The 72,089-nt window shown below is 47.0% G+C and overlaps 1 protein-coding gene and 2 pseudogenes across 1 annotated transcript; 2 read left to right on the top strand and 1 right to left on the bottom strand.

Annotated features, from left to right (window-relative positions):
* Positions 1 to 33,711: 33,711 nt before the first annotated feature.
* On the top strand, positions 33,712 to 40,223 carry LOC133912658 (AMSH-like ubiquitin thioesterase 3). Its single transcript, XM_062355512.1, has 14 exons — positions 33,712 to 34,104; positions 34,322 to 34,386; positions 34,469 to 34,562; positions 34,794 to 34,961; positions 35,096 to 35,202; positions 36,066 to 36,171; positions 36,279 to 36,325; positions 36,415 to 36,724; positions 36,890 to 36,979; positions 37,059 to 37,121; positions 37,504 to 37,578; positions 38,246 to 38,308; positions 38,839 to 38,888; positions 39,778 to 40,223. Exons 1-14 carry the CDS (start codon positions 33,976 to 33,978, stop codon positions 39,956 to 39,958), a joined length of 1,548 nt encoding a protein of 515 aa, XP_062211496.1. The 5' UTR covers positions 33,712 to 33,975; the 3' UTR covers positions 39,959 to 40,223.
* Positions 40,224 to 43,853: 3,630 nt separating this feature from the next.
* Positions 43,854 to 47,446, top strand: LOC133883448 (xylan glycosyltransferase MUCI21-like; annotated as a pseudogene).
* Positions 47,447 to 48,420: 974 nt separating this feature from the next.
* On the bottom strand, positions 48,421 to 59,309 carry LOC133912649 (protein LNK2-like; annotated as a pseudogene).
* Between the last annotated feature and the right edge of the window lie 12,780 nt (positions 59,310 to 72,089).

The following is a 72,089-nucleotide window of genomic DNA, read 5'->3' as shown; positions in this document are numbered from 1 at the left end:
TTTTCGTATTGGATGCTATGCATGGAGGCTTATCTTCTAAGACAAGGAAGTGCTATATGGGAGATTGTGGACTCCCGGTATAAGATTCCTATCTCTCGCACCACTCAGTTCCAAATTGAATAATATAAGTCCAACAATAAGGCTCGTAATATATTGTTCACTAGCCTGAATAGGAACGAATTTGATAGGGTCCATCAACTTTGTACTGTCCAGGAGATCTGGATACTTTGAGTGTCTTTCATGAGGGCACTAATCAGATTAAGGCCATACGCCAAAGTATATACAATCAAGAATATCAAATGTTTGTGCAAGAACCCGTAGAGTCTTTGTATGTGATGTTTGCTCACTTTAATGACATCATTAGCAATCTTCACTCTACTGGTGATTTTCCATATTTTGACCATGAGCGAGCGATCAAACTTCTCTATGCTCTTGATCATAGCATATGGGAGGTGAAGATCTCGAGCATTAAAGAGTCAGCAAGTTACGGCATGTTAACTTGTGATGAACTCTTCAGCAAGCTCAAGTTCACCGAGATCGCCAAGGCATCTCATCTAGGCCTAGGAAACCCCCTGTCCCAGAACATAGCGTTGGTTTTGGGCACTAGTGGCAGCAATCAGGTTGGAGTAAGTCTTTGTTGTGATAACACTTCATTGGTGGTTTTGCTTTGTCTTCATTGGTCTCTATCACTGATGAGCAAGTGGATACTCTGGATGATGAGGACCTTGATCTCATCATGAAAAAGTTCACTCGCTCTACAACAATAGGAGGGATGGTTCCCATGCTTGCTTTAAGTGTGGTGATACCACCCAGTTTAAAGCGGACTGCCCCAAGCTCAAGAAAAGGGAAAATCATGACCGCAACTAGAACAAGCACAAGAAGAAGGACAAGAAGCCCTTCTTCAAGAAGAACCACGACAAGATGGCCAATAAAGCGACCAAGGTGGCTTCCAGTACGTTCGTGGTGGCTCTCAGCGACATCAACACTTCCTTAAGCGAGGAGGAGAGCTCTGAGGAGGAGGAGCCCATGAAGAACAAGAAGAAGGCCAAGGACTTCACTAGCCTCTGCTTTATGGCGGATGATAATGACAACGACCTCAAGCTCGATCCCTCTGAGGTACTTGTCGGTGGACGAACACCGCAAGCGGGGATCCTAAGGGACCCCCTTTGAGATTCGGCCGGGGGGCTGATTCTGGATCTACCTCGTACGTAGATTTAATGCGAATATATGAGATCTAGGGGGGACGGATGGTCGTCGACTAGTGATAGTAAGTGCTCAAGGGATTTTAGGCAGGTTCGGGCCGCACGGAGCGTAATATCCTACTCCTGTGTGTATGATATGCTATTAATGCTCTTGGAATGCCTTTCTCTGGATCTCTGTGTTACAAGGTTTTTTGTCTAAGTCTTGAGCTCCGGTCTTGCTTCTCGCTTCCAGCTTCGACTTCTCAGACTTGTTCATCGAGCTCTGCTTTCTACGGAGCGCACCCCCCTTTTATCCTATCGGGGGAGGCTCGGCGTGCCCAAAACGGGGGCACGAGTCCCTGTACACCATAAATGGAAAGCAACATTATGGGTCACAGTTTGATGTTACAGGGGTTGAAAACGTGCCTTCGGCCGGTCCCGTCGCCCATTATGCCCAACTTTAGCAGGTGCAGGGGGGCCCACCGGGCAGCCGCTGAACTGCTCCGCATGCCCGTTCGGTCAGAGCAAATCTGACACGACAGGGTGGCAGCGATACGCCTCGAGCATAGCGATGATATCTCCAAGCCATTTCCTTCATGGGCCCCGCAGGGTGACGTGCGATGGGACTTATCGCATTAAATGTCCCCACACCTTCCTGCTAGGCGGTGGCAGGGACTGACGTACTCAGTACGACAGGCGTGGGGGGAGTGGTTGGAAGTGACAGGCCACGCTCCCTCTTAAATCTAGCATCGGGCCTCTCACCGATTGACACCTCATCATTGAGCCCTTGTGGGGTCCACTGGCAAAGGGCTTCTCAGGTCCTCGGGGAACTCTGGGTGCTCGGGGACCACTGTTCATGGCCCCGAGCGCCCTCTCCTAGATAAGTCATTTATCGGGTCCTCAGGGAACTCTAGGTACTCAGGGACCAGTGTTCATGGCCCCGAGCACCCTTCCCGGAACTGGCTCTTCTTGGATACTCAGGGAACTCTGGGTACTCGGGGACCACTGTTCATGGCCCCAAGTACCCCTCCCAGAACTGCCTCTTCTCAGATCCTCGGGGAACTCCAGGTACTTGGGGACCACTGTTCATGGCCCCGAGCACCCCTCCCGGAACTGGCTCTTCTCGGCCCTTAGGGAGGTGGTCTCCGAGGGATGACACCACGTGGCATTCTGCTGTCCTGGCCTCGGGACTCAGGGACCCCTGGTTCCCATGTCACCGACAGCAGCCCCCGGGCCCATCAACAGGCGATGGCCTAGAGACTGTGGATGGGACCCTATTTCTTCTAGGCCGATCACAGCATTGGTGCCACGTGGCTTGTCGCCAGGTGCCAAAATCTTGCGAGCCTTGCAGCTTTTTGGCCCAAGCTCTTGGTACAGCCCAAAGGGGAAACCGAAAGGGTGCGTGCCCTTCCGATTTTCGAGGGGAGTGATGATGAGGCAGGAGGCGCGCCTGGCAACCGTGCGGATCGAGGGAGGCGCACCTGGCAACCGCCCGGATCGATGGAGATGCTCCTTACAAATTGCACCGAGGAATGAGGCGTTTGAGTTCCCCATGATAGAAAAAAGGAGAGGGGCAATGAACCGTTACCCCCACGCCATTCTTGCGGTTGCCATCTTCTGCCTTCGTCTTCCTTGCGCACCGGGAGCTTCCTCTCCAGCCCGCGATGCACCTTGCTTCTAGTCTCCTCCAGCACACTCCCACCCCCCAAAAATGCCAAGGGCAGGAAGCGGCCATCGGAATGCGTCGAGCGCCAACAGCGTCCTACTGAGGTCCCGCCTCATGAACGAGGATGGGGCAGAGAAGGTCCGAAAGCTGACTGTCCCCGATGGCCAGCGGGGAGCGTCGGTGGTGACGCCTGCCAGCTGTTGTCCCTCCACGCGCAAGCCCAGGCGGATCGTGATCTTAGTCTCCTTCATCGTCGCTGGCCTGGTGCCGCCGTTCTCGGCGTTTCTTCTGCATGTGCTGGATACCTTCGGCGTCCAGCTGGCCCACCTGAGTCCGAACTCAGTGGTCATCCTGGCGATCCTCACCCACTTCTGCGAGATGTTCTTGGGGGTGCCGCCGTTGGTCGCGCTCTTCCGGCACTTTTTTTATCCTTCGAGCGACCGGGAAGAAGAAGGGGTCGGACTAGGTAGAGGTCGTGGGCTGCTGCAACTTCCACTTGCGGGAGGGACTCGGTGACGCCTACATCCCGCAGGTGTTGCGCGGCAAGTGGGACGACTGGGACTGGGTTTACGTCAATGTCAGTCCCCACGACCACCTCTCGTTGCCCCAATCACCGGCAGAGCACAATAAGCCGATCTGGGAAGCGGCCCCCACGGAGGATGCTCGCCTGCGCCCGGTGCTGAACCGCATTAAAGACCTGCGCCAGGCAGGGCTTACCTCTCTCATGGTAGTCGTCGATTTCCTGTGCCATCATCTGACCCCTCTAAGGGAACACGCCTGCTTCGCCTGGATGTACACCAGGCTTCGCAACTTGACAAGGGTGCCCTGGCGACACTGCTGAAGGTGGTGACTGGTGTCGACAACCTTGCTCAGGCGGTCCTGCCACGCGAGGAGCTGGCGCTTTGTGCAGACCTGGGCCGGGCGGCCCTACAGGAGTCAATGTCGACCTTCGACGCCCAGGGGATGGTTGACCGTTCGGAGCACCGAGACCCCGGGACTCTGCAGATCCCCAGGGTGGACAACAATGGAGGACGGGGTGCCGTCGTCGACGACAGCAGGCCGCCGACCCGAGGTGACAAGGGGAAGCATCCCCAGGCATATATCCCTCAACAGTCCTCATCCTCGTCCTCGTCACCTCCGCAACGACGGCCGGCGGCAAGTGGCGTGACGGTGGGCGGCCGAGGCGGCCAGTCTTCGGGAGCGAACTTCGGGGTAGCGACTGCGTCTAGCTCACGGCAACCGGGGGGGCGAGAGCCCGGGCGGCGGCGCGACGGCTGGCGGTCAAACCGGCCAATCTTCTGGGGCAAGCTCCGGGGCGGCCGCTGGGACCAACCCACAACGACTCGAGGGCCAGAGACCGATCGGTGGCAAGATAGCTAGCGGCCGAACTGGCCAATCCTCGGGAGCAGGCTCCGGGGCGGCCGCTGGGACCAATCCACAGTGGCTCAATGGCCAGAGCCCTCCCCCGAAAAGGAGGAGGCCAGAGCCCAGGCCTGAGCCCAGGCCGCAGGACCCAGAGTTCCAGATCCAGCAGTCCCGATGGCGGTACCGCGGGCCCAAAACCACATAAGCCCCTTTTCTTCCTCGAGCACATTTTGCCTGAATTTTGCCTGGAGGTTAACCTTTTTTCGTTTTAGGCCGCCCAAGGACTCTGCCCCTGAATTTTGCAGGAGGCCAGAAGCCCCCGGAGAAGCCGAGGCCATCCCCTGCCCCTGAGCTGAGCGCCCCGACGGGCTCCGAGTCGAGGACCCTGGCCAGCTCTAAGTCAAGAGCCCCAACGTTCCTGAGCCGAGAACCACGGCCGGCCCTGCCCCGAGCACTCCGAGGATGGAGCAAACGGCTCTGGGGAGGTGGTTGCAACAAGGGTGCCGCCGGCGTGGCCGCCATCGGGGTCCCCGAGCGCCTCTGCTAAGAGGGCTCGCAGGGGACCCAGCCCCGGCCATCTTCTGGCCAAGCCTCGGAACCCCTCCCCAAGGTGGTGGGAAGCGCCCGGGAGGTCATCGGGCGGCTCGAAGCGGCCATTGCAGCAGGACGGGCCGAGCTCGAAAAAAAGCGTGCCGCCCTAGTCGATGAGAGGGGTTGGCTGGAGGAGGTCCAAAAGCTGCTGGAGACCCGCGTGGCCTCCACTCGCTTGGCCTATGAGAGGTCCATGCGGAGCGTGACCAAGCATCGAGGAGGCCCGTAGAGCTGCTCGCTCGCGAGGATCAACTTGCCCAGCGTGAGCAGCAGGTTGCTTCACAAGAAGAGGTGGCCAGCAAAAGGGAGAAAGCCGTGCAGTCCACGCAGGCGGACCTCTGCCGCCAGAATGACAGCGCGGACACGCTGATGTCGTCCGCCGGGAGGAGCAGGTCACGCAGCGTGAGATGGAAGCCGACATGGTGTCGTCAGCGCTTGATGCCCATGAGGAGCAGATCGCGCGGCGTGAGGCGGATGCTGATTTGTCATCGTCAGCACTCGCCACCCGGGAGGAGCAGGTCACCAACCGGGAGGCCGACCTGGCTGCCCGAGAGCAAGCTGTCAAGGCTCGGGCCGAGCAACTGGACAAATCCGAGACCAAGGCGACTGCCCAATGCCGGGAGGTACCGACCGCAAGAGGCATCCCTATCAGCGCAGCCGACGGCAGCAGTCTCGAGGCCCGGCTAAAGAACACCGAGGATGAGCTCGATGCCGTCCTCTCAGAGCGGACGAACATGAAGCTGATGATGCGGGATATCCTTCGGCAGGCGTGGGGCACCGTGGAGGCAGCTGGGCTTGGGCGTGTGTTTGTGGGATGCCAGTCGCTGGAAACGGAGATGATAGGCCACATCGCCCTCGGGTTCCCAGAGATCGCCCGGCGCCTCAAGGCCCTTCCTGCCGCTGTTGAGGAGCTGGCGACTCGGGAGGGGCGTGCGCTGGCCCAAGGTGTGGCCAAGCATGTTCTCTCCTACTACCGCAGCCGAGACCCTACCTTCCCGCTGGAGCCAGCTCGGTAGGGTGTGGTTAAGGCAGAGGAAGCCATCGCCCGGGCAGCTGTCCGCGACGTCGCCACCGAGGTGGCGGAATTTTTTGTGTGGGAGCCGGGCCCGAGCAGTGACAGCAGCAGCGAAGTGTGCCCCCCTCCTTAGCCTGTAAAAAGTTAGGGTTTTTGTTCTTTTTGAATGTTGTAAATATGGGAGTGATTCCCTTCTGAACGGTTCCTTTTAATGTAATAGAAGCCATTCTTGGTATCAAACTCCGCTCTGTGCTTGTTCTTTATGTTGTTTGTTTTTCCTTGATGTCCCGAGAGGCACTGGTCGGGCCGAGCATGGCGGTCTTCCCACAAGAAGTTAGGTTGTCCCGACCACTCATGTTTGAGCAGCGGGACCACCCGAGCGTCCAGCCCCCGAGCCCTCATGAGTGCGCAGCTGCTGAGTCAAAGAGACACAGACACGAACTTCGTTGCTCGGGAGACAAATCCACTGGCACGGTACACGCCATGACCAGTGAATATTTTTCGCCCTGTGACCCCTCAAACAAATAGACCAGAGATGCATGGGGGCGGAAATGCAACCAAGAGTCCCCACAGTTTGGTGGTATCCGGGGTAGGACTAACCAAGCCGAGCACCGACAGCCCGCCCCTGGGGTCTAGGCGATCACGACCACTCATGTTCGAGTAGTAGGATTACCCGAGAACCCCAAAGGCTCGGTAGTGCTCGGGGTACCGCCGAGCTGGCCGGCCACCACGGCCACCATAAAGGACCTAGGTCAGCCATCGCTGCCTGTACGGTACACCGACTACTATTTGTTTTTGTCATTCCGGAAAAGCAAACACCAGTGCGGGGTTTTGCACGCGAGGAGACTGTCTCGCCGAACAGATTAGCATGTGACGGTCCTGAGGATAACTCGGGAATGATAATTTATTGCGTATGTATGAAAGAAAATTCATATGACTTTAGTAACTCACCGAGCAGGTGTCAGCCTTCCAGCCGGCCAGGCCAGAAAGGAGTAGGTGTCCTGAGCTTGGGGCACCCGGGAACGTGGGTTCCCTTGTGCAGAGCGCTTGAGCCCCCAGGACATCCTTTTAGCACCCGAGCACTGGAAACCCAGTAACGAAACCAGGGCCTAGGTGGTTCCGACTACTTATGTCCGAGCGGTAGGATTACCCGAGGACCCCAGAGGCTCGAGTAGCGCCCTAGGCACCGAGGCCCTTGTGGTCGGGCTGCTTAGTTCTCGAGCATTTATCTGTAATCTTAAAATAGGCAAAGATTTTTTGCTTGGTGCGCTCTGTTAGTACGGTACTCGTTATAGTCTGCTCTTGTTTTTGACCCGAGACCTCCCGAATGCCCAGACTGGCAAAGTGTACAAACAGAGGCATGACCAAAAGGGCCAATGGTTCGGTGGTGCCCAGGGTAGGACGGACCAGGCCGAGCACTGACAGCCCACCCCTGGGGTCTAGGCAGTCCCGACCACTCATGTTCGAGCGGTAGGATTACCCGAGAACCCCAGAGGCTCGGTAGTGCTCGGGGTACTGCCATGCAGCCGAGCACCACAGCCTACCATAACAGACTTAAGTCAGCAGTCACTGCCTGCGCGCATACCGACCGAGATCCATTTTTATAAGGGGGAAAAATGAGAGAGCGTGTTTTTCTCGCACAAATCGAGCATCTCACCAAGCAGATTAAACATATGGATTCCAGAGGAAAACCTCAGAAAGTATATTGATGATTTATAAATAAGTGCTAACTTACATGGTTGGTGGCAGCCCCCGACCAAATTGGGCAGGGGGAAGGCCCCTGTCCTAGTTGGCTCGAGCACAATCATGCCCACCTATGGATAAAACTTGCACAGATGCTTGATGTTCCACACGTTTGGGAGAGGCTGCCCATCCTCTGTGGCCAGCCAAAACGAGCCTTGTCTCGGGGCACCGGTAATGATGAAGGGGCCTTCCCACATGGGGGAGAGTTTATTCTTTCCTTCGCACATCTGGGCGCGTCAGAGAACTAGATCCCCAACCTCGAGTGACCGACGGATATGGCGCTGATGGTAGCGCCGCAGGCTCTGCTGATATCTAGCGGCTCGGACTGCGGCTCGTCACCGACGCTCCTCCAAGTGCTCGACGTCATCGCGTCTTCGCTGTTCCTATTTGCCTTCTAAGTAAGCAGTCACCTGAGGGGAGCCGAGCATGAGCTCGGAGGGGAGGACCGCCTCGGCGCCATAGATAAGGAAGAAAGGTGTCCCCCGGTGGCCCGGCTTGGCGTGATCCAGTTGACCCATAACACAGCAGGCAACTCGTCGATCCACCCTTTCCCATGCTTTGCTAGCACGTCGTAGGTCCGGATTTTTAGCCCCTTCAGAATCTCGGCATTTGCACGCTTGACTTGCCCATTGCTACGGGGATGAACCACAGAGGAAAAGCAGAGCTTGATTCCGAGGTCCTCGCAGTATTCCCCGGACAGGGCACTTGTGAACTAGGTGCCATTGTCGGTGATGATCCTGTTTGGGACACCGAAGCGGCTTGGGATACCGTGGATGAATTGAATTGCCGTGTTCTTGGTAACCTTGGCGATTGGGACCGCCTCCGGCCACTTGGTGAACATGTCGGTGGCGACGTAGAGGTACTCATAGCCCCCGATTGCTCAAGGGAAATGACCCAAGATATCCAGCCCCCAGACCGCGAAGGGCCAAGACAGGGGGATGGTGTGAAGTGCCTGAGCTGGCTGGTGAATCTGCTTTGCGTGGAACTGGCATGCTCTGCAACGCCAAACCAACTCAGAAGCGTCCTGGAGGGCTGTAGGCCAGTAGAAGCCTTACTGAAAGGCCTTCCCGACCATCGTGCGGAACGATGCATGGCCACTTCACTCACCCTCATGGATCTCAGTGAGGAGCTCACTGCCTTCTGCCCGGGTGATGCATTTCAGGAGGACACCATCCGTGTCGCACCGATATAGATCCCCATCTACTATGGCATAGCGTTGGACTGTCGTGCAATCCTCTCCGCAGAGGCATCATCCTCAGGAAGGATGTTTTCTTTCAAGTACCCTCGAATCTCGTCGATCCATGAGGATTCTAGAGAACTACTGATAAGCGCAGTGCACTCGCCAGGCGGCGGCACCCTGATGGGACCTCCCACTAAGGGTGCTACCTGGGTTCACCCAACTAGGCTTGAGGGTTCCCCTTCATCTTGGTCGACAGGCAGGACGGATGACCGTGTGAGCCTTTCTTCAAAGGTTACGGCCGGGACGAGCGCCCGGGCAGAGGCCAGGAGGGAGAGGTCATCGGCCAGAGCGTTGTCGCGGCAAGTTATGTACCGCAGCTCCAGGCCGTTGAAGTGCCGCTCCAGCCTCCTGACTTCCGCCACGTACGCCGCCATCTGCGGGTCTGCGCACTGGTATTCCTTGGATACTTGGTTGACCACCAGCTAGGAGTCTCCGATAACGAGTAGCTACCGGATCCAGAGACCCGCTGCTGCTCGGAGGCCAGCGATGAGGCCCTCGTATTCTGCCATATTGTTGGTCGCTCGGAAATACAGCTGCACGACATACCGGAGTACTTCACCCATTGGATAGGTGAGCAGCACTCCAGCCCCTGCGCCTTTCAGCGTGAAGGAGCCGTCAAAGTGCATGACCCAGTACCCGGGCCCGTCTTGCTCGGGGTAAGCGGATAACTCTTCATCGTCGATCTCGGGGACCGGCGTCCATTCTGCTATGAAGTCAGATAGAGCCTGGCTTTTGATCGCCTGGCGGCTGACGAAGTGCAGATCGAATTCTACGAGCTTGACCGCCCACTTGACAATACGCCCGGTGCCTTCTCGGTTCCGCAGGATCGGCCCCAGTGGGTATGTGGTTACCACCGAGACCTTGTGCGCCTGGAAGCAGTGACGCAGCTTCCTGGAAGCGATGAGCACTGCATAAAGCATCTTCTGGGCTTGAGGGTATCTTGTCTTGGCGGCTCGGAGCTGTCGGTGGATGAACACCGCAAGCGGGGATCCTGAGGGACCCCCTTTGAGATTCGGTTCGGGGGCTGATTCTGGATCTATCTCGTACGTGGATTTAATATGAATATATGAGATCTAGGTGGGACGGATGATCGTCGGCTAGTGACAGTAAGTGCTCAAGGGATTTTAGACAGGTTCGGGCCGCACGGAGCGTAATATCCTACTCATGTGCGTATGATATGCTATTAATGCTCTTGGAATGCCTTTCTCTGGATCTCTGTGTTACAAGGTTTTTTGTCTAAGTCTTGAGCTCCGGTCTTGCTTCTCGCTTCCAGCTTCGACTTCTCTGACTTGTTCGTCGAGCTCTGCTTTCTACGGAGCGCACCCCCCCCCCCTTTTATCCCATCGGGGGAGGCTCGGCGTGCCCAGAACAGGGGCACGAGTCCCTGTACGCCATAAATGGAAAGCAACATTATGGGGTCACAGTTTGATGTTACAGGGGTTGAAAACACGCCTTTGGCCGGTCCCATCGCCCATTACACCCAACTTTAGCAGGTGCAGGGTGGCAACGATACGCCTCGAGCCCAGCAACGATATCTCCAAGCCGTTTCCTTCATGGCCCCGAGCACCCCTCCCGGAACTCTGGGTACTCGGGGACCACTGTTCATGACCCCGAGCACCCCTCCCGGAACTGCCTCTTCTCGGGTCCTCGGGGAACTCTGGGTACTCGGGGACCACTGTTCATGGCCCCGAGCACCCCTCCCAGAACTGCCTCTTCTCATGTCCTCGGGGAACTCCGGGTACTCGGGGACCACTGTTCATGGCCCTGAGCACCCCTCCTGGAACTGGCTCTTCTTGGCCCTCGGGGAGGTGGTCTCCGAGGGATGGTGCCATGTGGCATTCTGCTATCCTAGCCTCGGGACTCAGGGACCCCTTGTTCCCATGTCACCGACAGTACCACTCACCTACGACCAGCTTTCGGTTTGGCTCTTGGGTTGGGTTTTAAGAGGATTACTTATTCTGGGGTTGGGAAGACTGTTTTCACCACACCTAGTACCCTAGAAGCTGAAAACTCTAGAATCAATACTCCTCCACAACCCACTAAGAAGAAACCCACACAACATCCTCTCAAAAAGAAATTCATTCCACCACACAAGAGATCTCCACAGCCAAAAATGAGAGCCCATTTGAGTGAGCGTGGAGTGACCGACAATCGTGGTTCTAAGAGAGTCTATCACTGCACCTATTGCCAGAGGGAGGGTCACCTAGTTGGGTTTTGCTTTCACCGTAGGAGGGATGACAGGTGTGAGTGGGAGTGAAGCAACTGGGACATTATCGAGGGTAAATCCCTGATAGTGATTTCGGGGTGTATCATATGATGGGTGCGTGATCTTTGTTCGGGATGCGTATGTTGAATCTGGATGTGTATGTGCAACTCAAGACACCAGGGTTTATCTAGGTTCAGGCCCTCCTCAGGGTAATAGCCCTACATCCTGTGTATTCTTCTTTCTATGGTCTAAGCCAGTTACCAATGATGTTCTTACCCACCCTTCTACTCATTGGGCCCAAACATAACCCACCCCTACAAGCCTGGTACTCCTCCCTTTATATATCGGAGGGAGAGAGAACTTACACGTGAGTCAAGACATAGACTCAGGCCTAGCTAGAGCTTCTCACCTAGGACTATCATTACTAAGAGCGAGTGCATCCCATTTGCTCTACGATGCCATAGAGCCCGTCCCATCGCTCCACCGCCTGTGTCATCCCGGTCACCCGGACTGTCCTGTCCCGTCCCCATACGCCACCTGCGCACCTGCAAAAGAACTCATGCCAGGCCTGTCAGGCCATCCCGTAGTGATTAGTGCTACGGGACGGGTCACGACCGCTCTGCACTAACCTCGCCGTGGACGACCGGAAAGGGGACCTGGGGAAGGGAACTACTCAAGTAAAAGAAGCATTTATTGTGATTAGGTTGTATGGACACATACTTGCCCCGCGACCAGAGGAGACTGGTTGCAGGGTTTTCTCCTGCGACCTGGGGACTGGTCGCGGAGCCCGGTCGGAGAGTCAGATTGTGTGGTCACTGGCTAGTCGTGCGGTTGCTGATGTGTCGTGCGGGAAAAACACGATTCCGGACAAAACATAACATGCGGTACCTGCTGATATCTTACCAGCGTGGGTCCGCCCACAAGGGACCCCACTATTCTTTACACCAACAATAGCCCCCAAGCTCCTTCGTGGATGTGGTAGACTGAGCAGTTTGTCAGATGATCGTGGCTAAACTTGGTCGAAACACTTGGGCCCTAGGTGAACATGAGTTCACCCGGGGGGTGGTCGTCGATACGGTCCATCATGGTCACCCCAGAAAACCACATCCCAAGGGGAGGTTAAACGTTCCTAGAAAAAGGATAGTAAGAAAGAGAAACCATAATGGGCACTGGATTATGAGGGAATTTTGGTTCCCCGGATGGATCCTTGGGAGCCAGGCCAGCAGAACCGAGCCGATCCTATAAATGGGAAGACGGAAAGCCCCATAATTCTCTCCGCCACCTGAGCTCTTGCGCTAGAGACCTTCGGCTCCAGCCCCCACCGGAGCCTTTCAAACAACCACCACTACATCCTCATGGCACCACGCACCGGAAAGGAGGCCGATTTACTCAAGTCCAAATGCACTGCTGTGAAGTTGAAGCAGATGTATGAGAATCGTCTGCTTCCGCGCTGTTTGTCTTTCGGGTACCGCCCTGGAGGAGATCTTCCTACTCCCCGCAAGGGGGAGATCATAATCTTTGCTTCATTTTTCTTGACTGGTCTCGTCCCCTCTCTTTCTCCGAGTTCTTCTGCACCGTCATCTCCTTCTATGATATCTGCCATCTTCATCTAAACCCCAACTCCATCATCATGCTGAGCATCTTTGCTCTTATGTGCGAGAACTTCATAGAGGTTGAGCCATGTCTCGATCTCTTCAAATTTTTCTATGTGGCTCGGCTCCAGCCACGCTCCGTGCCTTTCTTTCATGAACCAGCAATTACAAGAAGAGACAGACGAGTATAGAATTTTTTTCAAGCTAGTTCCTCTATCCCACACTCTTGACTTGAAGGCACATAGCCATCACCCGTTGCACTCTACTACAGGAATCAAGTAACTAGCTGAGGAAGAATTTGCAAATTAATAAAACCGGGTGGACAAATTTTCCATCTCCAGGGGAAAAGACTATCATCTCCTACCAGAGAAATTCCTAATTCACCTTTTGTCACTTCCCCCACCTTCTTTCCCCCATAGGAACAGAGGTCAGGAGCTGCCGGTAGGGCGCTGCATTCAATCTGACTGATGGCTCAAGATAAGTTGGAGACGTATCCACCGGGAGCTACGGTTTCCGTCTCCGAGACAGTGTCACCAGCTCCTACTTGGAGATGAACCTAAAATCGTCGTGGTCGGGCTGGAGGGAGGAGTGGTTCTACCTTACAACCGAAGACTCTCTCAACAACCTTCGCGTGCCGGAAGCACCGGCACATCTTGTTGAGAGTTGGGTGAGCTCTCCCATGCCGACCCCCGAGCTACTATCCCTCGCCGATTGGGTTAGGGGGCTAGCAAAAGCCGCTCTGTCGGGGTCGGATGTCGTGCATGACTTCATCAAGTGCCAGCTTTGCCCCTTACAGTGAAGGGCGCACCTGGCCTACCTGTATACCGAGAGTGATGATGATACCCGGGAGAGTTCCGCAGGTAATGTTACAACCGTCTCCGTGCCTCGAAGGCTCCATCGAGCGGCGTTTTACCATTATTATTCTCAGATCTTTCTGATGACGTCATCGATCTACACGTCAGATCACTGATGGCGGCGACCGCTAGGAAAGGAGGCCCTCCATGCATCCCTCTATGTGAGCTCCCTTCGGGCAATAGGTGCGAGTTAGGCTGGTACGTTTGATATTTTCCCTGAATTCCCTACTCCAAGTTTTTTCCTTGGACAAAGTTTTATTTTTTGCGCTATCTTCAGCATCTTCCTGAGGTCGATACCTTGAGGCCAATAATCGACAAGGTCGACGAGGCCCTTCGGGAGATCAACAGGGAAGCGTCTGTCCCTGCCCCGGATGTCCCTCGTCCTGGTTGCACTTTGCACCTAACTGGGTCGGGGGGCGGCCAACCTCCACAGGGTTTGGTGGTGCTTGAGGGTGGTGGTGCCGTGAGTGGTGCCGATCAGCAGGAGGCCGACCAGGCACCCTGCGACCTGTCTAGGACCGACCCGGTGTTTTGCAGCCCGACCGGGAGCGACCCGGCACCCTACGGCCAGTCCAAGTCCGACCCGATGCTCCACGACCGGTTCAGAGCCGATCTGGCACCCAGTAACTAGTCCAGGACCGACCCGACGCCCCGCGACCAGATCCGTCCTAGCCAAGCGCAGAACGACCCTGGCACCGGGCACCTAGTGTCCGCACGGTGCGGGAAGAGGGCAGCAGAAGGATCGTTGGATGCGGGGGCGTCAAAATGTCCCTGCGGGACCCCAAGCACCGGCGGCCCACTCACGTGGTTTTCCTCTTTGACCGGCCTATCTAGCGGGTTTGTGAGGTCCAAGCTGGTGCTTCGTTCTCCGTCGCCAAGGTAGGTCTTTCTGGGCAGTTGCAGATACTTTGATCAGCTCTTTTGTTCTTGATTTGGCAACTTTGCTGGTTTATCGTAGGCCTTCCGCGACGACCCCCCCCCCTAATGGTGCCCCAGCCTGATGCCCTGACGCCCCTGCCAGAGTTGGCTTTGCCCCTCAGCGTGTCGATGGTGGCTCTAGACCCCATAGGCTTGGTCGAGGAGTCTGTTTCGACTCCTGACTTGCTCTCATTGGTCGGTCATTTCCTAGTCGCCGTCCACAAGCTGGATGAAAAGAAGGAGACGGCAACCAGCAGATGTGCTGAGCTGGAGAAGTAGCTGGCCGAGATGTGGAGGAGGTGCGGCAAGCTCTCCCAAGAGAAGGTTGTGCTAGCCGTCGAGCGTTCGCAGCTCAAGGATGAAAGGTGCAGTACCCTCACCATCCTCCGGGAAGCCTTCGGAGTGCTAGCGGATCCGCTGGGTAGCCTTGGGTTGGGGGTGATCGAGTCGAAGGATGGCCGTACCACCCCAGCCTGGGCCTACGCCCTCTAGGTCCTTGCAGAGCACTTCTCTGAGCTTCCTACCACCCTGGCATTGAGGGGGTCGAAGGACCTTTCACAGGCGGTGAGGGCAACTGCAGAGTACATCTTCTGGTGCTACCACAGTCGTGAACCTAACTTCAACTTGGACTTGGTCTGGGAAGGGGTCGCGGTTGCTGGTCCAGAAGTCGAGGAGAGACTTCAGCAGGAGTGCCAGGGGGTGGTGGACTACGTGACGTCCATCTTTCGGGTGGAGGCTGCCGAGGAGTAGAAAACTCGATTGTAACCTTTGTTATGTAACATTTTATGAACGGAGCCCCCACGCCTTTGTTTCCTGACAAGATTGCGTCGTTGTGGTCATAAAGTTCCCAGGGTGTCCGAGCCTCCCACCCGAACCGATCTACCACCCACGTCGATTAGCCCCCTAGACCTCATCGAATCCCCGACCATATCCATCGACCACCCTTCAGACTGACAATCCATGGAGGTGGCGGCCAGACGTGTGCGGGGGTCTGTGGCCAAGCGGGCGAGTACTTCGAGCGACCTTCAAGATGCGTTGAACTGACCATTTGCACCACGTGATGGTCCTAGGTTACACCAGTAGAGTTCGTCCAGCTGACACCGGTGTGGCTTGCGCTCTGTTTTTTTACTAGCCTGCTGGGAGGAGTTGCTCGGGGCAAAGAGGGATCTGGAATGGGCGACAAGGGAAAGTGCCCAGTAGAGAGAGGAGTTCTACGACCGCCTTCGCTGCTACTGGGAAGATTTCTATGCGATGTGAAAGGAACTCGAGTGGCGTTCTATAACCAACTCAACTGAGCGTTCACCCCTTTTGACTTATTGCTTCAGTCCGCCGATGTCCAGGTCTGTCCGACCCCTGGGAACACCGTGTCCGGTCATGTCGAGTGGTTCCTGGCGGCATTTGAGGAGGCAGGAGGCATTGAGCAGAGGATTCGCGAGACTGTCAGAGACCATCCTTTTGAACATGGAGTCTCTGGCGCCTACCTAGCCCTCCCCTACGCAAGCGACCACTTCCCTAACCTAGACCTCTTGCCGGCAATTGGCTCCAGTTTTGAAGGTACTCAGATGATAGCGGAGGAACTCGGCGCCCGGGCTGATTCATTTTTGTATGCCATTCGTTCCTGTCTGTGGACCATCCGGTTCGATCCCCATAGGGGTATTTTTGGGTCCTAGGAGGAATGTCGTAGGCTTATTTGGAACCAGCCCCTAGGCTTTGTAATGACATGCATTTGGCCCTTATGTGGTTTTTCTCCGTGTTTGGATGATGAATAGTCTTCGGAGTGCCTGTATCGCTTAGGGAGGATCGCATTAAGCCGCTCGCGAGTAACATTCCTGACGCTAAGGGAGACCCTTCGCACGACGAGCCTTTCAGTGGCGACCAGCGCTCGACCTGATTTAGGACTTGCGGCAATGTGGTCGTTAACCCTCGGGCGCCTTTTCCCTGTCATCATGTGAGCGGGTTAGTTTCGGATCTCTTCCCGTCAACATGAGCAAGCAGGCTAACAAATCTCAGAATGTGGCGGGAAACTGCGTTTGTCCATGGAGTCCTGCAACATAAAGGGTTTGATTACTTTAATTTGAAAAAACTTACAAGTCATGTCCACGCTCGTCTGGAAGGTCCTGCAAAATAGTTAAATAGGCTTGTCTTCGAGCAGCCTCATATGTAGAGCTGGTGTTTCGAGAGTTGTATGATCAGCGGCCGACCACCCTGGTCAACCTAACTATGCGAGGCCAGGAAATTGAAGGTCGTTAGTGACCTGCGACCAGTTCCGGATGTGGTGGTCACGGCCGTGCCTGAGGTTAGGAATTTATGGCTACTTGGGGCTTTAGAGAATGGTCCCACGACGTCCAACCCCCACATAGCGACAAGCCAAGAGAGTGGTATGGTTTGCAGTGCCCGGGCTGGTAGGTAGGTATTCCGATCATGGTGCTGGCACAACTCGCACCTTTTCACCTGCTCACGAGCACCCTGGAGGGCGGTGGGAGGTCTAGCCTCCACGTCTGCCTCCGAGGGTGTTAGGGAGCGTTGTGCTACCCCCATCCTAAGTGATGTACTTCATTAAAGGGTCATTTCTCCCTTGGTGGTAGAGGCGTCCCTCTACCAAGGAGGATTCTCGTGGTTAGCCCGTGTGACCTTTTCTGCTGACACATCATCATCAGGAGTTGCTTGATTCTAAAGGTAATCCGAGATCTGATCCATGCAGGTCGTACCTGAATCGAGCAGGGCGTTCACATAGTGTCCACCCGAGGTCGACGGCACCAAGGGAGGCATTGCCTCCAATGGTGTTGCCTCTGGTGTTCCATTTCTAAGCGGAGCATCCCTTTCGCTTCAGCCTGAGACCGCAGCGGGTGGCCATGTGAGTATTTTTCTCAAGAAGAGGCTAGACGGGCCAGCCCATCGGCCAGGGAAGAAATCCTTGCGAGGGATGTGTGTAACTTACCAGCCAATAGAGCGTTGCTCTAGCTTTCTCACTTTGGAGAGGTATGTCACCGTCGTCCGGTTCGAGCACTGAAGACCCCTTAGCGATGGTGTTTCACCTAGTAGCGAGTCCCTCATTGCTAGTAGGTGTTTCTCCCCGCGTGGGCGATGCTCGTGTTCCGGTTAAGAGGCCCTCATACTACGCTTCGCATTCAACAACTGGAAAAAATGGAATTGAACCATGTACCTGACGATGCATGGTCCTATGCTTGCTCCTTCCTGGTTAGGAGGAAGCATGCCCCACATAGCGACCAGTACCATATCTGTGACCCTTTGAAATCCTGCAAGGTAGAACAAGGATTCCCCCTTCCTATGGGGAGTGGTCGTTACTTATGCCCAAAGTTCGAGGTGTAGAACCTTCTGTTCATCCTGGGGTTGATCCTGCTCGGAGAAACAACACACGCGATTAGTTCCCCGATATTCTTTTGTCAGATCAAATCATACATGCCGATGGTTTTTGTTCACGTCACGGGCCTGGTGGTGGCAGCCCTTGTGCGGTGAGTGATCCTCTGGGTGGGGTTGCCACTGAAGAAACCCATTCCCCCAGAGCTTGTGGTCCGTGAGCTCTCCTTGGCGACGGGAGCATGGATGCCTCAAGAGTCTCCCAGAGCCTTCGGATCCTGATTCGATGTCCTGAGTTTGGGACATATCGACTCTGTTTGGGTCATACCCAATGAAGAACACCTTACAACAACTTGAATCTCGAACTCGGAAACGTGCCTTGCTACCTAGCGCGCCAAATATTGAGGGTAAATCTATGACAATGATTCTGGGGTGTATCGGATGATGGTTGCGTGATCTTTATTCGGGATGCATATGTTGAACCTGGCTGTGTATGTGCAACTCAAGACACCGGGGTTTATCCAGGTTCAGGCCCCCTTAGGGTAATAGCCCTACATCCTGTGTATTTTTCTTTCTGTGGTCTAAGCCAGTTACCGATGATGTTCTTGCCCAACCTTCTACTCGTTGGGCCCAAAAATAACCCTCCGCTACAAGCCTGGTACTCCTCCCTTTATATATCAGAGGAGAGAGGACTTACACGTGAGTCAAGACATAGACTCAGGCCTAGCTAAAGCTTCTCACCTAGGCCTATCATTACTAGGAGTGGGCGTATCCCATTTTCTCTACGACGCCACAGAGCCCGTCCCATCGCTCCACCGCCTACGTCATCCCGGTCACCCGGACTGTCCTACCCTGTCCCCACACGCCGCCTGTGCACCTGCAAAAGAATTCCCGCCACACCTGTTAGGCCATCCTGTAGTGATTAATGCTACGGGACAGGTCACGGCCACTCTGCACCGACCACGCCATGTCGACCAGAAAGGGGACCTAGGGAAGGGAACTACTCAAGTGAAAAAATATTTATTGAGATTAGACTGTCTGGACACATACCTGCCCTGCGACCAGAGGAGACTTGTCGCGAGGTTTGCTCCTGCAACCTAGGGACTAGTAGGCGGAGGTCTGGAGAATAAGTGGCTAATTGACTCCGGTTGTTCACGCCATATGACCAGAGATGCATCATGGTTCTCCAACCTCACCCTGACAAAGCAATATGAGTACATCACATTCGGGGACGATCGAAAAGGAAGGGTGAAAGCCAAAGATACGGTAAGGGTGAATGAGAGTTTTACTCTCAAAGATATGTCTTTAGTGTAGCATCTGGGATACAATCATCTCTCTGTATCTCAGTTATTGGATGAGGACTTGGAAGTGCATTTCAAACGCAATACTTCTCAAGTTCTTGATTCTTCTGGCACTTTGATTTACAAGATTTCAAGAGTAGGGAGCATTTTTGGAGCATATTTTTTCTGAGTCTCTTGGTTCTTCTCGGTGTTTGATTGCTCAAACTTCTTCTGAGGATTGCCCAAGCTCAAGTTTGAGAAGAACCTTGTTTGTGCTATTTGTCAGTATGGCAAGATAGTTGTCGTTCCTCACCCACCAGTTAAACTGGTGATGACTGAATGACTAGGAGAATTTCTTCATATGGACACTGATGGTCCATCCCGAGTTCTTTCAGCGAATGGGAAGTGGTATGTATTTATCATTGTTGATGATTTCTCTCGCTATTCTTGGGTCTTCTTTCTTGTGAGCAAGGATGAAGTGTTCTCACACTTTTGGAGCTCGGCTTTGACATTGTTCAAAGAACTCCCTGGTGCATTGAAAGCAATTCGCAGTGATAATGGCACCGAGTTCAAGAACTATTTCTTTGATGTTTTCTGCCTTGAACATGGCATTGAGCACCAATTTTCTGCCCCACATGTTCCTCAACAAAATGGCGTGGTTGAAAGGAAGAACTGAACTTTGGTTGAGATGGCTAGGATGATGCTTGATGAGCATAGGACTCCTAGGAAGTTTTGGGTTGAAGCCATAAGCACATCGTGCTACATGTCCAACCAGATATTTTTGCACTCGATCTTGAACTTGACTCCTTATGAGCTGCGTTTTGGGAGGAAGCCCAAGGTTTCAAACTTGAGAGTCTTTGGTCGTCGGTGCTTCATTCTAAAGTGTGGCAATTTTGACATGTTCGAGTCGTGCTCTTCAGATGGTATTTTCTTCATGGTCATTCTTACAGGGTCTTTAATCTTGACACTAATACCATTATGGAGTCATGTGATATGACCTTTGATGAATCAACCCCTTGTGCTAGTCCTGTCTTTGAGTGTGCAGGTGATCATGAGATGAGTGAGAGCATCTTTATAGGTGGTGACCTTCTAGCTCTCGGTGATGATGAGGATGATCTACTACTTCCCTCGACTACACCTGCTCCAGAGCTGCTTCCTGCTTCTTCCACTCCAGCAGAGGGTCCTGCAACCATCACATCCTCTTCAGCTGCTCTCGAGCCTGCACCAGCTGTGTTTGAGGGGAAGGTTCTCTCACGGTGTGAGGCCCCTCGACACATTCAGTGGCTTCACCATCCACACATGATGATTGAATATCTTGATGAGAGGGTAACGAGGTCTAAATCTGCTTCTCATTTTTATTTTATAGATTCTGCATTTGTTGCTTCTTTTGAACCCCATGATGTTGGACATACTTTATCTTATTCAAATTGGGTCAATGCCATGCATGAAGAGTTGGAAAACTTCGAGAGGAACCAAGTTTGGGTCATTGTAGAGCCACCCCAAAATGTTCACACCATAGGCACCAAATGGGTTTTCAAAAACAAACATGAGGAGGATGGGTCTGTAGTGAAAAATAAGGCTAGACTTGTGGCTCAAGGTTTCACCCAGATAGAGGAGATAGACTATGGAGAGACCTTTGCACCAATAGCTAGGCTAGAAGCCATTAGATTCTTCTAGCATTTGTGGCATCCCGAGGTTTCAAGCTATACCAAATGGATGTCAAAAATGCTTTCCTTAATAGCTTCATAGAAGGAGAGGTCTACGTCAAACAACCCCCGCACTTTAAACATCCCAAATATCCAAATAGAGTGTATAAGCTTAGGAAGGTTTTGTATAGGCTTAAGCAAGCTCCTTGAGCTTGGTATGATAGGCTTAAGTCCTTCTTGATAGAGTATGGGTATGAGATGGGATCTGTGGATAAAACTTTGTTTACTCTAGGCATGGCAATTGTGGGGAACAATCCAAATAATATTCTAGTTAATCACCAAGTTGGTCATTTACATAATCACAACTTCAACGATTAACCAGAACATCATCCCAGTAGTGCCAGCACGTGTTTTCTGCCCAAGATCGGAACGCATGCCTTTCCAACATAAGCAATTGCAACCAAGCTTAATAAAGAGCGAGTAATTAAGATATATTAAAAGTTCTTAAGTATTAACAACTTTAACAATTTACAGTAAAAAAGATCTAGAAGGAAACTAAAACTGATCAACTCCTAGCCAAAAGGGAAACTACGTAGCGGAAACAAAAGCTATAGACGACAAAAGGTGGGTGAAGCCATATGCCCTTAGACTTCACCCCAAAAGCGCACCCACCGAGTAGTTACCTACTCATGCCTGCCACCATCGGCAAGCATGAAGTAGCCAAACACCGTCTCTTCCTCACCTGTAAAACATGTAGAGCAGCTGAGTACGAAGGTACTCGCAACACTTAATCCTTATAGCGTACAAATAAATAACCTGACTCCAAGGATCATGCAATGAGCCATTGGCAAGGAAAAGGCCACAAGGTTAAGTACATTAGTATGCTTAAGCAACCTAGACACATATATGTGAGCACCTATGCTTAACCAACATACACTGTAACCAGCACATAAATGTAAGTGGAAACAAAGCAAAATATCAGTAGTCAACATCAACATTTCCCAACAGACCATCCATACCATCGTCCCACACTCATAACTCTACGACCGAAGCGGATGGACATAAACATGCTCATGACCGAGAGCGCGGCAATTCAAATTATTTTTACACACTGCAGGGGTACTCCTTTACCTACATGACTTGAGGACCATATGACTCACGTGCCCACATAGGCCCACACAAGGGGGTACTCGAGTCAACCTTTTCCAATAAGCTCCAACGATTTGCTCATGCGCCAATAGGTGCGGGGTTCATCCAGAACTACTACCAAAGCAAACTGGATACCCCTACAAGCCTGCCCGCTCACACCATCGACTCACACGCCAAAATACCACAGCTACAAAGGTATTCGGCTTGTCGTTCCCATAATATGACTTGTAGTAGGTACAGAAAGTGTTAAAGCCAACAACACTAACGAACGGTGCTTAAACGATGCAAAGCGGTCTATGGTGCCCGGGATCCTCTCTTAAAATACCATGAGGAACTCCTCCAGGGCAGAAGACACCCCTAACACCGCTCACATCTCGCCTCATCCTCACCACTCATCCAACCAACATCATCATATTACCATCATGAACCGTAATTAAACATATAGCTCGCGAGCGATGGAACACTCCACCAATCGACTTCTACCGATGACCTATGCATCGCCAAGCATTTTGAAAGACCTTTTAAATTAGACATCAACAATATTGCCAAGGCTACAATGGTGTGCATATTCAACAACTCAAGGTAGAGGTAATGCAATCAACATAGGTTCTACTCACATAAACTCGACATTGACTCGCTACACATGCAAGCATATATAGAGCATATCTTATCAATTTTAGACTCCACACTTCAATTCAAAGGGTGCAATATGCTTAGATACTTGCCTTGCTGCTCTGATGGTTGCCTGATACTCACTGCACAACACTCACAGAACTCTAGGAGATTGGTGCCACCTTCAACCATGATCGCGCCACGTTCCTGTTCTTTGTTCACTAAAGAAGAACGCATGCAATGATGAGCATGAATGAAGTGCAACAATGCATGCTACAATATGCATATGATGAAATGTCATTAAATATGCTTTATAATGCATGAAAACATTTTTCACAGCTAGACAAGTCATAAGAAGACTAGCAAAATTGGTTTCATAAATTTTGGACGTGTAAAGAATTAACGGTGAATTAATGAAGCATCAACCTAATTAATTTATCTCAGAAATTGAATTAATTATTTCATGGTTAGGGATATTTTTAATAGGTAGATTAGAGTATTATGAAAACAAAAAAATTGGTTCCATAAGTTTTGGAGCTACACAGAATTTATTATGAATTTTACAAGTTTCAGCAAACAGTGAACTGCGCTGAAACAGAATTGTCTGAGTTGACCGCGGTCAGACCGCCAACATGGGCGGTCAGACCACTAGGGGTAGCGGTCAGACTGTGGGAAAATACAGTCAGACCGCTGGCGTGCAGAGAGATTTGAGGTCTGGCGGTCAAACTGGCCCGGGGGGCGGTGTGACTCCTGGAACGGCAGTCAGGCCGCTATAAAACGCGGTCAGACCGTTGTGCACTGCCGAGGAAACTTGGTCAGATCATCAGCGATGATTTCGGTGGCTTTTGGGTGGGGATTTTGGACCTAAATCATCATCTTGACTTCCTCTACCATGTAGGATAAGAACCACACGCCAAAAATGACCGAAACTCGGCTATTGCCTCTAATGGTGGTGGAGGCCATTGTTGAGCTCGATGAGCTCAAATCCGGTCTATCTAGCCTTGGGAAAGGAATGGGAGGGGGTCTAGGGTACTCACCACATCCTAGCAAGCCCGTGGTCCGGTCGTGGAGGTTGGGGAATGGTCGGAGCTCGAAATCACCATCGGGGAGGTGGTGGACTGCTTGAGGAGGAAGAAGACACTGCCGAGGAGCTTAGGCTCGACAGGGAAAACCACCTCTGGTGGGGGAGCTTGCCGGAGACCTCCTCGGCCTCCCATCCTTGCTCCTCCTCTCCTCCTTTCTCCTGTTTGGTTGGGAGAGCAAGACAGAAAGAGAGAGCACGTGAGGGAGAGGGAATGGGTGAGGGTGAGAGAGAGAGAGATGCAATCAACCACATTAAGTTGAGCCTCTGTGTGCTGGCGGTCAGACCACGACTAGCTCTGGTCGGACTGCGGGAAATTCATGTGGCAGCCCACGTGGCACCGTACTTGGCAATCAGACCGTGGGTGACCCTGGTTAGACCGCGAGGGTGTTCTTTTGCTGAAATTTTTCCATGTCTCCCCTCATCAACCTCCTTCTAGTCTTTTCCTTCTCCAAGGTATTTAGAGATTCTCCAAAGAGTTGTAAACCACCTCTAAGGTATTTGAAACATGTTAAACTAGTCTTGGATAGGCAAACACGTGTAAGCACATGCAATAACAATTATGCATGCTTAATTACGTCATTAGTATTTTTGGGACATGATAGAAATGATTTCCTACTTGTTCAGATTTATGTGGATGATATCATCTTTGGTGGTTCCTCTCATGCTCTTGTAGCCAATTTTTTAGAAATTATGAGCATGGAATTTGAGATGTCAATGATGGATGAGCTCAACTTCTTCCTTGGACTGCAAATCAAGCAATGGAAGCAAGGTATGTTCGTCCACCAGACAAAGTACACCTAAGATTTGCTAAAGAAGTCTAACATGAGCGACGCGAAATCCTTGGCGACACCGATGGCTACATCGGCTCTGCTTGATCCAGATGAAGATGGAGAGGAGATGGACCAACGAGAGTACAAGAGCATGATTGGCTCCCTCTTGTACTTGACAGTAATAAGACCGGACATCCACTTAGCTGTTTGCTTGTGTGCTCACTTCCAAGCTTCACCAAGGACTTTTCACCGCCAAGCAGTGAAACGCATACTCAAGTACCTCAAGCACACCCTCGAGTATGGTCTTTGGTTTTCCGCCTCTTCTCTCTCTCTCTCTCTCTCTCTCTCTCTCTCTCTCTCTCTCTCTTCGAGGTTTTTCCGATGCGAATTTTGCTGGTTGTCGAATTGACAGGAAGAGTACCACGGGTACTTATTATTTCTTGGGTACTTCTCTTATGTGTTGGTCTTCTCGTAAATAGTCTAGTGTTGCACAGTCTACTGCTGAAGCTGAATGTGTAGCTGTTGCTAACTATTGCTCACAGATTTGGTGGATGGTTTCTACTTTGAGAGATTTTGGGTTGGATTTCAAGAATGTGCCACTTCTTTCTGACAATACCAGTGCCATAAGCCTTGCCAACAACCCAGTCTAGCACTGTAGAATCAAACACATAGATGTGAGATTTCACTTTTTCAGAGATTACAATAAGAAGGGAGATATTGAGCTGAAATACATTGATAACCAATACCAGCTAGCCAACATATTTACCAGGCCTCTTGATGCCACAAGATTTGTCTATTTGAGAGGAGCTCTTGTAAATACTCTATTTTATTTTTGTTGCATTTGCATTGTATCATGTAAGATAATCATGTTAGCAAGCTTCACTTATATGTTCTTGGTACTTTCTTGCACTAGTTTTGAATTTGTGCTTTAGAAAATGGATGTATAATAATTTGTGCAATCGTAGACTCCTTTTGAGACATGGCATGAAATCTATTGAGCAAGCTTGATTTTCTTGAGCATCAACTTGAAATATGAATATTAATCACTTGTCAGCCTTGAGTAGATACTTTAATGAGATCAGTGCTTAAACTAGGGCTAGTTCTGTTGAAAAGCTTATGCTAGGCTTTTTTACTCTTTTTTAGTGGATTGTGAGTCTTTGACCTTTGTGTCGGTGTAAGGTATATAGGGGTCCCTTACCAGGACGGACATTAACGACCGGTTTTTGCAGGAATAGTTCTTTTTCTCTAAACAGGGTCCACCACGTGACCACTCGACATCGCATGACCACACTCCCGACCCCCGTTGGATTTCCCGCGACCAGTCACTACTAGTCGTGGGGTATGTGCTCGTTTTAAACCAAACCACTCTCATTTAATGCTAACGCCCATGCACTTTTCCTTTCCCAGGCGCATCCCACTAGCCGAGGCGACTGGGGCAGACGCAGAGCTTCCATGTTCCCTCCCACGGAAATAATTGTTACAGGATAGGTTCACGGACGTCACTAAGGGCATGGCAGGCACGCGTGGGAAACCGGTGACAGGACGGAGCAAGTCGGGTGACCCGAACGGATAAGTACAGAAGGAGCTGACGAATGGGAAACGGCCGACCCATGAGAGCAAGTCAGGAGTCAGATCGGACTCCTCAACCGAGCCTGTAGGGCCTGAAGCCCTCGTCGATGCTCTGAGGGTCAAGGCCAACGCTGGCAGAGGAGCCGGGGTATCTGGCTGGGGCATCGTCGGAGGGGTTTTCATAGTGGTCGTCGAGGGCCGGCAACAAACGAGGAAAGTTGCGAAATCAAGAAGAAAAGAGCAATTCAAAGTATCTACACCTGCCCAAAAAAGCTTCCCTCAGTGACGGAGGACGGACCACCAGCTTGGCCCTTATGAAACCGCCAGATCGGCCGATCGAAGATGACAACCCCACAAGTGGGCCATCAGCGCTCGGGGTTCCATGGGGATGTTTTGACGCCTCTGCATTAGACAATTCTTCCGTCGCCCTCTTCTCACACCGTGTAGGCGCTAGGTCCATGACGATGGGGTCGGACCGCGCTTGGTTGGGGTGGGTCTAGTCGCGCGGCACCGGGTTGGTCTCGGGCTGGTCGCGGGGCATCGGGTCAGTCTCGGGTCTACCGCGGGGCGCCCGGTCGGTCCCAGTCTGGTCGCGATACGCCAGAAGGTTGGCTACCTCCCGGCCCAGTAGGGTGCGAAGCGCAACCAGGACAAGGGATGTCCAAGGCGGGAGCAAACACTTCATGATCAATCTCCCGAAGGGCCTCATCGACCTCGTCGATTATTGGCCTCAAGACATCGACCTCGAGAAGATGCTGAAGATAGTTCAACAAATAAAACTCTGACCAAGGAAAAAACTTAGAATAGGAAATTCTGGTAAAATACTAAACATACCAGCCTAACCCGGGCCCTCTCCGCTGGGGGGAGCTCACATAGAGGGACACTCGGAGGGCCACCTTTCCTGGCGGCCATTGCCATCAGCGATCGAACCCGCAGGTCGATGACCTCGTCAAGAAGATCTGAAAATAATAATAGTAAAACACCACTCGATCAAGCCTCTCGAGGCAAGAGGACGGCTGTAATATTTCCTGCGGAGATCTCCCGGGTATCATCATCGCTTCTGGTGTACAGGTAGGTTGGGCACGCCCATTTCCGTAAGAGGCACAACTAGCGCTTGATGAAGTCACAGACAACATCTGACCCTGATAGATCGGCTTTCGCAAGCACCCTGACTCGGTTGGCAAGGGATAGTAGTTCGTTGGTCAGTGCGGGAGAACTTTCCCAATTCTCTGCAAGGCGCACCAGCGCTTCCAGCACGCAAAGGTTATCGAAGGAGTCGTCGGTCGTGAGGTAGAACCACTCCTCCCTCCAGCCTAACCACGACGATTTAAGATTCATCTCCAGGTAGGAGCTGGTGACACCATCTCGAAGATGGAAACTGCAGTTCCCGGTGGCCGGCTCTGGCTGCAACCGGGCCACATAGAAAAACCTGAAGAGATCGAGACATGGCTCGACCCCGATGAAGTTTTCACACATGTGAGCGAAGACGCTCAGCATGATAATAGAATTGGGGTTTAGGTGAAGATGGAAAATATCATAGAAGGAAATGACAGTACAGAAGAACTCAAAGAAGGAGGGGATGAGACCCGCCAGGAAAAATGAGGCGAAGATTACAATCTCCCCCTGGCTGGGAGTTGGAACTTCTCCCCTAGGGCGGTATCCGGAGGACAGATGACGTGAAAGCAATTGATTCTCATACACCTGCTTCAGCTTCGCGTTGGTGCATTTGGACTTGGGGAAGTCAGCCTCCTTTCCGATGCGCGGCGCCATGGGAATGCAGTGGTGGTTCTTTGAAAGGCTCTGGTGGGGATTGGAGGCAATGGTCTCATGTGCAAGGGCTTGGAAGGCGGAGAGATTTCTAGGACCTTCTGTCCTTTCATTTATAGGATTGACTCGGTTCCACCACCTCGGCTCCCAAGGATCCATCTAGGGAACCAAAATTCCCTCGAAATCCAGCGTCCATTAAGGTTCCCCTCTCCCATGATTCTCTCCCTTGCACACGCTTCCCTATTTTCTCTCTTCCACTATCCTTTTTCTATGGACACTTAATCACCCCTTGGGATGAGGTTTTCTGAACCCATCGCTAAAATGGGCTACGTCGCCGACCACTCCTCGGGCATGGCTTGAGTTTGTCCGGGGCTCGAATGGCACGACTAGACCCAGCCGCATTGTGTAAGGATAGGTTCAGGCCACCATACCCGCAGGAGAGTTTGGGGGCTACTGTCGGTGTAAGGTATATGGGGTCCCCTACCAGTACGGACATCAACGACCGGTTTTTGCGGGACTAGTTCTTTTTCTCTAAATAGGGTCCACCGTGCGACCACTCGGTATCGCACGACCACACTCCCGACCCCCGCCGGATTTCCCGCGATCAGTCCCTACTGGTCGCGGGGCAGGTACTCATCTAAACCAAACCACTCTCATTTAATGCTAACGCCCATACAGTTTTCCTTTCCCAGGCGCATCCCACCGGCCGAGGTGACTGGGGCGGACGCAGAGCTTCCGTGTTCTCTCCTGCAGCATTAATTGTTACAGGATAGGTTTGCGGACGTTACTAAGGGTGTGGCAAGCGCACGTGGGCAACCGGTGATGGGACGGAGCAAGACAGGCGACCCGGACGGATAAGTAAAGAAGGAGCTGACGAATGGGATAGGCCTCGCAGCGCTCCAGAGCTGGCGTGGCATGTGCGTGCTCCATAATGATAGCCTATTGTTGACCATCTAGATAGGGATGGGTATGATGGATGGGCCCACTTTTAAGGATCTTTCCCCCTAGGCTATAAAGGGAGGAGAGGGCTCCGAAAAAGGAGCTAGAACATCATCTGTAACCAACTGAGACCACATAAAAGAATACACAAGATGTAAGGCTATTACCCTGAGGGGGTCTAAACCTGAATAATCTCGGTGTTCTTGAGTCACACACACACAAACAAATTCAGTAGGCACTCCCCGAACAAAGATCACGCTCCCGTCATCTGTTACACCCCGGAATCATTGTCAGGGATTTTTCCTGTGACACTTTGTCTATGTAAATATTTAGCACATGATTAATTTTTGAGAGAGCATGTGCTCTTGTGTCGCAAAGACACAACTTATTTTAGCTTAGTGAAAAATTTGCATTTCTTGAATTATATGATGAGAAAATGAAATGAATAATCAAGTTATGAGTTGAACATGAATCCAATACGGTGGCTTAATACTCATGTGGTTTGCCAAAGAAGTAAACTCATGGTTGCTTAAATTCACTCGATGATGGTAAATGATCACAATACTAAAACTTAAGATGTTCTCTAATTATACTCTTTAACTGTGCTAAGAATGCTTTCATTTATCTTGTCAAACTAAGACTTGGGTTGATATGTGGGTATTTGCATAGCCTGTCAGGGAGAACATGGTTGCCTAGTTTGAATGTGACATAGCACTAGCACCTCTAATCTTTACACTGGTCATTAAACTGTGGATACTCTTATGGTGATATCTTTTGGATAATCGAACAACAATGATCAAAAACTTATATTGATGACCAAATTTGATATGTAATAATCTAAAGTTAGTAAGTTTATCAAGTATTTTAGTGGCCGAATTATTATTGTTGGTTTGCTTAATTCGATTGCCAACAGGCTTAGTGTTACAGATTTTGCTGCATGGCAAAATAATTAAGTGACTAAATGGTTGATTATTCAGCTAGTGTAATTCGGCTGTTAACTTGGTTAAAACAGAAGTTAGAAAAAGAAAGGATCAACGTGGTCGAATAGTTAAAATTAAGAATGCTTAGTTCGGCTGATACTTTGCTAGTTTGGCCAATAATTAATTGGTTTGGCTGCTAGTTAACTTTACTTTAGTTAATTAAGTAGGTCAACCAGCTCCATCATTGAGTGCGTCATTTGGCCGGCAGCTTAGCAAGTTAATGGAGAGAGAGAAGGGCGTGGTGCACTGGATGAAACACGAACAGGTTGTCTGTTCGGTGGCTGCATGCTTGCATGTGCTGGTTCCGCGCGTTGCCTGGTCGAGTGCCGTGGTCGGGCGCTGTGATGCCGTGGTCGAGCTCCATGGTCAGGGGTGCCTGGTCGAGCTTTTGTGGTCGTGCCATGGGCGGACGTCTGGTAGTGCTGTGGTCGGGCGCCTGGTTGAGCGATGTGGTCGAGTGTACCTGGTCGAGGGTTGTGGATGTCATGGTCGGGCTTCCGAGAACTGGTCAGGCTGTCACGCTGGATTAATCTTGTTTTGCCCGGCTGCCGGTAATTGAGGACTTACACTCATCAGACCAAAGACATGATAGGTAGTAGAAAAAAGAATGTATGTGTTTGGTTGGAAATTAGAGATAGAAATATGACCTCAATAGCCAAATAAGAAGTTCTCTTTGGTTTTGGAAAGATTGACCAAACAAGATAGCAAGAGATCAACTTGGTTTCAGAAAGGGAGGAGTCATAGTCGATCCAGGCTAAGTCCAAGCCGTCCCTATAAATAGTTAAGAGATTGAATACATCCAACAATCGATCAAATACCAATATGCATCTACTATTTTTCTATCTAGCTCTCGTAGTCCTGTTCCTCCTTCTTCCTCCCTCAGCTGCTACTCGTTCTTGATCTCGACGACCAAGGACAAACCACCGGCCGACCGTGCCCCGACAGGGTCCCTCCCGGGTACGATTTGCTGACGAAGATCTATTGTCGTAGTGCCAGACTAGGCTTCCCAGGTGCTGCTCGCCGGGTTAGTTATTCTTTACCGGTTTGCTTGTAAATCGATCACTTGTTGCCGCGAAAGCGCAATAGTTACCTCCGTTGTTGTACACGTTGCGCGTGTTGCTGCGGATTGCACACGAGGTGCTTGTGTGTTGTTGCGAGGATCCATATTTTTGCTAACAACTTGTTATACTCTTAGTGCTTGTGCCATGAAATTATTTTGAGTCCGTGTACGCTTTTGAGTTATAATGTTCACTCTTTGGAATGCTTTGACACCCCTAGTTTTTGCAATTGCTTTGTGATCTATATGTGAAGTTCTGTAGGTTTATATCTCATTTGCATCTTCATATTTTCCATTTTGTTTAGTCCTTGATGTTTGTATTGCCAAAAGGGGGGAAAAAGATGTATGAATCCACAAAGACAAATCTTGCATACTGAATGATGGAGAAAATTGATAATGAAAATTGTGCATTCTTCAAGGGGTAGCTGGAGCTTTTGCATTTGTGCTTTTGGAATTTATGGCTTGCCTTTCTTCTCTTCTCGGTGAGCTTTTTGCGCGTTCTTAAATTCATTCTTCTATTCTTTGTAATGTTGTCAATGTGATCATCGAATGCTGAAATGTGTGCCTGGAGCAGAAGAAGAAAGGTTGAAATGTGTGTCTGGAGCAGAAGAACTCACCGGATGCTCCGGTGAGTGAAATGTGATCACCGATGGACAACACCAGACTAATTCTTGCAGAGAAGGTATTTGACGCCAAATTTGAAGTGAGTGCCGGATTGTCCGGTGTAGGAAAAAGGTGATCACCGGACCAATATTTTCAGAGAGGTTGCAAAACTTGGTTCCAGTAGGTCCAGTGTGCGCTCAAGTGATCACCGGACTATATCTTCCAAAAAGGGGTGGAAATGCAAATCATGGAAGAGTTGAACTCACCGGATTGTCCGATGATGAGCAAGGAGGCACACCGGATAAAGTTTTCTAGAGAGGAATTTTTCTCAGTGTAAAATAGAGATGTACTCATCGGATGCTCTGGGGTTCAGAGGATAAACACACCAGAACATCCGATGTTCATATTTTGGGTCACATCTGTTCTTCTCAATTGAGATTTGATTTGGACTAACATGTGACGATATTACTTGGCTCTGGAGATACATGTTTGCTTGTTTATTGATGTGCAGGTATTGGATGCAACTTGACAGTCGATGGTAGGTGATCGGGGCCAAGTGGGGTGCTTGGTGCCGGACGATCAAGGAGGTCGAACGGAGTCAAGGGTGATCCTAGCTGCACACATGATCAAAGGCATTGGATGAAGGTTGATAAAGACGGTGTATTGATAAAGTCAAGCGAAAGGGATACTGGTGTAAGTGATAAGGAGGCCTGAGAGATCGGGAGCGGGAGAGACATGCTGGTGGTCAAGATCGCAAGATGGAAGACACGCGTCAACATCGGGATGCTTGCTTGAGGGTAAGTCAAGCAGCGACAAGTCATGCTTTGAGAAGTGTGCGAGACAGTTTCGCGGTTTGGTCTTAAAACTGTGGAAGGATGGTGCACATTACATCATCGCGAAAGCTAGCATCGAGACGAAGCTAAGTCGTGAAGGTGTCACGATCGTTCGATGGATGGAGCAAAATTTGGACCAAAATGCCACTGTAGTCCAAAATGCCACTGTAGTAGGTGGGAGACCATTGTTAGCAAGTTGTAGTTTGGGGACAATGATGCTTAAGGGTTAAGCAATCCCCTAGGCCTATAAATAGAAGATATTGGCTAGTAATCCTTGAGCCAGTCATTTGAGATTCAAGAGATAGGCTTTAGGGGAGAGGAGAGGATAGGCTTAGCCTTGTAATATGTTAGAGCTTTTGGAGAGAAAAAAACTTCTTGTAATCTGCCTAAAATAGGATTAACCACTCAGATTAATGAAGTGCAAGTTTCTCCATTCGCTCGTGCTCACCTCCTTCTAGTCTCTTTCTTTTGGCTCCGCTTTTCCTTGTGAATTTTGTCTTTTGACTTGTGATTTTGGTTTCTCCTTTTTGAGCTAAAATTTTCAACACTATGTGAGGTTGATCTTCTTATTGCTAGAGGTATAAAATACGCGTACAATAGTACAAATTTGGGTATTACATTCCCTTGCCTCTAAGTCATCAATTTTGAGATCTTTCTTGTCTGATGCTCATATTTTAGTTTTCTTCGTAAGGTTTTAAGCTTGTTGTGATAAGTACCATGGATTGACTTTATATCGAACCTCGTGTTCATACTTTATCCATAGACTCACAAGGTTGTGGATTTCTTTTGTGTTTCTCTCGTTTTGCTTCCACTTTCTTTTTCATTGAGAAGCGTTGGGTGATCAAGTAGGAGAAGGCCTTCTAGTTTTGTAAAAAAATTTGCGATGCGCCTATTCACCCTCTCTAGTCATCGTGTTCGGTCCTACAAGCACACTCGCCTCAAAGCGGAGGCGCATGAAACAGATAGGGAGCGGAAGCATGAGAGGGCATGTCGGGCTCATGAAGCCGGACCTGATGCTGTGAGGAAGAAAATATACCTACGTTGCACTCAATAGAGTGTCAGTAGTAATCGACTAGTTTTAATTCTCTAAGGCATGTTAGGTTTATAATCGATACATGTCTAGGCTACTTTAAGAATTGTACTGTACATGCTAATATCGTCGTTATTTTCTGTACGTGTCTTCTTTAAATTCCTTAACGCATGCTAGATGTCTAGCCTTGCTGCTTCGTACGCTTTAACATTTCAGTATTACAAGTGGTATTGTTTAGTGTCAACATATGTCTAACCTGGCCATATGGATCTACACTAAATGTAGCTCTACTTGTGCCTCATTAAATACATGATTCTTCTCAAATTTAAAAATAAAATTACTAAAAAAACAAAAAATTACTAAAATGCCATCTGTCGGCATACCGTTTGCCAACCGGTCTGTCGGCTCTCGCGTAGCCCGATAACCATATCGATGTCCACCAAGAGGCCTGTCGATACTCCACATGCTGATAGGCCTTTTGGTCACACATGCATGTCGATATGACTCGAACCTATTGTCACATAGGATATTGTCACTCTAACTATCGGCACTCCGTGTGTCGATAGAAATTTATTCTTATAATTTTGTATAATTTAACTATTACTCTATCTGACCACCGTTGATATCCCTATCTAAGTATATATCATATGAAAACTAAAACATATGTAGTCAAAATCCAACACCCCCAATTCACTGGTTATCAATTCATTTTGTAGTTAGGTACTTCTACAAAAATGCTTCCATAGTGTTGCCATGTGTCCCAGTTCCCGAGTTCTGTTCCCTAGCCGGTCTATCGATCACGCATATCGCCGCCGGTGCCTCCAGCTTCGGACCCCAATCCCTTCGCCCTCTTTGGCTAACCCTACTCCGCCTTCGTGACCGCCCCTCGACTCCCGCCCCCTAGTGGATCGCGCAGAGATCCATCCGGACCGTCGCCGGCGGGGGAAGAAGGCTCACCCCACCGGAGATGTCCACGGGACCACCTCGGCAGCCTAGGAGAGACGTAAGCATCGAGGCCTTGGCGCGGCCAGTCGACGTCGACCACCGCATCAGCATCCCCTACTACTTCCGCATCGCCGACAACCTCCTCATCCAGGTCAAACCCTATGATCGAACAATTGGTGTGGCAATTTCCCTTAAATGACATCCCCTTCTTGTGGAAGAATGGTTAGCTTGCGTGTATAGTTTGTAGCTTTGGGTTCTAGCACGCGTTTCCGTGAATTAGGGGCTTATCTTTGTTGCGCGATTGCCGTAAATACAGGTTATTAGCTCGCATAGTATGTTAATTCTGGTGTTTGATGTGGTATCCGCAGGCTAATGTGTATCGAGAGGAGAAGAACCTTCTGGACCTTTATATAATCCTCCTGAGATACTCGAGGTGAGCTATCGACTGGAATCTTGTTTCTAGCTTGTTAACACTGTCAGCTTGAGTGTTAAATGTTATCTCTGATCATTGGCAGCTTGCTGTGTGAGACGATACCAAAGCATCACGACTACAATGCATTTAAGTCAAGGGAAAAGGAATTTCTGAAGAAAGGCCCGCACAACTCTGATGTATTGCCTCTCTGAGCTTAAAACTACCTTCTTTTCTGTATCAAGTTTTCTTAGATAGGAGTATTATACTGGAAGGAGTAGACAATACAGTACACTCTTATTTCTTGAAACATGCAAGTTGTCAGGACTAAAATGCAGAACCCAAGCACTTAAGGATCATAGTGTCTTGTCGAAGTTAGGATCAAAATATTTTTCCTGAATGGCTAAAGTGTTTTCTGTTTTTTGTTGTAGAAACTTTTCAGTGTTATCAATGAGCTAGAGTCCCTGAAGCCAGTTGTGCAGCAAGAAATCGCCAACCTTAATAGCAATGTGGGTGCAGAGGAACCTAATGGTGTACATGGAACCTATGCTACAAGTAGTAGCAAGGAGCAGCATATCCCAAGCCCATATACGTCAAAGGTATACAAGACATTGCACTGCATTTTCCATCCTTACTGTTTTATACAAGCATTGGCGAAAGGGGTTATGTAATTGAAATTCTCAGTCGCATGTTCTGCACATCTGGCTGCAGTTTAATATTTCCTTTCTTTCAGTCATTGTCTGGAAGCCCCAATGAACTATTGCAGAAATCGTTCTCTGGTTTGAAGCATCAAGCAGCACCATTGCATAATGTTCAACCTAATAGGCGGCAACAGAAATCGTATGTACATCATTGTGTCCTGTTTATGTGCGTTATACGTTGCGATATATTTTCCTTGACTTGTACTTAGATGAGTAGATATTGGAGTTTCAGATTGAACAATTGGCAACAATCATGTGTTTGCAGAACTACAGATGATCACTTGAACTGTTCACTAGCTTATCTTGAATGTTTCAGTTACTTGATAATTGTTACTTAGAATAGACTTTTAGGGATTGTGTTTCCATTGTGACTGCTCATGGTTGCTTCAAAACCCATAGGTATGCAAACGTTTATTAAAAAAAATCATATGAGCTCTGTGTAAAAGTACAAGTAGAAAACTCTTATATTGTCCAAAAGATATCTGTACAGAATTGTTTTTATACAGCGCACTTATGATCATATCTTAATACAATTCGTTGCGAGCGCACATATTCTAACATGTTTTACATCTATTAATTTTTTTAAGTGCACTAGTACCTTTTTTTAAAAAAAATAAGCCCACATGATCCTGAGATCATATTTGCTTTTCAGCCAATTTGTTAACAATATAGGTGTGTTGCACCTGGCAGCCTGATGGAGTTAGCTATATTTATCAATCTTTTGATAGTATTATACTATGCGTTGTGTAGGATTGGGTCATGCAATGCACTTTATTTTTTAGGCAAGTGCAATGAATTGATAAATTGGACCGACTGCATGCCTGTGTTGTTTGCTTCTCTTATCCTGCTTTCTTCTATAGATGCTATTCTATCTGATATATATATTTCGCTACTTGTGCTAATATATAATATACAACTGCATGAACTTCACACTGTATGGTTTTGAATATTTTTTGTTAATAATACGAAAAAATATATTTGTTTACTGTGTATATTATGCAGATATTCCAGCTTGCCTTATCCAAAAGAGGAAACACTTTCCAGACACTCGATACTAGGGCCTAATGGGCTTCATGGACAATGGACAGGGCCTATTACTGGTATCAGGGTATATTTATTTTATTTGCATTTCCTTGTGTGTTTGCTTGAGACTATAACAATAGGCAACAATTGGCATTTGTTTGACATTTGTATTTTTTTTAATGCCTGTTGCAGATTGAGTATCCAAGTAATCCTGAATTAACCCAAAGTGATATCTCTAGGTGAGAACTTGGACAGGCTATACTCACAGCTATATGGAGTTATGGGTTACTTTCAGATGACATGGCCTTATCTTTCCTTGCTTCTGCAGTTTAGTGCCAGCAATCTTGAACCAAGACGGCTTGCATGGTCCCAGAACAGCATCGCAGGATAAAAATGATGATATGCAGTCTGTTCTCTCGCTTGATGATGGCAGATGGTCTTTACCAGTAGAAGAACCAGCCTCAGTGTCTCCTGGGTTGGAAGCAGAGTTTTCCCAGCTGAATATTAGACAGCCTTCTCCCCCACCTGTCCTAGCACAAGTGCATCCTGAGCGTGGACCAATTCCTCCATCAAGAGTTACTGACCCAAGGCCAGGACTTGCTACCTCGGACATCGGACGATATCAGAGTTTGCATGTGGTAAGCTCAAAATGCAGAATTTCTTTAATTTTTTATGTTATTGTCCCAAATTCACTATATTTAAGCAAAGACAGGAATGGATATGATTCATTTATTTTATCTTATTAGAAGCTTATTAACTGTACACTTGTTTTGTCTGGTGATCATATTTTACCTACCTGTCAGCCGGTGGCATTAATGGAGTGTTTCCTGAGGGTTGCTGAGGCAAATACCGCAAAAAATTTGGAAACATGTGGAATTCTCGCTGGTACTCTGGTATGTGCCTGTCCCTAAAATCAGATGAGCACAACTTATTATATTTGGCTACATCATTGACAGTTTTTTTTGTGTGTAGAAAAAGAGAACTTTTTATGTGACCACATTGATAATTCCTAAGCAGAAATCAACATCTGATTCAGTAAGTTATTATTTTGTGCTGTTACATGTTTTTCATCTATTCTTTTTCTCCATTAGATGCCGGCTGTGACCTGAGCTCTTTTCTAAATAATTGGTCATTCACTAGGAGCAGTCTGAAAACTTCATCTTTAGGTTTGCTGTTATATTGCTGTACCTCAGAGCAGTGAACACCGCAAATTTTACTAATATCATCTTTAGATTTCTATTAACTTGTGGCAACTGATTCTAGTGAATTTTCATCTGTTGTTTGCGTCAACTAGGATCCTATGAATTTTGCGTATTCCTTCTGATTGTATCAGTTCCAGTTTATGTGTTGCACTGCAGTCCCCAAAATGTAGCAGTTTCAGAAGTATTTGAATTAATTTCTTTCCTCATTTTTCCAGTGTCAAGCTACGAACGAAGAAGAAATATTTGAAGTTCAGGACAAGGGTTCACTTTTATCACTTGGTTGGATTCATGTAAATCCAGCACTTTGGTTTAGTTACTGTTTTTTTGTTGATCAAGTCAATAAATTACATGTGTTTATTTAGACTTCAAGTGTCTGGTTCTTTCTTTTGTGCTGTATTTTCATTATATCGAAGGATCACAACTGGAGAAAATGTGGAGATTAATCCTACACTTTTTTTCACTTCTCACTTAACGAGCCTAGAGAGGCTACTCTGCTTAAGCACTATGAAAGTGTTCTGTATCCAGTCATTCACTATGATGCTCTGCCACTTATGCAATAAGTGAATGTAATCACGTGCAATTTAAGTTTTTAATGTGCTTTATAATTTGAGTGGTCAAACTTCCTTAACTGGCGGTAAGATATACAAAACTACCTAGGCTGGTCACATGAAAATTGTACCTTTAAATTTGTTACACGAAATACTTTTAAATATATTTTTATTCTTTTTGCTAACATATTACCATGAGCTGATTGTCAAAGTTGCTTGTTGGAGGCCATCCCTTGTCCAAAGCGCCATATATTCTTGAATTGCGGAATAGATAATAGTCCTGGGAGTTTGATGATATTAGCAGTGTCTGTTTTTTTCTTTTTTTAGCATCACTTATTATTGGAATGTTCAATGTTACAGGAGTGTAATACTGTAATTAGTTTACTAATTTTCCTGTCATTCTTCTCAGACACATCCAACGCAGACCTGCTTCCTATCTTCTATTGATCTTCATAATCATTATGCGTATCAGGTAAGCACTTCACCTTGTTTCTGTGCTTTCACGATAATAATTGTTGTTTGTATTGTGCTCAGCACTTGGTGATGCCGTTGTCCTGTAACTATTATCGTAGCTGAAGCAAAAAATTTATAATCCATATACAGTTCATTGTTCAGCTGTGGTACAATGACTTGGGAAATTCAAAATGCATAATAGCAGGTGCAGCTTATCTTGTTATCTGGATCGTTCACTAAATGGGTCTTCGCTCATTCTACTTGCTCTTATGCTTTTGCTTGAAATGGGTATCAGGAAGACTTTTGCTGGGAGTCATCTTATTTGTCATGTTTGTTTTGTCCAGCATAGCTTAAGTTTATTAAGTTTAAGATGATGGGATTATTTGTTATTAGTATCTTTGTGACTTGAAATGCTTTTAGGGTCACTACAAATTCTCTTGTTAAGCACATCCTGCCTATACTGTATTGGTTTCTGTAAATTGCAAATGTTCTCTCCACCACAAATTTTTCTTCGACTTGATCATGTGTTTGTCATCTTGGTGGCGATAGGTCATGCTACCTGAAGCAATTGCAATAGTTATGGCACCAACTGATACAAGGTACTTATTGACGTTGCATTGTATCCAACTTTTTGGTCAGTCTAGTTTGGCAGGCTGTTAGCTATTTATTCTTATATGGGAAATGCAAAATCGCATCAACTTGTGCACACATGGCCTATCTCGTCTGTTCACTTCTCTTACTTGATACTCTTCTATCCGTTGATTCTCTCAGCTATGGTTTTTTCACCTAGCTCTCCGGCTCGAATCTCAACGTAAATGAATGGTCCTGATAAGACATGCATGTGGAAAAGCTAGTGGAAATTTCCAATTCATTCTTGTACCATTGGCTGGGGTGCTAACTTACATTGTTTTTTTAGCTCTTGTTGATGTAGATTATCTTGAATTGTCAACATTCCTTATCCACAACTAGATTTCATGCTTTAAATTAAGTAAGATGTTGACCATGAAGGAGAGCCTTGTAAGATTATCAATGTGCTTATCAATCGACTTCTTTTGTTTACCTTTCATTTCTGTAGAATATCCTTTTGTAGTCTTTGGCATTATAAGACTGTTTGGTAGAGCTCTAGCTCCTAGCACATCAGATCTTATGTTTGTAGGCTAAGATTAAATAGTTTAAGCCCCAATTTTTAGATTAAAATAGAAACAAAATAGCTCATCTAAACATCCTTAGTATACCCATAACTCTAGCTTTGTAAATTCTTGGACCCTGGAATACCGAACTCTAAAAATTCTTAGAGCTAGAGCTCTACCAAACAGGCCCTAAGTTGTGTGAAGCTCCTCAACAGCTATTCTGTATTTTTTTTTTTTTGAATTAGGGAGCACATATCATTTTTTGTCCCTTGCAAGGGCCCATTTGCAATACTAATTCGTGCTGTCCTATTCATGTATTTTTTTAATATGATTGTGTTTTTATATTTACTATGAACAGAAAACACGGCATATTTCATCTCACGGATCCATGCGGCATGGGTGTGATCCACGATTGTCATGAGACCGGATTCCATCCTCATGAGGAACCACTAGATGGGACGCCAATTTACGAGCATTGCTCCCATGTATACATGAACCCCAATGTGAAGTTTGAGATGGTCGACCTACGTGAAGCGTGAGGAGCCCTGGTTCCCATTTGGCATAAATTGGCGGCTACTTCCAGCAGATGCAAACCACTGAGTTTATTGATTTGCTTTTACTGATGCTGAAAGAATCGCTAGTGGACGGTTTTTGCAGATTCCATAACCACAACAGATTGTACATGGCTATTTTATTCCATTTCCATGTACAGAAGTTTCATTTTGTATGGTGACTTTGTATGTAATTATGGATCTCAGGCGGATTGACATCAATTTGTCATACAATGTGCCATGTGTGCATCTAGTTTCTTGGTAGGTTTTGGCTAATTGATGATAAACAATTAAAGGATTAATGAGTTTATCAAGTTTATAAATAGGTTTTAGTTCTATTAAAAAAGTTTAAAAGAAATCAATGTCTCTCAAAAAGAAAAGTGGTATGAAGAAACTTATAGAGTTTAATTCTTTTTAATTTTGAATTTGAGTTTAGGAATATCGTACTATAGATAGGGATGTTTTTTTAGTTTTGGTAGTATCTCAGTGCTATTTTGTGAAAACCAAATTTTGAGAGACATCATCACTCACGGACACTGGGAAATAGGTAGAGTTGTCTGAGCTCGGAATCTCTGGGTTAGTTTGGAAATTTTGGATTCTGTTAGGTACTCCGGAGTCTCCGAGTAGTTCGGATATTCCGGATGTTGTTAGTGTCTCGAAGTCTCCAAGTGAGTCTCCAAATGAGACTCTAAGAAAGACTCTCAGTTAACCAAGGGTAGTTTAGCCGGAGTCTCTGAGTTGGTTGGGAGTCTTCGGGTCCTGATGTTTTCGGGCCTTCCAGGCATCCTCTGAACTAATGTTCTAGCCGATTTTTCTCAAAGTGTTACCTGGAGTCTCCGGGTGAACTCAAATACTACGAGTCAGTGTAACGACTAGTTCTGACAGGTTAGGTGCGTGAGTTTCTATGCTACCCGGAAACTCTGGATGAACCCGGATACTCTGAGTTTATCTGAATAACGTAGTACATGTTAGTTTTTGGAGAAGAGTATAAATACCTCTTCACCCTCTTTCATTTATTACTGCTGAACCACTAGTGAACAAATACTCTCTAGAGCATTCAATAGCCTTCCTAAACCCCTCTAGTGCTTAATCTTTGCTAAGATTTGTGAGTTTGGTTTGGGAAGTGAGATTTAGAGCAAGAGAGCAACAAGAAAATCTTTGAGCATTTTGAGTTCTTACCAAGCTATGATTTGCGTTCTTTTCTCTTGAAGTTTTATGCTTCTAGATGGCAAGAGGTCACCCGTAGAGCATTTAATCGTTGTGAAGTGCCACGGGAAGTTTGTATCACCCATGAATTGAGTAAGAATCCTAAGTCGATCTTTGTGGTCGCTTGAATGAGGATAGGGTTGAAAATGATCCGGCTCTTTGTAAGCTCCTCAATAGAGACGTAGGCACCTCTTTGTGAGGTGACCGAACTTCGGGAACAAATCTTGTCTCCATTTAATTTTTGCAAGTTATTCGTTCAAATTGTTATTTGAGGATTTGTCTCAATATTGTTGCTTGCGAGTATTTAAGTGCAGGATTATTGTTTAGAGGAACTTATCAATCTTATAGAGATAGTGGTAACTCGTAGAGTTTATTAGATTTACTTAAACTTAATTTATTTTCGAGTTCCTATATATTCTAGATAATCTGAGTGAACTCGGATACTTCGGAACCCGGAGTATCTGACTTGAACCGGAGTCTCTAGACACTATCTGATCCACTGCAGAGTTTTAAATTTCAGAAATAACTATTCACCCCTCTAATCGACTTCAAAGATTTTCACCATGGCATGCAGGAAGAACGCTTATCTCGTTTTATGCTATTTTAATTGTGATTTGTCTGTTACTTCCCTTTTTTCTTTCGGTGGTGAGGGTGTTCCTAGTTTTTAGCTTGGGTGACCAGAGGTATGTTCTCTGCTTCCATGACTAGAATAGTTCGATCTCAGCGATATAGTGACCACTTGAGGGTTGCTGCCCACCAGCGTACAAGGATATATATGAACACATACATGTCTAAGAAATTATCCACCGAAATATTTCATACCATAGATTAACACACCATGCTCACGATCCGCTTTGGTTTTCTTACAAATGTCGTGGTTTAGATCGAGTCATATGGCCAGTCACATGGCTATCCCAAAATCAAATGTCGTGGTTGCGCGTGGAATGCTGCACCGTCCTGGACGGCCATGAGATACGAAGCGCCGCCGCAGAGAATGCGGATTAATCGTTCAAAATCTCATTCACAAAAACATTCTGAAAACAATAGATGGAAAAAAACCGTGCTGCGAAAAGACTGGATGAAAAAAAGAAGCTCAAATTGCATTCTTGGGCGACCCTGCCAACTGATCCACGTGGAGCTGGCGCTGTCGTGGCACATGCCCTGGCAAAACAAGCTGTCACGCCAAGTAAGGTTCGCGCTGTCGCGCGTGGTACAGAGGTCGCGTCGCAGCCTTTTCCTTCCTTCCAGTCCTCCTTTCTACCCCAACAGAGCCCAAGCCTGAGCTAGTTTCTTCGCCGCTGGCTGCCCCTCCCAGAAATCCTCCCCAAATCCAGCGATTTGAGGCCGTCTAGGAAGGTATATGCTCCATCTTTTCCTTTTTGTCTTGCTTGATTTAATAGATTTTAGATGATTTAGGTGAGCTAGGGTGTAGGACCAATCTTCAAATTTTGTGAACTATGTTAGGATTTGGCTTGATCGGAGGTTACATTGCATCACAATTAATGTCCGTTGGCCTATTTGATATGTAGAAATAGTTCCACGTGGTAACGATGGATAGTATAAAATTACTGTATCTGGATACCTAAAGTTTCTCTATATTCTCGGGATATATCTCTATTCCCAAAAAAGGAATCTTTAGATGTATGTGTTGAAAATTGTTGTTACCGAACATTCGGACCTCAGAGAGATCTGAAGAATAGAGAAGAAGGTGCACAAAGTGATGAAGCCTTTGTTGGAATTAATGTCATATATCCTATCAGTTACAGTTACACTCTATTTATAGGCCGTAACCAACCGTTCACTGTTAAAATTTACAAGATTATCCCTCCAATTGCTACATTCCTGCTATATTCGTGGTTAACATGGTACTATTCTAAACACATTCAAATTATTTACAATCTTGCCCTTCGTGGACTTCAGTCACCAGTAATGGTCCTCCTTCGCTTGGACCCCCGGAAGTCTCTGTCCGGCAGCACTCTTGGTGTCCCTTCGGTTGACTCCCTTGTGACGCTGAGCGAAGTCCTTCGGCCGATCTCCGAAGGCCCGATGAAGGCTTCGCCGGTCCTAGTTGTTGGAACCGCTCCTGCGGCGCCGAGTGTCCAAAGGGTACCTTCGGCTTGCTGAAGAGTTCCTGTAATACGACAGATCCACGACAATTGTGAGCTTTGTTAGTTTGTGGTGGCCACAGAGGTTTTCAACTCAATGTTCGAAGGGGGGCTATGAACCATTCCCCAACAGCAGCCCCCCATAGGCAAGGTTCCTCCTTGATGGGCCGAACCCGTGAATTAGTTGGTATCACCGAACGTTGTCCCCTTCGGCCTGTCGAAGGCCTCGCGCTATATGTTTTACCTTTGATAAACTTAGCCCCTTTGCTTACCCGAAGGATCTAACCTTTATAAAAGTGACAGTGTCTGGTGAGACGGCTTGATTTATTAAATGTCGATTACTATTCGTTTGTCGTAACTTCCATTAATGTGACGGTTTTTATTCCAAACACACATCTTTTCGAGTACTCTTGACCTAGCATTTTGGTCGCTATATAAGTGTTACCTTGCAATTCATTTCCTTTTACCGCAATCATGTTGCCTTCATGCCCCCATAAACTGCTTCCATCGTTCTGCCCAAAGCCACCCAGCAACCTTCACACCCTTAACCAAAGCTGAGGCATCCTGAGCCAATGGCCCCAAAAAGACATACCGCGAAGCCAAAGACCTACTGGGTTGGGCGGTTGAAGGGGTATGAAGGGGTCTTGGCTGGCATGAAGAAAGAAGGCCTGGTAAACGATATTTCAAAAGTCTGGCTTCCGAAGGACCAGGAGATCCCTAGCCTCGAAGATGATGAAGCTATTTTTTTTTTGGATTACTTCCATGCGGGACTTCGCCTACCCTGCGATGTGATAGTGGCGAAGGTCCTTAAGTTGTACGAAGTGTTTCTTCATCAGCTGACACTGAACGCCATCATTCGACTTAGCCTTTTTGCCTGGGCGACAAGGTCAGAAGGAGCAAAGGCCTCCGCTAGAGCTTTTGTTGACGCTCACCAGCTCCACCACCAGTCGAAGCTGGTTTTTAGGGATGACATGCAGTGCGAAGACAACTATGCTGCAGCAGCCCCACTCCCTTCTCCCTCTCCCCACGCATCTCACTCTCACTCTCTCAACCAGCCAAGGAGAAAGACAACAGATGCTCGCTCCTCTTCTCTCACAAGCTCACTCATTTCTTCCCTCAAAATCTCCCTCAAGCACTTGGATTCAAGGTATGCATGTTATACCACCGCTTTCCTACCTCTCTACCTTCCCCTTCATCCAATTCATTCTCACATGCTGATCTATGTCAACAACATAATCATAGCCAGCTCTTCTTCAGTGGCCATAAAGAAGTTAATTTCTCAGTTGATGGATGATTTTCAAAGATCTTGGCAAGCTTGATTACTTTCTTGGAATACAGGTGAAGAGAGAAACGAGCAGCGTTATCTTATCCCAGAAGCGGAATGCCACTGATCTACTGAAAAGAGCTAACATGAAAAAGTGTAAGCCAATTTCTACACCTATGGCTGTCAATGAAAAATTGGCTAGAGATCGAGGAACACCTCTGCAAGGTCAAGAATGCTTCAAATACAGAAGTATCGTTGGGACTTCAGTACTTGACTGTAACTAGGCCTGAACTATCATTTGCAGATAATAAAGTTTGCCAATACATTTAGTCTCCTACAGATGTCCACTAGGCAGATGTCCACTAGGAGTTAGATGAAATCTTTCACAAAGAAAGAAGTCACAAAGAAAAGAAAATTGAATCAAAGATGATTGGTCGCTTCTGAGAGAAGGAGGTGGTGTATCATAGCTTTGATCGTGCAGAAGACGATCCCCATAAATACTAACCCTGAGTTTCTTAACTCGCTGACACCTAACAGTGTACCTCCACATGTTCTGAAGCTCAAGATAAATTGTCCTATCATATTACTTAGGAACATTGACTCCACGAGCGGACTTTACAATGGGACGAGGATGGTGGTTTAGGAGTTCCAAAGAAATACCATTGATGCAGAGATTGTGCTAGGGCAGCATGCTGGAAAGAGGGTTTTTCTGCCTCGGATCCCCCTGTGCCCCTCGAATGATGAGACGTTTCCTTTCCAGTTTAAAAGAAAGCAGTTTTCTATCAGGCTCAGCGTCGCCATGACAGTCAATAAGGCATAGGGGCAGACCATTCCTAACATCAGTATTTGCTTACCCGAACCGGTGTTCTCTCATGATCAGTTATATGTTGCGCTATCTAGAGTCACCGCCAGAGCGAACATCAGGATCCTTGCCGTCCTGGCTGATGACAAAAAAAGAAGAAGAAGTGCTCATAGCAAAGTGGGACATACACGAGAAACATCGTCTATAGAGAGGTTCTTACGACATAGGCGAGGTCTAGAATCTCGTATAGTGTTTATTTTTTCTTTTATCAGGAATATTTTTTATTTCTAAAATTGGTTGCTTACAAGATTCTTGTTAAGGCTCATGATCCAGATATTGTATTGTTTTTTTACATATTCAATGCAATTTTTGATTCTAAAGTTCATAGCTTTTGCATATGCATTATATTATCTTATACAATTTTTATTTTTATTATAACATACGGACACTCGATTAGTACAAGTATAGTGCATGCCTGAGGCAAGTGATATGTGATCCAGGATTAAGACTTCAATCACTACTAAATTACCGGTGCTCGCGCCACTATTTTCTCAACAGTTGTATTCGTCCTGAACTCGAGACCTTCACTGCAACGACTGCGGGTGCCACCTATCTTTTCGTTTGCAGGATTTTCATTGAAGTTCAATAAACAATGGATAATGCCATTCTTTGATACCTCAAATATTACCTTCTCCCATTTGACTAAGAAACCGCATAGTCATTTTTCAATAGCCACAAGTCTCCCGTCCCTTTCTAGAAGACTCACTCTTGGGTGGGGCATGAGGAAATACTATATTCTTTTTTGGTTGGGAGGAAAGGAAATACTATCTTGTTTTTAAGATCCTGTGGGCAAACTAGGTGGCGCCGACCGCTGCTAGCTGCCTGCAAACCCGTCTACAGCATATCTGGTCACGTGTCTTCATTCATTATAGGTGATGTTATAATCAAATGCACTGTTCACATAATGGTTCAAAGATATCCTTCGAAATTTAGAAGTGCTCTTTTTTTTTACATGCACGCTCTAGATTCATGAGCAATTTAAGAAACAGATTAAGATCATTCAGATTGGGTGCTTATCTAACTATTATACTTTATCAATAAAAAAGAGAATAATTTTGCTGTAAACAAATTTTAGAAACACAAATTGGTTTAAACTCGTAAACAATTTTGTACACGTTACCGGTGCCGAGTACAACATGAAGGTGGTACAACACAAAGGTGGTGTTTGTCATGCTCGAGTACCATGACTGGTGGATTACCAAGTACGGCCATATCGTCGAACAGCTCTCCGATTACCCGCTCATCGATTTCGCCAACGACCGCCGGACGCACTGCTTCCCGGAGGCTGTAGTCGGGCTGCACATCCATGACGAACTCGCCATCGATTCCGCGCGGATGCCAGGCAACCAGTCCATCCAGGACTTCCCCCAGATGCTCGACGGCGCTTACCGTGGCCGTATCCCGACAATTATCAAGGAGGAGGAGAAAGCTGCAGCGGCAGCGGCAGCGGCGGCGGCAAGGAAACAACACCACCGCGGCAGCAATAGGAGCCGGTGCACCAAGACGGTCGAGGAGGACAAGCCACGACTTGTGATCGTCTCCCGGAACGGGTCGCGTGCCGTCGAGAACGAGGCCGACCTGGTGTCCGTCGCGGCGGGCGCCGGTTTCCGCGTGACCGTCCTGCAGCCGCGCCAGGACACGGAGCTCGCCGGGTTGTACTGCTCCCTGAACGCGTCGGACGTCATGGTGGGCGTGCACCGGGCTCCGTGTTCATCCAGGTCGTGCCGCTCGGCACCGACTGGGCCGCCGAGACGTTTTACGGCGAGCCGGCGCGTCGGCTCGGCCTGCGCTGCATGCCGTACAAGATCCTGCCTTCCGAGAGCTCGGTCTACGGGCAGTACGCTAAGGACGACCCGGTGCTCACTGACCCGGATACCGTGAACGACAAGGGGTGGCAGGTGACAGGTGACCAGAACGTGCGGCTGGACATGGCACGGTTCCGCCGCCGGCTGTGCGAGGCGTATGGGTATGGCCACTGGGCGGCGCAGAGGCAGCGCCACCGTGTGGATTCAGCGACGGAACAGAGGATGCCATTATAGCGTTGATGTCGAGGAGGATCTTTGAAACAGTTTTTTCGTTTTTGTGACATTGTGAATGTTGTATAAAACATATACAGAGGGGTTTTGCTGCGGAGTTTGATAGTGTTACTGAGTGAAATTGTACATGGCCATAGATAGATGTTTCTTCTTTTACATTGTGATAGTTGGGATACAGCGCAGAGCCGCTGTGATGTACATAACAAATGGTGAAACAAACAAACAAAAAAGACATATAGAATTTTTATTCAATAAATCATTCTCTATGTTGTTGGGGGCATTTGCAAATACTTCTTTGGTTTTTTATTTTTTTAAGATATCACTTGAATGACAGTTTTAATAGTATTTTTATAATTTTCTAATAGCAAGCTTGTAATAACAGCATGAGTAGTGATTTCTGTGTAATTGTCCCATTGAGGGGTGTTATCTTCGTTAGCATCAGTACTACCTAGTCAGTTCTTTGGATGATAGGTGGAAAAAAAGGTCTATGGCCATGTAGCACCGGGTCTAATTTTACGACATGCAAGCAAGTCTTTCAGGACTGGTGGGTCATCATCTAAACCCAGTGCTATGAGGCGCTGGTGCCATAGATTTTTTTTTTTCATGATATGCTAACATGTCGACTACTTGAGGAAGCTCGTGACAATAGAACCCACAGCGAAGTTCACACCGAAAGCAATAGTGAAAACCAAAATCAATTCTCATGTTGGTTGGACGGCTGACCAAGGAATGCAGAACTATCATGCTAGCACTGAGAATGACGACCCATTGTTCTTTGAAACATCATTCACAGCTAATCGCAAAAAAGGAAAGTCATTCACAGTTTTCACACTACTCTAAAACCGTATGTCAAAGAGCCCAAAAGAACAATTCTACTGACGTGTGTCACGGGCATGTCATCATTCATCAGACACTTCAGTTTCTATGCCAGCAACTTTTTGCAAACAAGCGGCCACCTTAAAACATGGGACGGTTACTGAACGGAAAAGGTCTTTTCTTCAGAGAAATGGAACAAGACTTTAAGTTAACCAAAAGGATGTCCAGAGCCACGGTTCCCTCTATTTAGGGCTCAACACAAGTCATAGGCTCCAATCAAGTCCGAGATGTTTATGCTGGATATGAAAATAGGGGCTACAATGGTGAAATTGGTACATAGCACACATGGTAATGATCTCCGATGCCACAGGTGATCAGCAGACTGCTATCTGGATTTGCTATCATTTTGAGGTTCAACAGTTCATGAACAGCAGCTGCATACCCTAAGAAGAAAGACCGGCCATTAATAGAGTTACAGCCTTACAGGCTCACTAAATGCAAATAAACAATCCTGATTTTGCTGAATTTGAGGAAAATCTTTTCTACAACATATCTTACATTATTGTGAAGGCTGCAGCACCATTTCTTGTTCAATTCGTTGATCTTCTGACAGAGCCCTAGGTTTTTCTGAGGGCATCTTTGAGTCTGCACATTATTAAATTTGCAAGGATTGAATTAGTTCATTGCACAAGCATATATAATAATATACTATCCAAGCCACATACAGGTAAAAACTTACAACAAACTCACCAGGTTCAAGTGTCAAGGGAGTTGATGATATGATTTCTTCTTTTGTGGGTGTTGCAACCTTTGAGCAATGTCTATGAAACAGCAAATGGGCTACTATTCGATCAATTGGATTTGTGTTTGTTTCTGCTTCCTTGGCTGGAGATCTGAGATCATAGGAAAGATGGACCAAATCATAGTGAAAGCTTCAGTGATAAAAACACTGGTAGACAAACTACTACCTAACAAATGCATAAAAAAGGTATATCTGGTCACATGTAGCGTAGAAGGTAAATAAGACACATTTGAGGTTACTTTAGAAGGACTTAAATTGCAGATTATTAATTACCTACTTTACTTACGAAGGAATTTAAGAGCATCTTGGTTGTATTTCTATATGTGAACTTTCTAAGCACGAGGTGTATGGGACTTGGGTTCAACTATATCTGTTAGGTTTTTAAACCAACTTATGGTGCACCATGTCAGGTTAGTTAAGTCTGCACCAGCTCGGCCTGGTATAGAGGGGCACCTATGAAAAACGGAACTAATGGATGTGTGATGGGGTGACTCATTCTAGTGCTTGCCGTGGCAGCATTGCATTGAAATTGTGACAAGACACAACATGGCAACATTTTATGGAATACACTTCAGCAAGATGTTTCAGTTGATGAGTTTGATCCAGAATCACAACGTTTCTTAAGGCTTAGATATTACCTTATATAAATAAAGCAAATAGGAGTTACCAGTAGCAATGTCCAAATAACTTATACCAGACCATGTTAATAAACCCATTTTTTGGGAAGTGATACCTTTTTCTTCTACTACAAGTGTCGTTTTCAGAAACTCCGTCTTCATCTTTATTAGTCTTGTTAGTGCTACTGCTATCACCAGTAATTTGTCTCTCTGTGGCACTATGAGCCAAACGAAGCAAACTGTCTCGAATGCATAGTCGAGTTCTGGTATCGAACTGTGTAAGAAAGATAAAAAATAAGTTAATTTCTTTTCTGATAAACAGTTTCTGCAACTGAGTAAAACATTAACCAGACATATGAAGCATCAATTAGACTTCAAAGAGAATAATAAATTGCCTTGTCAAGAGCATCTTGAAGCTGATAGTATATTTTTTCCTCTATAAAGGGATCATCTGATATAGCAGAAATCTTGTGAACCTCCTTGTAGCTAGATGGAATCAGCTCAGGTGAAAGAACCCTATTTGCGTTTTCATCTATGACAATTGAGCTCCCTAAGGAATCTGGATTTTTGTTCCTTGGGGAGTACCTTTGAGGTACCATAGTGTCACCACCAGAACCCTCTTGACTAAATTGTTGCTGCTGTTGCTGAATAGCTATCAGTGCTTGCATTTGCTGCCGGCGCCTAAGCTTTTCGATCTTTTCTTGTGGTGTCATGGTCAATTGCCTTGATGGAATATCATGGGATTTCTCTACGGAACGTGAATGCTTTGGAGAATCTGTCAAAGTTTGGTAGCTTGTAGCAGCTGGTTTTGGCTGATGGCTTTCAGCTTGAATGCTCGACACCAACGGAATGGTAGGAAATGGATATGCAGGATACCCACAGCCAGGAAACATAAACTGATTAGCATGCTTAACTTGTCCCATGTTCTTGCCATCATGGAACAGTGCATATTGAGGAGTATGGACAGGCTGCATAGGAGCTTGCAAACTGGCTGGTGGATTCTGCCCTTTGCTCTGGGAGAAGCCACTTATATTGCTGGATACTTTACTTTTGCCTCTTTCCTCTAGTTTTCTTCGTGACCTCACTGGCCTCTTCTGCGCATCTCCCTACATGGAGTGGTTATTTTACATTGAATTATAAGAAATCATTCCTCCATCAGATTCAACAAGGTGTCAATTGAGTTAAGCAGATTTCAACTGTATCTAAAATCAGAGGCTCTAGAAATAGCTTTTACAGGCAGATAACAAAGACATAAAGGAACTATATCCTACCATATAAATTGAAAAGAAAAGCATCATAAATCATTCAGAGAAGATTGTCAGATCAAAATAATTGAACAGAAATACAACCTAACTTATTTTGACAGGGCACAAGCTCATTTCTCCTATTTTTTGCTTAATGTCCTATTCGAGAGTGTCAATTGAAGGGACCTCAAGCTTACAAATATGAGATATCAAATTGTTACAGCAAGATTGTTGTAAAAGATCTTGAGTTCGGTCAAAATCAGTTCGTTACTGGACTCAAAACACACTGCGATTGGAAGTACTTAGAAATGAATCATATGTTTAAAATTCATTGCCCTAAATAACAATGCCACTTTTGTTTCCCGATATATTTCCATGATGCAAGACAACACTCCAATTAAGGGACATCAGAAAATAATTTAGTGTCCCAGTCTGCCATAAACGGTCGGAAGTGAATTTCATTCATAAAAAGTTTGAGAGGATGCATCATATAGCTGCTACCTCCTGCGAGAACTGGTTTGGTTTTCCAGAATATTCACAAGTCAGATGATTTTTACTCTCAGCTTGCTAGCATTAGCATCTGCTACCTGCCAAAAGTGAATAACAAGAGTAGCCAAGAAATAATAGCTAAACATGTCACATATGTATACGCATTTATTCGTGTACCTTGTTTTCTTGTTTGGTGATTCCACTGGAAATTTCATTAATCAGAAGTGAAGAAGGTCCATGATCAGAAGATGGTTGTTTATTCAATGGTACAAGCTGAATAAATCAAAAAACACAAGAAAATCACAGTGATAAGAATGTGAAACATAAAGAAATGATATTTTACAGCCCAAAGTCTAAGTACTATATTCATATACCGGACTTGGGATTGGTTGTACAGTATTATCCATGAAATCCGAAGATGTGGAGAGAAAATCACTGCCATTGGCAACCATCTCATTATCGAATATGGAATCACTGCTGCTGCTGCAAAAAAAAAAACACCTGATTAGCTTATGAAGTTGATAGTAGTGTCCAACTATGAAAGAATCAATGACTGCAACTCATAATTTCTGAGCTAAACAAGTTTGAATTTCCAATGTACCTAAATAGGCGGTCAAAATCATCAAAGACTGCAATATTACCCCAGTCGCAGTCAAGGAAGCTGTTACTCTTTTCGTCATGATCATTACCAAACACTTCAGGTTCACTATCCAGCTGCACTGTACATAGGGTAACAAAAGCTATATCTCAGAATCTTCTACTTTTCCTAAATGAATGATTTTTTCAGGCACCAATATAATTATCGGACTAAAAGTTTTCAAACTGAAGCAGAAATACAATCCAAATTTGGCAATGCAGCATGCTGAAGGCAGAAACAAACCTGTAGTATTTCCTGTCACTTTTTGTAAACTTGGCTCAGTACTGAAATCCAGATATGTTGATGCTATGCTATCATCGCTGTAGTTTCTATCAAACGTAGTATTCAAAGAAGGAAGGTCGGGCCAGGATTCCATGTCAAGTCGTGTAGCTGAAAAATGTGCAGTAGTCTGATTTGCAGGCTGCTTTCCCAACCCTTGAAGTTCAGTTTGAGCACCTGCAGAATGTTCAGTGATGCCTGCAATACTAGCCAGCTCTTCATCATTGTTCTTGTGATCTCCAACACTAACTAAGGTGCTATCTTCTGCACCCTTAGGGTAAGGCACAATATGGTCTTCACTCTCATTGAACTCAGCCCATATTGCATCCCCTACCTGCATTTCAAAAGTAGAGAAAATAAAATCATCTAAGTTCATCCTCTGGAAGAGTAACCAGTGCCTCATTCATTTTTTTTTTAAAAAAACACATAATTTGATTATCTTATATTCCAAGACATTGAAAAATAGACCAAATATATCCTACAACTGACGTTCAAGATACCTAATATCAAATACTTCCTTGCTCCTACAACAAAAGAAGTAGTGGCACCCTAGAATGCATTCATTCAAATTTTGGCGAACAAAGTCTTTGAATATTCAGACTGGCCAGAACAAAATTAAAGGCAGATTTTCCTTGAAAAATGCTTTGTCAAAATTAAATTTCCTAATTTTAACAAATATAGGTTACATGCAACCTAGAGTTCAGACTTTTGTTCATGTCCAAAACATTAATTTGTGACCGAAGGAGAAATGTCAAAAAGCATAAAAAATGTGAGCATTTAACAATGATAAATTGCAGATAATTAAGAGTGGAAAGTTCCATTCAATATTCAGAGCAATAATTAAGCCCAAAGCAACAACATATCAGATACTATCATTAAAACAACTAAGGATTCAGTATTGTTGTCACCGACGTCGGGGATTACGAACGGAGGACCTCGACTACGAAGATTGTAGTCGTGAATGGTAATGGGGCGAGGTTTTTCCCCTCTGCGCCGTATGTTGAGAATTAGGAAGGAGGTAAGGAAATTGTTCTATTGCTTAATCCCCATCCTCATTGTTATAGGGAAATAAATAGGCTCTCGGCCTCTAAACTTAGGAAAGAAATGCCTAGAATTAAGGCCTAGATTGGCCATGCAACACTCCCAGGTCCCCGGTGCCGCGCTTCTTGCGGGAGTAGTGGCGGCCCCACATGACATCTCTCCCCCCCTCGACCAGCAGCTCGTCCTCGAGCTGAAATGACGGATAGCGCTCGGTGAAGGCATCAACATCTTCCCAGGTGGCAGAGGAGGCTGGTGCGTCCTTCCAGTGAATGAGGACTTGGCGAACGCCACGGGCCAAGCGTGTGCGGACGGCGCGCTCCGGCTCGGGGACGGCGGCGCCATGGTGGAGGGCCGGCAGTGGTGGTGGTGCGACCGGAGGCATGCCGACGAAAGGCTTGAGGAGGCCCACGTGGAAGACATCGTGCAGACGGGCCCGGGGAGGAAGAGCTAGCCGGACGGCGACCACGTTGATGAGCTCGGTGACGCGGTACGACCCGTAGAAGCGTGGCTTCAACTTCCCCCGAGTCGGAGTCTGGAGGGATGCGGCGGCCCGGTGGCGAAGGCGAAGCCTCACCCAGTCCCCAACGGCGTAGGAGACAGCCCGGTGACGCTTGTCGTAGTGTCGTGTAGACCGCCTGGGCCTGTTCAAGGCGGTAGCGGACGTCCGCCAGCAGCTCGTCGCGGTCCGCCATGTTCTTGGCGACTGCCGCCACACGTGTCTCGCCCGGCTCATAGGAGCGGATGGACGGCGGTTCGCGGCCGTAGACGATCTTGAAGGGCGTGTCCTTGAGAGCCGTTTGGAAGGCGGTGTTGTAGACGAACTCGGCCCACGGCAGCCAGCGCAGCCATTGGCGGGGGCGATCTCCTGTGAAGCACCGAAGGTACATGACAATTACCTTGTTGGCCGCCTCGGTCTGGCTGTCGGACTGTGGGTGGAAGGCCGAGGTCATATGGAGCTTGGCGCCTGACAGGCGCATGAGCTCGCGCCAGAACGTGGACGTGAACACCGGGTCTCGGTCCGACACCATGGATTGAGGAATCCCATGTAGCCGAACAATGTCGCTGAAGAAGGCCTGGGCCACTGTCTCCGCCGTGTACGGGTGGGCGAGGGGGATGAAGTGGCAGTACTTGTTGAAGCGATCTACCACCGTGAGGATTACCGACTTGCCGCCCACCCGGGGAAGCGCCTCGACGAAATCCAAGCCGATGTCGGGCCATACCATTGTTGGTACAGGGAGCGGCAAGAGAAGGCCCGCCGGGTGGAGGTGTTCAGACTTGTAGCGCTGACAAGTCGAGCAGGCGCGGACGAAGTCCTGGACGACGGAGTGAAGATTCGACGCGTGGAAGTCGCGGCGGAGACGGTGCAGCGTGCGCTACACCCCTTCGTGTCCGTCCTCGTGGACGGCGGACACCAGCTCGTGAAGCAGAGGCGACGCCGGTGGAATGTAGAGCTTGGCGTTGAACGCCACCAGGTCATCGACGATGGACCACGGCGCCCCCCGCTGGCCAGCCACAATGTCGTCGCGGATGGCTACCAGGGCGGGATCCGTGGTCTGTATCTGGCGCAGGCGATCCAAAAAATCGAACCGGGGCGCAGAGACAGCGAAGAGGGCGCCCTCCTCTGTGTCTCTGCGCGACAGCGCATCGGCCACTGTGTTGGAGGCGCCGGCTTGTATTCGACCGTTAAGTCGAAGCCCAGGAGTTTGCCCACCCAGTGGTGTTGTGGTATGGTCGCGAGCCGCTGGTCCAACAAAAATTTGAGACTGTAATGGTCAGTCCTTACCAGGAAGCGCTGTCCCCATAAGTATGGCCGCCAATGGCGGATAGCGTGCACCAGCTCGATCAACTCGCGTTCATAGGCAGCCAGGGAGCGATGTCGAGTAGCCACCGGCCGACTGAAGAAGGCGATCGGGTGTTTGTCTTGCAGTAGGACGGCGCCGAAGCCGTGGGTGGATGCGTCACACTCGACCACGAAGGGCTGGTCGAAATCGGGCAGTGCCAGAACTGGTGCCGTAGTGAGGGCCGTCTTCAGGGCGTCAAAGGCCGCCATGGCCTCATTCGACCACAGGAACCCCTCCTTCCGAAGCAGGGCGGTAAGAGGCGCGGCGATAGTGCCGTAGTCGCGGACGAATTTGCGGTAGTACCCCGCGAGCCCGAGGAAGCCACGGACGGCACGCGCCGAGCGTGGTGCAGGCCACTCCCGCACCGCCTGGACCTTGGCTGGGTCCATGGCGACGCCTGCTGCCGATATGATGTGGCCCAGGTAGGAGATCGACTCCACACCGAAGGCGCACTTGGAGCGTTTGACGAACAGGTGGTGCTGCTGTAGCGTGGCGAGGACGGTGCGGACATGGCGGAGGTGATCAGCCCACGTTGCGCTGAAGATGAGGATGTCGTCGAAGAAGACGAGCATGAAGCGACGAAGGTATGGCCGCAGCACGTCATTCATCAGGGCCTGGAACGTTGCAGGCGTGTTGCACAGCCCGAAGGGCATGACCAAAAACTCGTATAGGCCATCGTGCGTCCGGAACGCCGTCTTGGCTACGGCATCCGGATTCATCCAAACCTGGTGGTAGCCGGAGCGGAGGTCGAGCTTGGTGAAGAACTTGGCGCCGTGGAGCTCGTCGAGGAGTTCGTCGACCACTGGGATCGGGAACGCGTCCTTGACCGTAATGGCGTTGAGGGCCCTGTAGTTGACGCAGAAACGCCAGGAGCCGTCAGCCTTCTTCACCAGCAAGACGGGCGAGGAGAATGCCGAGGAGCTGGGCCGGATGAGCCCCTGGCGCAGCATGTCGGCGCATTGGCGCTCCAGCTCGTCTTTGTGCGTGGCCGGGAAGCGGTATGGGCGCACGGCGACCGGCGCGGCACCTAGCAGCAGGACGATGTTGTGGTCGCGTGTACGAGGCGGTGGAAGGCCGTGCGGCTCGGTGAAGACGTCGGCAAAGTCAGCGAGGAGAGCCTCCAGGAGGTCGCAGCCCGAGCAGGAATGGAGACTGGGGGTGCCCGCTCCAGCCGTGCCTCGCCAGCAGACCTGATGGTCCTTGTGCCAGAAGGACATGGAGAGGGCCACGAAGTCCCATAGAATGGGGCCGTGCGTCGTGAGCCATTGGGTGCCCAGCACCACGTCGTAGCCGGCCAGGGGAAGCGCGAAGAAGTCGGCGGAGAAGGGCTCGCCGTCGATGGAGAACGTCGCCCGCCGGGACACGCCAGTGCACGGAACGCGCTCGCCATTTGCCACTGTGACGGACAGGGAGCCGCGGCGGAGCATGGTGAGGCCGGTGAGGTTGGCGGCGTCCTCGGAGATGAAGTTGTGCGTCGATCCCGAGTCGATGAGGGCGTGGAGCGCGACGTCGCCCATCATTAGACGCACCTGCATGGTGTCGCTGGTGCGGACGCCGGCGATCGCGTGGAGCGAGATCTGCGGCTCCGCGTTGTCGTGGTCGTCGGAGGCGGTATCACAGTCCTCGTCCTCCTCCGCTAGGTCCAGCAAGAAGAGACGCTGGCACACTTTGTTGTGGCCGCGCCCGAACTTTTCGTTGCAATTATAACAGAGCCCGAGCCGACGGCGCTCTTCCATCTCGGACGACGACAGGCGCTTGACTGGCCGGCCCTCGACCGAGACGGTGGCGGACGTCGACGAATGCGCCGTGGTCAGAGGAGGAGGCAGGGCCGGGCGCTGAGGGGGCGCTGGCAGCAGTCCCTTGGCGTGGCCGCGCGGCGCCGGTGGTGGAGTGGCGGCCGCGATGGCGCACTGCTTGTGGAGCTCCAGTTTTCGGGCGAGACTCATGGCGACGGCGAGTGACTGCGGGTTGTGGATCTCCACATCGAGGCTGAGCGGAGGCTGGAGTCCCGCGGTGAAGAGTTGGACGCGTTGTGCCTCAGTGAGGGCGTCGGCGCATGGCAGCAGGGCCTCGAAGCGGTCTTGGAACTCCATCACGGAGCCGGTGCACTTGAGAGCGGTCAGCTCGCCGAGCGGGTTGGAGCGCAGGGGTGGCCCGAAGCGCAAATTGAGGAGCTCGGTGAAGCGGCGCCATGGCGGCGTGCCCTCGTCCTGTTGGAGTTGGATGAACCACATCTGGGCGCCCTCTTCCAGATTATAGGAGGCCATCCACACCTTCTCCTCCTCCACGATCCGCTGCTGGTGGAAGTACGATTCACACCGATTGATGAAGGCGAGCGGATCAGACTTACCGTCGTACTTGGGGAAGTCCATCTTCTGAAAACGGGGTGGCCGATCGTTGTGATGCTCGCCCGTGGCGCCCTTGGAGCCGGCCGAAGAGATCGCCGGGCGCTGGTCTTGCAGGGCCTTGATCGACTCCGCGTTGGAGGCGACGGTGGCTTGCAGGGCCTGAACCGTATCGGCCAATGACTTGATGATCGCCTGGAGGTCGGCATTTCCCTCTCCAGAGTTAGGCATGGTCGTGGTGGGGGGGGGTCAGGGGGCGACGACGCGGCAGCGGTGGGGTTGAGCAGCGGATTGGAAGGTGGCGTGGAGGATCGGCCTGAACCTGATACCAGGTTGTCACCGACGTCGGGGATTACGGATGGAGGACCTCGACTACGAAGATCGTAGTCGTGAAAGGTAATGGGGCGAGGTTTTTCCCCTCTGCGCCGTATGTTGAGAATTAGGAAGGAGGTAAGGAAATTGTTCTATTGCTTAATCCCCATCCTCATTGTTACAGGGAAATAAATAGGCTCTCGGCCTCTAAACTTAGGAAAGAAATGCCTAGAATTAAGGCCTAGATTAGCCATGCAACACTCCCAGGTCCCCGGTGCCGCGCTTCTTGCGGGAGTAGTGGCGGCCCCACATGACAATTGTATCTTTAAATACATATGAGCAGAACTGAATTCATGGTTCCTGAATAAAGTGATCCTAATCAACTTCTCGATGCATGTTAAAATCAACTATTCCTACAACAATGTTAGACCATTGCCAACTGAGTAGTGTGCACCAAAATGAGTGGCCAACAGCAAAATTCTCATTGCAGTTTACGATGGAACCAGTTCTGGGTTCACTCCACCAGCTATCAGTAAACCCATCAAGTTCGTAAACATTTATGGGCCTAGTTCACTACAGATTTCTTTCCAACAAATGATGGTGCCAACATCCAGAAGCTAGACTCCAACAACCATAAAACTTATAAAGACTCGCTTTGCTTCCTTCCTCTCTATCACTTCAAACATTTCAGCACTGCTACATGCGTTAGACAACCTTACCGGCTTCGCAACATTCAAACTAGTGGTAATCCAAACGGAATTGCTGCCCAACCATGCTTGCTAGCACAGAAAGTGTCCAAAAGTCTCGCTCTGCTGCAGCCTGCAAGGACGGAGTCGACCTGCGTACCAAGAATTCGTTGCTTCCGCTGGTAAATCACTTGCTCCTCGTCCAACTCCCCCCCCCCCCCGCCCCCACAACTTAAACCCCCACAGAAGTGGAAGAATAACAAAGTCCCCTTCCGGAACGACCACATCTAAACTAAAAAACCTAGTGAATTACAGCACGCGGGAAACGGAATCACGAGACGAATCACACGGACGGAGCAGATCCAGCAGCGTGAGAAAGCATGCACAAGATTCTAGATTAAGACGGGAAGGGGAGACGGGGGTGCACCTGCTGCTGGTCGTCGTTCCAGTCGAACATCCTGCTCAGGTGGCGGCTGCCGTCGCGGGAGCCGCACCCGAACCTGAGCCCAAATTGCGGTGCCCCCCAGGTCCCGACGGTCGCATTTCCGGCCGCCGATTACCCCAACTCTCCGACACGGCGGAGCCACGCGCCGTCCTCTTCTCTTCTCCTCCTTCTCCCGTGTTGAGTTGTCGTCTTCTCTTCTCCCGTTGCCCCTTATGCGCCCCTCTCTTCAACCACCGAGAGGAGTCCAGGGAAAGGATGACGCGTGGCCAGCGCCAATTGGGCAGGCGGCTGCGGTGGGGCGTTGGAAAGCTACAAGACTGATACGAGCCCGCGCGACTTGGGAAGTAGTGATGCGTTCGTCTGTATTTGAGTCGGTCGTGGACAATGGTCAGTGACCAGTAAAGGAGGTTTGGATTAAGGTTGAGGTTAGAATTAGAGTTTAGGTTAGGATTTGAGGTCACGATGAGCTCATAAGGAGGTTTGAGTGGTGGCTGGTGAGTGGAAGAGGCGGGTAGGGGCAGCTGAGGCTGGGTGGCGATCGGGTGGTGAAGGACCGTTGATAGGTGGTATTAATGGTGGAGGCAGCAAAGTAACTGTCTAACAACGTTGATTCAACGTGGCTACGGGCGATAGTCGTAGATCCAACAGTAAGGAGCCACTAGAGAATATAGAAACGAATGAGTGGAGACGAGCAAACTAAAAGAGGAGTACGAATAGGCCAAAGAAGGTGAGAGAGGGGCAGTGGAGACGAGCTGTCGCATACCTGCTAAAACGCGCTCGAATTAGACACCCTGTTAGAAAGCCACGTGTAGGGGGCACATCTCGGGTAGTGGCGGAGAGTGCTCAATCAAATGCCAAGCGTTGATTGGCTGCGGGTTCCTTAGTGGCCTAAGCTTTGGTTTGGTGGGGCTCGCTTTCGTGGCCTGGCATTCGTGGGGTCGAGCTGCCACAGGCAGCACAACACGTGGGGTAGGAGCTACACTAACGTTGATCTAGTTAAGAGAATTGGACTGCTGGCTAGTCTTTTTCTTATTTTTTATTAGCAATTTCGCATGCATATGGACGCTTTTTTAACGAGATCAGACGATGTTAAGTAAGGATTACATTAGAGATATACATGTGCTACTCATCAGGTAGGGTGACATTAAAGACCACACTTAATGGCGGAGCTATGATTTTCTTAAGACTAGGACCAAAACTCGCTAAAACTATCCGTACCATATCAGATATAACAAGAGTAAAGGGCAGATGCACAACTAATATCACATCATGACGCATTTGCGAAAACCAATTCCACAGTAATTCAGGTAAAAAAGCTTGATTAACTGCAACACCATTCACTTCTACACAAACCCTAATTATCATCTAACTATCAATGCTAGTTTTGCTAACAGATTCATAACCACCAACGACAAAAAAAGAACTGATGAGTTTGTTGAAACTAGTAATGATACTGACGATGAGTAGTATATAACTATCATATCCGGGTACCTTAGGGTTTTCTGTAATTCTCTGGGTATATTTTATCTCTTGAAAGGGAATCCCTGAACGAAAGAAAACTGCCTACATATACTTAGGATAACTCATAAACATGGAAGTTTATCTCCAAGAACGAGAAGGAAGGCTCCAGAGGACGTACGATGTCCCCTATATATGCAAAGCTTGAGGACCCTACGAACGAGAATGGAAATTGAAGCCACTACACGTCATTGAAGCCTGCGGAAGCTTTACATCCACCAAGCCTTTCACAGTTAGATCTGTACTTGCATCTCCCCTCACCTACACGCAAGGAAGTCGTCCGACTAGGTTAGATCCAATCTAGGCTAGCTACGCACCCCTTGTAATAGTCTCAGAGATCAATACAAGATGTGTAGGACGTAGGGCTATTATCCGAAGGAAGATCCAAACCTGTATAAAAACCCCTATATGTGTTTCTTTAATTTATCTCAATCAAGCATCCTCCATTTCTTCTACAAGTTCGTAAGATCGATGGTTCACTAATCGTCGACAGCTAGCGCCGTCCTTAGGGATCATGACAATAGATGTTGAAGATCCTATACATGACATGCTGTCGATTCGCCCAAGCCCGAACCGAGGACCAGTTTCTTCGATGAGGGGTTCTATGACAACTTCACCCCTCCCACCAATGAACCGTCCGGCGATCAACTGGGTGAACTTTGATGAAGAACTATCTGGTGATGAGTCTAGCAATGAGGTAAGTCACTTCATAGATCAATGTGCCAAGGACTACAGCATCAAGTTTGAACCGCTCGACTGTAAAGACAATCGTAAATGCAATATTCATCACAAGTCGGGATCCTCCTCCGCAGCTTCTAACAACATGGATTGTCAAGATACCTACTCGGAGCAATCTGATGAAAAATACATGATGGATTTGGACTCCTCCTCCGGTGGAGATTACCATTGGGAAGTCTTTGCCATCGAAGATAGGGGTGACGATCTGGTCAATCATGGTGATGGTCTTGCAAACACGCATATCCCTACTGCTTCGGTTCCGGGCGACAGCAAACTCCCCCTGATCACACCTGCTGAGAACAAAAACCCTAAGGGAGTGTATGGTTTACCATCTCCTGACAATTTGCAGGGGGCTTGATGCTATAGATTTGCAACAACGAAAAGGCTCCTCCTTCTACAAGAGGCTCTTATGCGCTCCTGACTACAGATCTGACAACCCCCGCTGGTAAAGGCTAGATGAACTCTGTGACTGGCATGACAAAGGAGGTTCTCATTTAGGTTGAGAACTCTCATCTGGCCACCGCCAGGAATAGCTCTAATCAGGGGAAGTCTTGCACTGCTCCTTCTCGAGATGGATCGAACTCAGAGAGACATAATCCCCAGAACAAGACAAACTAGGAAGACAACCGAGCAACTAACCACCGTAGGACTTCACCGGTCAAAGATCATCTGATCAACGAACTGCATGAGGTTATCAGTGAATGGAGACGCTACAAGACCCCCAAGGAGGCATCGATTGCACCTCGATGATCTGATTGGAGGACGTCTCGACACCACTCTAGTCAGGGTCGATCTCTAGCCCTTGTGGACAAGAAACCCAAGGCCGCCCAGACTAAGGGTGGAAATGGATCAAATACGAATTGAATAGTCCACTTTTCATATTTCTATCTATATTTTAATACGAATACAAATCCAAATATCCTCGAATGCAAATACGAATTGGATTATTCGAATACGAATCCGCATCCGAATACATACTAGATTCAGTTGTAGATGAATATCCTATAGCTTCAATGACAAACTGTGAAATAATAAATTTATTTGACATGAACATGATGGCAATTCAACATAGGAACTTTATATTTAGTTGATTGATCATCTACCTTAAGGCAAAGAGCCACTTTTAATACAATATCATGACTTCAGATGATTTTGTACCATTGGATGAGAGATGAAAAGACCAAATTTATCACTATAGTATACATGGTATAATATCAAATAATAAAATAACAGGTAGAATTGAAAGAATTTAGAAAGAGAACAAGATAAAATAATATAATTTTATGTTACTCATATTTATATTCCATATAAGTATTTATACATATTCCGATACGAATATTATCCATATCCATATCCATTTATGGGAAAATGGATTTGAATATATCCATATTCATATCTGGGAAACAAATTTGGATATATCCATATTCGTATCTGTCTGTTAATCGGATATGATTTTTTCTTACCACATTTACGTTTAACCGAATATGAATATCAGATAATATAGCTATCTGCTATCCATTTTCCACCCTTAGCCCCAACCAAGTAAGGCAGCATCAACAGAGGCTAGTTTTTTCTCTCCAATTCTATGGAATGTGAACTAGCCAGCAAGGTTCCATCCTAGGTTGATCGAGAAGTACAATGAGAGCACGAATCCCCTTAAATTCCTCTAGATCTATACCATGGCCACCCATACGGTTGGTGGGGATAAGAAGGTAATGATGAATTACCTCCCCACAACCCCTTGAAGGGGTAGCTAGGACCTGGCTAACCAACCTATCACTAGAAATAATCTACTCGTGGGAGCAGCTATGTGATGTATTTCGAGCTAACTTCCAGGGTACATACGTTCACCCTGGCGCAAAAAAACAATCTCTACCATTGAGAGTAGACAAAGAAAAAAACCTTGCGTGAACTCATGCGTCGCTTCAGCAACACCTAGAACACCATCCCCCTAAGACCAGCGATTATGATATCATCCAAGCGTTCACTCAGGGGGTTAGGAGCCAATGATGCGCTTAAGATGTCACCGGGAAGGAGTCCGAGATGTTCAAAGAACTCATGAAGGTTGCCGAAATGGTCACCAAAACCGAAGATACGCTCCTCTTCGTCAAGGAGAAGACCTAGGGAATCAAGCGCTCTCAGCCTGGGCTTGACAATGACACAGCCAAGAGCAAGTGTAAGAACACAAAGGGAGGTAAGGGCAAGAAAACCAAAGTTGATGAAGTTTTTGCAGATTTGCCCGACACCTATCCCGACAAGCACTCTGGTTCGTCCTGGGGCAAGAGCTATACACCAGACACTGGCGAACGCAATGGAAAGCCCTTGGTGGGAGTATTGCTTGATCTTCTGAAAGGTAATGTGATAAGTTGATTTGGTGGAGTTTCGATGTTGATAATCCAAAGGCTCCGACCAGAACAGATTAAAAACCCTCACAACTACTACAACACTACTCTATGGTTATCAACCGTGTCAAACTCGGTTGATCTTGCCAAGAAGGCTTTTCCTACAAGTGAATCGAGAACACAAGCAAGTAGTAGATGCAATCTATATTGCTAATTACCAATGAAGAACTTGAAGTTGGGGTTCCACAAACCGATATACGACGAAACAGTCTAAAACAGAATAATCTAAGCAAAATTTGAGTCTAAACTACGATGGCTACTATATATATAAGAGGGACGTGAGGTGGTCGACCTAGGGTTATGCGGCCATGGGGAGAGGCATACACAACCTGGACTCCGACCCTGATACACTTACAAGACCCAACAAGATCCAAAATGTGATGCAACATCTTATTTCAATGACTCTGATTAATTCTTAATGAATATAAGGGTGATATCAATCCATTGGTGAGGGCTCATTTTAAACTTTTTAGCAAGTCCAAGAATACCTCAATTGGACTCCTTATCAAAAATTATGCCCATTTTATCGACGCGCTATCATAAGACTTTGAACTAAATTTGGAGTTCAACTAGAGCTCAACTTTGAATTCGAGTAGACTTGGCATTCGATGGATGACATCTAGGTGAGCTTGTGATGTTTCTCCCATATTCCTAAGTAACAAAATATCACAAGAATTAGTAGCAACCCATCCAAAAAAGCGTGAACAACGAGGAACGGGTTTACTTAGTGGTTTAATTGTAACATATGTGCTCTTATAATTGGTCCTTATATATCTTGAGGAGTAATGTTGCACGTATTTAAAGGAGTGATGTCCACATCATCCTCCCCTTTTGAATTGGAGTCGTCCTTGACTCAAGCTCATCATCTTCTCCTAAGTACGGCTTCAAATATGAAATGTTAAGCGTAGTACTAACCCCAAAATCTACAGGTAGGTCCAACTTGTATGCATTGTCATTTATTTTCTCAATTATCTTAAATGTACCATCAGCTATAGGCGTCAACTTTGATTTTCTTAATTCTAGAAATCTATTATTTTTCAAATGCAATCAAACTAAATCACCTAGTTCAAATTTTATTTGTTACCTACCTTTACTTCCAGCAACCCTATAATTTTGAGTCATGCACTGTATATTCTCTTTAGTTGTTTCATGCAATTTAAATAAATTCATCACGTTTCTTAACATCCAAATTAAGTTTTCTAGAAGTAGGCAAATGTAGTAAATCAATAGGAGCACGAGGATTAAATCCATACACTACTTGAAACGAACTTGCCTTAGTGGTGGCGTGTACTGACCTCTTGTAAGAAAATTCAATATGCGGTAAACACTCTTCCCACATCTTCAAATTATTCTTTAAAAAAACCCGCGACATGGTGTATAATGTGTGGTTAATGACCTCTATTTGTCCATCAATTTGGGGATGACATATAGTAGAAAATAGCAGCTTTATCCCTAATTTTTTCCAAAGTGATTTCTAAAAGTGGCTAAAAAACTTTGCATCATGATCCAAGATAATTGTATTAGGCACTCCATGTAGGAAAACGATTTCTCTGAAAAACAAATCAACCATGTTTGTAGCATTATTGCTCTTGTGACAAGGTATAAAATGTGCTATTTTAGAAAATTGATCCACAACTACAAATATGTTATCATTCCCCCTTTTTATCCTAGGCAACCCTAACATAAAATCCATAGAAATATCCTCCCAAAAGTATACTAGGAATAGGAAAAGGCATAAACACCATGTGAATTTAAGTGGTACTTAGCTTTATTGCAAGTAGTGCAGCATGACACATAGTGCTCGATGTCGCGTCTCATTTTTGGCCAAAAGAAGTGGGTGGATAACACATCTTCTGTCAACTTTTCTCCAAAATGTGCCATCGAACATCCTCCATGCCTCATACAACAACAAAAAGGTAGAAAAGTTATTTTCTTTCTTTTATGCATGCATCATGCTCTTTTCTGTCATATTCAGCTTTCTCTTATTTAAATTTTACAATTTCAGCAGGGATTAAATGTAGAAAAGTTATTTTCTTTTCTTTATGCATGAGGGTGTACTTATTACTGATTTAAAGTCTAAATCAGTAGCATATAAGTCTTTAATAGTCTCTAAGACAAAAAATTTATGATCAAGTTGAGATAACTTGGTGTAACGCCTATAAAGCGCATCAACAATTACATTGTCCTTACCTTTGTTATGCTTTATGATATATGGAAATGACTTAATAAATTCTACCCATTTATCATGTCGTGTATTCAATTTAGCTTGACTTATTATATGTTTAAGCGATTCATGATCAGAATGTATAATAAATTCTTTAGGCCATAGATAATGCTGCCAAGTTTCAAGCACACGAACTAAAGTATATAATTCTATCATAGGTATAATAGTTCAGACTTAACCCACTTAATTTCTCATTGAAATAAGCAACTGGTTTACCATCTTGAATTAGCACACCTCCAATTCCAATCCCGCTAGCATCACATTCTGGCTTAGAAGTCTTATCAAAATTTCTGGAGTTGGAGCAATAGAGCATGGGTGAGTCCCCATTTAAAAACCACTTATTTCTTTGTCAACTCGTTCAATGGGGTAGCAATGATGTTAAAATCTCACACAAAATGTTGATAGAACCCCGCAAGATCATGAAAGCTTCTCACCTATGTGGCTGTCTCAAGGGTCGCTCAACTCTTTATGGATTCAATATTTGCTTCATCCACCTCTATTCCCTATGGAGTAATAACATAGCCAAAAAAAGATACTTAACTCGTGCAAAATGTGCATTTTTCAAGGTTATCAAACAAACATACATCTCTCAAAGCTTTAAAAATAGCACGTAGATGATCAAAGTGTAGTTCATGTGACTTGCTGTAAATCAAGGTATCATCAAAATAAACAACTACAAATCTTCGAATGAAAGCACATAAAACTTCATTCATCAATTGCATGAATGTACCAGGTGCATTAGTTAACTCCAAAGGCATTACTAACCACTCATGCAAGCCATGCTTAGTTTTAAATGCAATCTTCCATTCATCTCCAAGTTTTATTCTAATCTAGTGGTATCCACTTCATAAGTCAATTTTAGTGAAAATTATAGAATCAATCAACTCATCAAGTATATCATCTAGCACAGGAATAGGATGATAATATCTTATGGTAATATTATTGATGGCTCTATAATCAACACACATACGCCAGCTACTGTATTTCTTAGAAACCAAACTAACTGGAACAATATAAGGACTATGGATTTCTTGTATGTACCTGCGGTCAAAAAGGTATTGGACTTGTCGCTGAATTTATTAGTCTCTTCTTTATGGGTCCTATATGCAATACGGTTTGGCAAAGTAGCTCCGGAGATCAAATCAATTTGATGCTCGATCCCTCAAATAGGTGGCAATCCGGGAGATATCTCAGCTAGAAATACATTCATATACTCTTTCAAAAGGTTAGTAAGAGTAGGAGGTAAAGAGCTAGATATATCCTCAATTAAAACTAAAACATCTTTGCATATCAAGGCATAGCATGATGCTCATTATCTTATACACTTGGCTTCTTTGCTTGAATCTTCACTTTATCTTGTAAGCCAAGCCTCTAAATCCTCATAATTGTCTCGGGCTTCAAATCTTCTTTGGAACCCGAACCCATTGGGGCCCCTTCATATTGGTGATGACTTCCTTGGGCACCCAAATGGGTTGGTTTCACCTCCGATCCTTCTTCCATCTTCTTCTTGTAGTTGGGTTTAGTGTAGAGGTTGGAGGTCTTGTTGGAGAGGTTTTCTATCTTCTTCTTCTCCTTGGTCTGCTTCTTGACTTGCTTGCATTGGAAGGACTTGTGGCCATGTTGATGGCATTTGAAGCATATCACGATTGACCCCTACACAAGCTTCTTCACCATAAAAGCACGGTTACCTTGAGGAGATTGGACATGTCCTTTGCCCTTCAATCTCGCCAAGTCCTTCTTAAGCTTCTCCACTTCTTGCTTGAGCTCATCATTCTCTTCTGCAATCAATTCATTAGATTGTTCTACAACAATATTCTCAATACAAATCTAATACAAATCTCATTGCAAAGAGTTGAGCTGGATAAAGCATATAAATCATCACAAGAAGTGGAAGCATCTACTTTAGGATTGAAATTAAATAGAGAGGTAGATTGCTTAAAATGGACCTTAGTTTGAGATTCAATGCACTCAAATTTAACCTTAAGCTCTTCACACTCCTTGTTTTGCAAATTGAATTTGCACAATAATTGTTCATAATTAGAAACAAATGTAGCATGAATGTCATTAAGTGCAATAAATTTCTTAAGCTCTTTTGATTGTTTCTTAAGGTCCTCTTGTTGCTCATTGATCAAACGAAGGAGTTCATCATAGGAGGGAGAATCCTCATCGGATTCGTCATCATTTATATCACTATCCATACCTTTAGCTATAAGGCACTTGTGAGATGGCTTGCGAGATGACTTATGTGATGATGACCTTGAGAAAGAGCTTCTCTTGGAGGAGTGGATGGTGATGCTCTTCTCACTTTAGCTTGAATCTTCATCATCACTCACCCATCTTCCTATGCTTACGAATGCTTTGGCTCTTCCCTTATCTCCCTCTTGTTCTTGATCTTCTTCTTTTCCTTCTTGACATGATCAATTGGTTTGACCAAGTCCTTCATGGAGATTGGGTGATCAATCTTGGCATTGATCTTCTTGATATTTTTCTCCACTTGTGAGATGAGCTTGGCGACTTCGGGACCCATCTCTTTATCGCTTGAGGTGCTTTGCTCATCTTCTTTATAGCTCTCTTCATCATCTTCACTTGAGCTTGACTCTTGCTCTTGTCTCCTCATCCTTGCCTTCATGTGTTGATATTAAACTTGCTTGCTTGTGAGAGCAAGGTTCTTAGTGTCGAATGAGGAAGAAGCTTTCACCCCCATGTTCATTGTCATCTCATAGGCGGTGATCTTGCCTAGCACTTGACTTGGAGTCATCTTCTCGATGTCATTTTTGTCGTAGATGATGGAGATGATCAACTTGTACTTTTAAAGAAGATCTTGAAGTATTTTTCTCACCACTTGATCATCTTCAATTGGCGTTAAACATAATCCATTAATCTCATTGACAAAAATATTCAAAAGTGAGTACATTTCATTAGCACTTTCATGGGGAAGTTGCTTGATGCCATTAAGCTCAGTAACAAGCACATGATATTTCTCATTGCGCACATCCTTTGTGCCTTCATGTATTTTAATGAGACTATTCTAAATATCATGTGTATTAGTGAGAGAATAAACACGATTGAATGCATCAACACATATAGATGATAAAAGGATACTCTTTGCCAATGCATCTAATTGCCTCTCTTTGTTGGTGATGCGTTGCTTCATCTCTTCCTCAGTGATGTGGGAAATTTGTGCCATCGAAAAGTGGAGCACTATGAGAATCCATCCCAATCCCGGACATCACAACTCTAGGATTTTAAGTCTATCAAGAGCACGAGACTCTAATACCAATTGTAGGGATCGGTGATGTCCTAAGAGAGGGGGTGGATTAATTAGGATACTTATAACTATTTCAGCTCCAAAAACAACACAAGATAAACCTATATCAATTTCTATCTAAATATGCCCTAGCTTTATCTAGTGTGTCTACTCTATCGATCAAAGCTCTTGCAACCTATCTAAGAAGGTAAATTGCAAGTAAGTAAATGTGGAAACGTAAATAAGGTAGAGAGAGCAAACTCGGCACAAGTATTTTTTCCTATGGTATCGATGACATGAATGCCATCCCTAGTCCACATTGGAGCTCAACAAAGGATATGCTCCCGGTCGGCATTCGATCACGACCTTTGAGTCACCAAGTCACAAAGTTAAGGCCTCTAACCGGATGAGCCACCAAGCTACCAAAGAATGTTCTCACCACTAGCCTCTCTTCTGATTCCTCGCTGTCGTGATCACTTCAGAGCCTGAGCCCCAAAGGTAAGGGTCCCCGCGTCCCCGCACAATTGCCTTGTCGCCTCTCCACACCAAGTCGGAGGGTCAACAAGATTGCCGGCGAGTCACCAAGACTCCAAGGTGATGGCGTACCAAGAGGTACACTATTGGATCACTCTTTGATCCACTCTCTAGGCAGCAATCACCTAGCAACTCACTCTCTAGGCCTATAACACTAATCACTTACTAATCTTGTGCTTAATCGCCTTGAATGATCACTTTAAGCACTTTGGTGGCTTGTATGTCTTCTCAGGTGTATATGAACTTCTTTGGACTCCAGCACCCTCAAATTACTGAGTGAAGGGGTATTTATAGTCTCAAACTCGCGCACTAGCCGTTAACCCAACGGCTCTATAAAGATTTTAACACTGGATGATCCGACGAGAACAATAGTATTAACACCTGATCATCTGGTGAGTATTTCCTTAGAAACTAGCCGTTGTAACCCCACTCAAGCCTCTGTGAACACCAGATACTCCGGTGTATACTCTATCTTTATCACCAGACTTTCCGGTGGGTATACCTTAGCCATCCGAGCCAACATCTTCTCTGTGTAAATTACTCCGGTGCCTTCTCCAGTGCTTATCACATCATCACTAGAATATCCGGTGAGGTCACTGCATTCTCCCCTTTTTCAACAATGCTCCGGTGATTTCCTCCGGTGTATTCAAATCAATCACCAGACTATCCGGTGGGGTCTTCTGCTTCTTTTTCATCTTTGCACTGTTCATTATCCGGTGTATTGTCCGGTGTTCACTACACTTGATCACCGGACTATCTAGTGAGGCTTTCATTCCTATGTCCCCCTTTGATAGAGATGCTCCGTGAGTACAAATACCCTGAGAACCAGACCATCTGGTGTAGTCATTTCTCCTAGGACTTTTTCCAATTCAACCAAACTTTGTCCCAGCTTCGGTGGCTTCTTCATGTATTGCATCCTTGAGACCTACTAACATATATTCTCTACAAACATGTTAGTCCTAATGACTATGTTGTTATTAATCACTAAAATCACAATCGTGGCCTAATAAGGCCATTTTCGCTACACACCCCTTCGGTTCTATGAGCACCATTGGATGGTTGAGTGGCACAAGAGGGGGCTTCTGCAGTGATGGAATCACTGTTAGCGGTGAAACCTCAGTGGGTGCCTCCAGATCGGCGAGAGCTTTGTAAAGGCCTTGTAGTGATCTCTCAGCGCACACCTTAGAAATGTGTAAGGTACCGACGGGTACCAGCGAAAGAGTTTCACGACTAGTGGGTAAAGTATGCAAATTCTGTAGAGTATAAAACTGATCGATCCGCTGTGCTCACGGTCAAGAGCGACTTGGACCTCTTCTTGATTAGTTGGAATCAAGATTCTGGTATGGATGGTCAGGTAGCCAAGTAATAGGATTACCTAGTGAGTTTTGGTAGTCAGATATGGGATATCTGGTGAGTTTGGTTGTGAGATGGAATCCGATGAGCTATTCTTCTTGTTTATGTCGTGTCTTCACATTTAGTAAATAAGATGCTTGTTTCTTGTAGTTATATGTTAAGGTTTCTTAGTGCAGTAAACAGGTGTCTAACCTTTTCTTGACTTAAGTCCCATGTCATACTTCCATACACTTGCGGAGTACGTTGTGTACTCACACTTGCTGTTTCCAACAATAAATGTTGCTTCGTGGGAGAAATCTATGTGGAGATCTACAATGAAGACGGAGTGTCCTAAGTCGCGTTGCCCTCAATCAATTGCCTGTGGTGTGCCCTGATGCTTTCTTTAGAGCTTGTTCTTCGGCTGCTATTTAAAAACTCTGATATTTATTTTAATAAAGTTGTTTTGTTCGATATAGAACTGTATATCACTGATAATGTCATCACATGCATGATAAAATTGATCCTGGCATATACGTGGAATGCACCTAATTATTTTTCTGAAAAACCAGGCGTGACATAATTGTTAATGTTGCACAATAATTAGATTTCTAGTGTAAAAATAATTCTAAAAATAATAATAATTAGGAAATATTTTTTAATAATGTTTATAGGTTTACTTAATTCTAGTTAATAGTTTTATAATTCAAATACATGCTAGAAAATTCTAGAAAATCCTTGGAAAATCCATAAAATCATAGATGACTTTGAAAATATTCTAGAAAATTCATAGCAACATCATTCCATTCGTAGTTAATCTTTTTAGTTCTATTTTGATCGTTAGAAAATCATTGCTTGTCAACCATAGCTTCGTTTTGATCCATTCTTTCACTAGATTGTCCGGGAAGCGTGATCTTGTATGTGATAATGTTTGTTGAGTGTTATTTGGTTCTTTTTTGATCTTATTGTTTATGTGTTTCCTTTTCACGTATGTTGTGAGTAGATAGTAACGTTCCAAAGGAGGTATAAGGACTACTTGATCAAGACTTCGAAGACCCCACTGAGTTCAGTGAAGGTAAGTTGTGTTCTTGATCATATTT

This window comes from Phragmites australis, chromosome 1 (assembly GCF_958298935.1).
Source record: "Phragmites australis chromosome 1, lpPhrAust1.1, whole genome shotgun sequence".
Taxonomy (NCBI): Eukaryota; Viridiplantae; Streptophyta; class Magnoliopsida; order Poales; family Poaceae; genus Phragmites; species Phragmites australis.
Note: the sequence above shows the minus strand (reverse complement) of the source record. Positions and strands in the feature narration are given on the sequence as shown.

Bases quoted from the DNA above. Each gene is read 5' to 3' on its own strand.
- LOC133912658 (XM_062355512.1), top strand. From the start codon at position 33,976: ATGTCCACGGGACCACCTCGGCAGCCTAGGAGAGACGTAAGCATCGAG. The intron at 34,387-34,468 runs GTGAGCTATCGA...GATCATTGGCAG, and splicing joins ATCCTCCTGAGATACTCGAG to CTTGCTGTGTGAGACGATAC. The intron at 37,122-37,503 runs GTAAGTTATTAT...TCATTTTTCCAG, and splicing joins AGAAATCAACATCTGATTCA to TGTCAAGCTACGAACGAAGA.